The sequence below is a fragment of the Oryza brachyantha genome, chromosome 1, assembly GCF_000231095.2.
Source record: "Oryza brachyantha chromosome 1, ObraRS2, whole genome shotgun sequence".
NCBI classification, from domain to species: Eukaryota; Viridiplantae; Streptophyta; class Magnoliopsida; order Poales; family Poaceae; genus Oryza; species Oryza brachyantha.
Window position 1 is genome coordinate 27,135,552 of NC_023163.2, and position 68,211 is coordinate 27,203,762.

Here is a 68,211-nt window from a genome sequence, read left to right on the forward strand (position 1 = left end):
GATTTAAGATATTTTGCTTTTCGACCTCCCTGAGAGCTTTCTCCTCTTCTAGCAGCTTCCTCCCAATGTAATCTCGTTTCTTCTTTTGGTAACAATTCTTATTCCTTCTAATATATTCTGGTAGGCTTTCTGTCTTCGTCTTTTCATATATATATATATATATATATATATATATAAAAGGATTTTACTAAGTAAATAATCAAACCAACCCAACTTAACGGGACCACCCAGCGATTCATAGCGTTCAGATCTCAACCGTATTGCGTAGCCCGTTGCGGCGAGTTCGTCCAGGCGGTGGATCGAGCTCGATTACCCCCAAGTCCCAACCCAACCAGCCGCGTCGATGGCCACACCATCGCCGGCAGGCCGTGCCGACCCGGCGGATCCGACAGCCCTTCGATCGCATTTATCCACTAGGACCCGCAGAGAATGATGGAGTACCGGGGCTACGATCCAGCACGGGTGGTGATCGCCAAATTAGGGGAGATTGTTGAGCTAGTTAAACATATATATATATATATATATATATATATATATATATATATATATATATACAAACGAAAATAATTTATAAATAATTTTTTTATATATTAGTTTTAGTGATCTAAAAGTTTAAAATTAAATAATAAACTTTGATTAAAAAAATCTAACATATTTAAATTTTAATTTATAAATCATGCCGAGCAACGTATCAAGCAACCGCGAGCAGCGAGCGAGCGCACTACAGTGCCCTCGTGAAGGACGTTAGACGAGCAGCCTCCATCTCCATGCGCATCACCCCCGCCAAATTACTCACGCCTGTTGTAGCAGCTCGCTCGGTGAGCGCCCGCGATTTCGTTGGATTCTAGCCAGGCCATGTGCCGCTGCCCTCTCCTCTTCATCACCTGCCGTTTGTCGCGCACGAATCGGTACAAGAACGCGGGCCTTGGCCGCGTCCGCGGATAACGCGTGCGCCTGCCTGCGCTGCTGCCCGCAGCTCGGCGGCACGCGCCTGCACGGCTGCACGCAGGCAGGCCCGGGGGAAGGAGTAGAATACTCGGCTTCAGGGAGATGATGCCGCTACCCAACAATTCCGTTGCCCTGGACCTGTCACGCGCCGCTGGTCATGTGTAAGCAGTAGTAGTAGTAGTACAGCTCTGCTTGGTGCTTGACATCTTTGGTTTAAAAGCGGACGCACGCACAGCTCGATCCACCCGGCGTCGTCGAGGATAACCAGGAGAGCACGTCGATGTGTGGGTCATCAAATGATTTTACAGTTCTTAAGGTATCGATAAAAAATTTACGTCTCTCGGTATCTTAGATGCTCATCTCAACTCAAAGAATCACGAAATTTCTTCGACACATAACCTCACGTGATGTGAGCGGTAAAATGCTATGCCGGTTGTACATGGAATATTATAGGGTGTCATTGTTTCGTTTTTCGAGACACCAAACGATATATTCGTAAATAAAAGTTAACGCTAAAAATAAACTATAATAAAAAACTTTTAAATTTATTAAAAATTTAAGGTTAAAAGTTTAAATTTAACATAAGGGCGTGAGGGGCGAATTACTATCTGTCTATGAACCATCTGAGTCACGCAACTCCAACGGAACTGATTCTATGGTTTGTGCATGTGAGCTTCCAACAGTTGGACGATATTGAACATAGAATATCAAAAACAGTTCACCAAAGCGTTTGTAGTCCAACGGTTAGGATAATTGCCTTCCAAGCAATAGACCCGGGTTCGACTCCCGGCAAACGCATTTTTTTGTCTTAGCTTAGCTTTAGCATAAACAGGCTTTGCTAACAATTTGTTGAGATAGGCCTTTAGTTCCACACTTCCACCTTTCATTTGGTTGGGCCGAGCCTGAGCTAGCCCGCTCTCTGCTGCAATGCGCGGCTTTGGAATGCTTTGTGATCAATTTCTTGGGCTAGGCTTTTGGTTTCACAAAGCATTTGGTTGGGCGGAGTCTGAGTCGGCTCGGCTAGAATGAGCCTAAACTATATGGCCACTTTGGTGAAGGAAAAATATGTTTTTATTTATATATCTTATTTCATTAATATTTATAAATGTATATTGTTGTTTTCAAAATTACAAAACTATAGTAGAGGGCATTTTTCTGTGACGGTGAGGGTCTAAATGCAAATTTGGTGTATAGTTTGCATAATATCTTCAAAGTTTGTAAATATGTCATCTGAAGTCGGATAAGGTCAAACTTTATATCAAAACTATAGACCTTGACATGATCTAAAATCTTGTAGTTGATAACCTTTTCATTTAATATTCTTTAGACGTCTAAATATTGAAATGGACGAACCATCCCTCTCCTGCTAAAAAAGAAATCTTGTGAGTCGGAGTATAAGAATCTTAGAGGTATTATTTTTTAAGATTGATTTTGAAAAAAAAATCATGACATAGTAAGTTGGGCTTATGATAGAGGTTGTAGAGAGGAAAAACTTTCATTTACAATGGATTGTCTGGGTTAAAACGTGAGATGAGTGATTTCTTTAGGACTTATTAGGGGGGCTTATACAACGTGGCCCTCTTTCTCCTTTGCTGTTTACTTTGGTCAGTGATGCTCTTGCTAGAATTCTTGAAAGTACCAAAGAGGCTGGCTTTTAATCTGGTGTCACTCCTAATCTCTCGCTAGCAATTTATCATTCGACATCGAGATCTTTTAGGTTAACCCAGTAGAGTTGCTGGCCCCATCCGCACGTCTCCGCGTCGCCAGGTCTGCAAGGCTGAATGAGAGATAGATCGATAGTCAGCCTCTCCACCTCGATTCCTATTTTATGCTTATATATGTTTATAAGTTAAAATTTTATTTAAAATTAATTTTAGGGGATTTTATTATTTTTTATTTATCAATCTCTGTTTCTAAATCGCTAAGAAAATACACCCATATAAATTTTACTCATAAATTATTTATAACGTTATTAGCGGCTTCACTTATGCTGTTCAACAACCAAAAGATAGGGCTGCTTTCCTTCATCAGTTCAGCCAGAGGGCAGAGGCTGCAATTGCGTTTGCATGTACCCTACCAAAATAAAAACTTCATCACATCCGATGGCGATGGGTCCCTGCCACATGCTATAGGGTCCAAGGAGAGGCATTTCCTCTGATTCTCTGAAGCTTAAGCTTTCACAGCCTTTCGCTCTCTCCCCGGCACCCCACCAGGCCACCAACACCCGTCACGTGAACGGAGCACACCGCGGGCATATTCTCGACCCCTCAGACGCGTCGTTGATGGCGCGAGGTTATCTAATCCTCTCTGAGTACTGAATGCTACCGCTGGACTACTGGCCCGTACAGCACAATATTTTCAGAACTTCAGTCGGTGGTGGTCAATGCAGCCTTAGCATCTCCAATAGCTTATCTATCCCATTATCTATCTTGAAAATAGAGAATAAAGAATATAATTGAGCTTCAACAGAACGGCTATCCTATCATCTATTTTTAAATATCATCCAAATAGAGAGAACTTTCATATTTAGATGATCTCTCTTTATCCTTTAAAAAGATATAGAGAATGTCATATATGGATGATCTAGTGGAGTATATAGAGATATGAAGGATGAAACTAGTTTAGATGATCATCCAAATAAAGATATGGATGACTAAATTTAGATGAGCTGTTAGAGATACTCTTATTACTTGTAAACCGAGCTGTCAGTGCTACTTTCCACCTGCTAATTAAAACATGTATCCCAAGACGAAACCGTCGAGATTCCTGTATGATTATTTTAGGAAACAAGAATGTAAACCCCTTTCAAGTTGTATTATTCTGTAACTAGTGGTAATGTAGTAGTAACAACTTTAGAGCAACGCTTTGCGGAGAAAGAGAGCAATACAGTTATATTGTGGCATCCCCTGCAATGCACGAGCCTGCTGTTAGTTGTCACTCACTCACTCACATGTCAATCTGTCATTGCTTAGAAGCATGGTTTTCCAATAGTACCGAGTACTAGGTTGCTGCAACTTCTTCGGTAGTTGCCAGGTGACAGTCGTTGCCTGAGACAGTTCCGGGTACAGAGGATGATAGAAAGAACGCATCCATTTGGACCATTTTGTCATTTTTGTTGTGAAAGATCTTTACATTTCCTTGTTGCTTCACCGACTGTGCCACGGGAGGCAAAAGCCGGCATGCAATAATTCGACGTTGCAAACCAAAGTGCAATGCTTGGAAATAAAGCCAACCGTAGCAGTTGCTGTCGTATTGTTCTTGAGAACCCTGCCCGAACAAGCATAGCATGGAGCATGGTACTCCTGCGTGGTACGTGGGACCTTTCATTAGCTTATACAAGGGGATTATGCATTCCATTTTCTCTTATGATATTACTACTAGGAAGTTTAATAGTGTATTCTTTTTAGGTAATCTCATCTCCTGAACGCCATTTCTTTTTCATAAGTCTGATCTTTGATCCAATATAGGAATGCATCCTCCAAGTTCTAAACAGTAACATACAGATAAGGTGGCCCACTGGACAGTGTTGTGGGGTTAGATTCAATAATGAACAGAAGGAGGTGAGGAAAATCACACGTTTGTCATTAAGGGAAACAATGCGTACATGAAGAAACATAAAGGAGAAAAAAAGACATTCACACGTTGGGCACTTTTTCCACAAAGCCCGTCCTATTGCCACTACCTACCGCTTCACCCCCGCTTCTTTCATCAGGGCTGAACAAACCATGCATTGACTAAAAAAAACTATATTTCAACCAAATTGAACATTTCTATAAGACATAATTGGTTACATGCTATCAAATTTTGCTGGATTTTCTTTATAGCATCAAAACTCTCACTGCATTTTAATAATATCCAAAGTTTGCGTAGTTACCTTTTTATACCATATCCATTCACCATAGGTTTTTATTTTCCCTTTTCAATAGTTGTCCCCTTCAACACAATTTCTCTTTGTTTTTTTTCTCTTATGTTGACCCATGCTTCGATGACTAGGAGTATCGTGAATAGGAGGCGCGCGGGAGAGTAGCACAGTAGATAAGGATAGGTTTGACAATGGGTGCTAGGTGGTTATGATAGCGCTAGTGACAAACATTTTGGATTATGACAATACAGGGTTGATGCAAGGACCCTGAGAATGCAACATGGGCACCGAAGGGCAACTACGATGGGGTGATTGTTATCAACTACAACAGCAATAACATTAGGATGCGCCAAAGATGGGCCCTAAAATCACTAATACATGATGAAGAGGAAGTGGTTGCGTTTGCACCCTCATCTTTTCTCTTATGCTCATGATTATAAGCCAAAATTTAAATTGGAAAAAGATGGGTGATAATGGATATAGTCTTTTGGCTATAAAATTTAAAGGTTAAGTCTAACTATGTCTCAATTCTAAAATACAAATATTTTTAGTTTATTTAACATATATTGAGGAGATGCTATCTTTTAGTTACTTCAGTGTGGTTATTTTTTTATTTTAAATTGATTAAATTTTCATTCTAAGTGTCTGATTTGCTCTGAGATTATTGAAATAATTAAAATAATGAGAATTAGTGCAGAAATACTTATATTATGGTAAAAAAATAAATCCTATAAACACTTATACTTTGGGATGAAGGAAGCAACTATTTGAGCTAAAAATATATAAGGTCAGCCAAGGATCTATGGGCCTTTGCCTTTACCACTACTAATTGCAGGTGAGCTTATACAAATGGACTATTTTTATTCGGAGAAAATCATGGTAGAAAGTAATATTATAAGTCTTTTTAGCCTTGTATAGATTTATCAATTGATAAATATATATAATTTATATATATACCTAGATTTATTAGCATCCATATATATAAATATAGAGAAGGTTAGAAACTTTTATATTGTCAAACGGACGGAGTCAGTATCAAAAACTTCACAACCTCCAAACTTTCAGGGACGTTTTTCTAAAGGATCAAACATTCAAGGGCTAGAAAGGAAGAAAAAGGGAACCGCTCTTCAAACCCCGAACCGAACTTGAAAACTTGAACCCAAAAACCAAAAGGAAAGCGAGCCAAAAAGCTGTAGGCCTGCCATAACACAAGCCCAAAACACACGCTTCCCCGCGACCGCGACGCCAAAACAGGAAAACGAACAAATCCCCCCTCGCCTCCGGCTCCTGTCCCCGTCTCCCATCTCCGCTCCAGTCTTCCCCTCATCTCCTCTCCCATGTGGCTGCCCTGGGTCAAGACGCGCCCTTCCTCCCCCACCACCCCCTCGCCGTCCACCTCCACCGCGCTCGCCGCCGCCGCCGCCTCCCCTCGCCTCTCCTTCTCCTCCCCATCCCTCAAGGACCTCCAGGCTCTCCTCCTTTCCGACAACTCGCCCTCCCCGACGCCGCCGACTCCCCACACCGCGCCCTGCTCCCCGTCCGTCCGCGTCTTCCACCGCGTCCGCGTCGCCGCCTCCGCCCTCCGCGCGCTCCGCACCCTCCAGGCCCCGCACGCCGCCGCGGCCGAGGCCGACCGCCGGGTGGTGCTCTACTTCACCTCGCTCCACGTCGTCCGCTCCACGTATGAGGACTGCCGCGCCGTGCGCGCCATCCTGCGGGGGCTCCGTGCCTCCGTCGACGAGAGGGACCTCGCCATGGACCCGCGCTACCTCCAGGAGCTCGCCGCGCTCCTCCCCCGCGCGCGCCGCGTCACCCTCCCTCAGGTCTTCGTCGGCGGCCGCCACCTCGGCGGCGCCGAGGAGGTCCGCCGCCTCCACGAATCCGGCGAGCTCCGGCGCGTCGTAGCCGGCCCCGGTGCAGCCGCTCTCGCCTCCTGCAGCCGGTGCGGCGGCGAGCGCTACGTGCTCTGCGGCAGCTGCAACGGCAGCCACAAGCGGTACAGCCTCAAGGGCGGCGGCGGCTTCCGCACCTGCGCTGGCTGCAACGAGAATGGCCTCCTCCGGTGCCCGGACTGCTCCCCGCCGGCCGTCTGATCCAGGTCCAAAGGTCACAATCTCATGACTGCTAGATTTTAATGTTTTTAGCTCAAACTTGAGATATGAAATGAGCTGTGTGTAGCTGTTACTCCTGCTACTTGTTATTAATGTAGCGGTGTTTGGTGTGTGACAGTGCCCAATTGAGGCTTCCAAGTTCTTAGCGTTTGCTAACCAGCGTTTCTGATGCTTCATTAGGATTTAGTAAAAGAGTTGTTCGTTTCCTTGCTTCTTGGCTATAGTACTAAGTATTGTTTTTTTCTTCTCTTAGCTCAGCCTTGAAGGCAGTTCGTCAGTCTGAATCTTGTGTGTGTTTTATACTCCTATTTTAACTTTGAGTAAATGATTGATAAATGCCACTGGATGACTAGAGTAGAATTAATACTACGGAGTAGTAAAGAAAGATACTACTAAATCTACCAGTGGATACGTGAATTCTCCTGCTGTGAATTCTCCACCTGATTTCAAAACTGTTCACCGCTCTGATCACTGAGCTTGAATGGCTGGTGCGTTGTGTGCTTGTTTCTCTACTGTTGAAGCTTCTAGAAAGCTGCTACTTCTGCCTGCCAATCGCCGTACGACTACACGCCAACGGTAGCTGGCGCTGGCTGCTGCTACGCTGAAAAAGCAAGCGCCTTGCTCAGAAGTCAGAAAGCTTTTCTTTCAAGGCTGCTTTACCCATTCGGAAAATGGAATGGGAGCTCGTGCGGTGCGGCCCGGGTTTTGAATGCAATCCGATCGGTGAAGTGTCCGTTGGATACGACAGGTTTTAGTGGCTCGGCGTACTTAAGCTCCAAAAGATCATTGGATTGAGAACTTATGTCAAGGCTTAGTATTGATTAAGGAGCACCCAGCAATCCCTCCTTTTCAGGTACAATCCGGAGTCTCAGATTGATCCTAACCTTATCTTTTTACTACTGTACCTGTTCTTCCAGTACGTGGTCGGAAGCCTTAATACCATTACCAGCAAGCGTGGGGCGAGATGCAACACTACGGTTCTCTCCATTTCCACACGGATTTCCCGATCTGTGCAGGCTAAGGTACCGAGCGATGAAGATGATCAGGCAGCAGATTGACCAACCATGTGGTGGTTACTTGCCACATTACCATGCGCCGGGTGTCCGCAGGCACGCTGGCACGGTGCTAAAAGTGCTAGCGCTAGTGAGCAAGTGGCGCAACGCGTTGATGGCGGCAGTCACACCTCACAAACTCATAGCTTCATAAAGCCCAGTGGCCGGCGTGTTGCGCGTGGAACCATGCCGGTTAAACGCTCGGCGTCGAGGGAGCCGAGCAGCACGGCGAGGGGCGGCACGTGGTGGTGGGACTCCGCGATCCCCCCCCCCCCCCCTCCCATCTCCCCATCCGGTCGCGCACCAGCACCACGCAGCCGCGACGTGCCTCTCCGCGCGCGCGTGGAGGGCCCGCCGCGCCTCGTGACAGCATGTTGATTGCGCCTCCGGCTCCGTCTCCGGCTCCGTGCGTGCTCCATCATTTTGGATCAAGTGGCCGCTTCAGTGCACTAGGAGAGTACGTCCTAATCTAATCCTGCTGCCCTCCTCACTAGCTGATGTCTCTCTCTCTTCCATGATCCACTGTTTGTCGGCGATGAGGGTTATCGTGACCACCGGTAGCCGTCACCAACGATGGCCGCTGCTGCTGTCCTTGAGAAGTTGAGGTCAAGGTTTAAATGTTGGCTCATTAGCGCTTGAGCCCCCATGAATGGGCCGGCAGCTGCTGCGTGGAGGCATTATTAAAGTGTACCGCGCCTATGTCAATGTGCAATGCAACACATCGTCCTGCCACGTATGTACGTTCACGCACACATGAATGGCGGCTTTACGGTAGCCTGTGGTACTAGCAAGAAAGCAATAACTTTGAATCGAGAGTAAATTTCTCAGGAAAAGGAGCACTCAAGAGCCGGCCATTTACTCGGCTCTTCTAGGCACCCTTTGTCCCGTCCCCTTTTCCTGCCCTACGCTCTGTCTGTAATTTTGCCAGTGATCACCACTGGTAATGGTACCGAACATTGCAGTAACAAAAGGACACGCATAACGACTCGCAGATTGCCGTAACTTGCGGCGGGGACGCCTGGCAGCTTGGAGGCAGGCACTCGCAGACCACGTTGCTGTGATCTTGGCATGTCTCCCTGCACTTATGGGCGTGGGTGCAGACCAGGTGTTCCTTTTCAAGATAAAAATAAAAGATTTTTTCAACATTTTAAAGTTTTAGCTAATACTTAATTACTCATGTGCTAATACGCTGCTTTCTTTTCCGTGGGAGGGGATTGAGTTCCCAACTTTGCCAAAGCAAGGGATACAACGACATACTACGTATTTATAAACGAAAATAATTTAAAACTTTTACATATATATTCTTAGCAATCAAAAAACCAATGTTAAAATATAGATTTCAGTAAAAAACCTAAAATCAACGTAAAAAAAGCGAGAAGATGAGAATACTGTCCAAACAATTCTTTTAGGTCATGGAAATAGTTTACATCAGCTGCCTTTGTCCAATGGTATCTCATAGCATATCGCCCAAGCAAACTGTCATTTCCAGAAAAACTGTCTTTACTATGGAGCACGCCCTGCGATATTTGCTTATACTTATAAGCTAATATTTAAATTTTTAACATTGAATTTGGAGTTGATTTTAGGTTTTTTCACCAAAGTTTATTTTTTAGCTTTGACTTTTAGATCGATAAAAATATTCATATAAAAGTTTTATTCATAAATTATTTTTTTTAAATATGCTGTTTGACTTTTTTTAATAAAAAAACTAAACAATCACCCCTAACTCGTTTACATTGATATAATCTTGTGATATTAATTTATTTGCATCGATATAGCCAAGTCGTGCATCGTCTATAGCAGTATCGGGTGAAAAAGGGACAAACGTACCATATATGCATTTGATCTTTCTCCATTGACTGATCAATCAGATTCCACTTGCCAGAACGACTTTTGGAGGATAAATTTCGCAACATAATTTTTACTCGTACCTCGCCACAATATCACTTTACATTGGGCTTCATTAATAGTGCTCGTTATTGGCCCAGCACCGTAGCATATTTTTTATAGTTTTCCTATTTCTAGTTTCAATTTAGTTTTGGCTGCAAAACATAATGTTAACTCTGTATATTTCACAATTGTTTCAGCAAATAGCACTAGAATTATTAGGTCTTTTCTAAAATCCCATTGGCAGTTTCCTGACTCTGGGGTAACCGCCGGTAACGGAAACTCTGAACTTTACACATAGAAACACAAATTCCTCCCTAGATCACCATAGTAAACACAACACGTCCATTGCAGCCCTAAAACGAGCACATTATAAGTACAAGTTAAAAAGATAAATACCTTAAGACCATGATTAGCATGTTTATAGGCATAGCACCACAATTAGCATGTATATAGGCATATATCTGATTTATTCTAGTTGCCAGGAGATGAGAGCAATCCTACATAAAATGCATATTTACACTTAGCTCCTGCTAGTCTTGAGCTGCGTCAGGTTGGGGGCCATGGCCCTGGCCGGCATCGCCGACGAGCTGTCCTGCTTGCTGCTCTTCCTCTCTCTGTCCCTGCTGCCAACTCTCGGGCTACTATTGCCACTGTCCGTCCCTAGCCCGATGGACAGCTTGCTCAGAGCCTTCCGTGCGTCGGTGCAGTACTTCTTGCTCGCGCCGAGCAGCGACGAGACGCCCCATCCACGGCTGCCCTGCCATTCCTCACGGCTCCTCTTCTCGCCGCGCGGCCGCGGCAAGTCTCGCTCCACGCTGCTGCTGGTCTTGTTCTCCTCCTCCATGGCGTCGCGTAGGGTGGTGAACCTGCGGCTGTGGGAGGGCGAAGGGTTGTTGCTGGCGCCGGCGAGCGGGGACGGCGCGTACTGCGCAGGCGGTTGGCTCCTGAACCCGCAGACCGCGGGCTTTGCGCTCCACGGGAAGAACACCATGAGCCCGCAGGCTCTCGGGGACATCTGCTCGACGCGGCCGTTGATGTTGATGCGCGGCAAGAGTTGCACTTGGACGGGGTGATCGTGGCTTTGCCGGGCCGTCGGCTGCTGCCTGTCGTGGTCGCGACGCGTGCTGCGCCGCCGCCAGTATTTCTGGGCTCTGCCCGAGGACGACGACGACGTGGCGAGGGAGGCCTCTGCTGGTGCGTGGCGGGAGGACCGGTCATTGACGAAGCTTGTGACGCGGCCGAGGAAGATGTCCTCGAACCGCTTGGACGTGATCCGGTCGAACGAGCCGACCCGCTGATCGGGCGAGGAGATCCTGTCCAGGGCGTCGGAGAAGGACGTGTCGTCGTCGTCGCTGCTCGCCTCGCTCGAGTTGCCGTAGCCGCACCAGTTCCTGGCGGGGCACGGCGGCCAGCGCCCCGGCGGCGGCTTCGGCGGCGGCATGATCTCCTGCGCCCTGTGCACGCACGCGCTGCTCCTCTTGGGCACCCCAGGGGAGCTCTCCCAGGAAAACGGCACTTGCGTGCGCAGCGGCGAGGCCTCGCGGCGGCACCGCACGCTGGCCGCGTCAGCCGACGCGCACGACCGGCGCGGCGTGGGGAGCGGCGAGTCGAGCAGCTGTGGAAACTGCTCGCCATCGCCGCCACCAATGCACCGCCCCTCCTTGTCCCGCTTGGTGACGATATCCATCGGCATTGCACCGACCGTGCCGGCACCGTTAGCGCGCATCGATCGTCTCGGGCGTGCAACATATAAGAGTACACGCGAAGGCAGATCGAGGTAGGTGGTGAGGCAATGGCAAATGCTGCCATGGCATGCTTTCCCGGCTTCCCGCGAAAAAAAAAAGTGGCGGTAGCCGTTAGCGTCGGTTGGACCGTAGCCTTCGTGTATGGTTGTGCGTTCATCTCACTGTTCTTTTGCCTCTCGCTGGCTCGTTCCCGTGATGAACGGTGCCTGCTCGAGGTCCTTAATGGCGGAGGTTGCCGAAAGGTAACAGGCTAACAGAGGAGATCAAAACGCATGAGAAATCGAAGACCTCACGTCACGGTGGAACTGAGCGAGTGAGCAACTTGCATTCGGTACATAGGCTACAGGGTTTGCGATGTGAAACGCGCATCTGCATTGCATTGGCCTTTCCATGTGTATAGGGTGGTTGGTGGCATGGCGGATTCGGGATTCCCCCGAGAGCTCTCGTGGGGATGCACTGTTCAGGGGTTGGTTTGTTTGTGATCGCCATGGCTTGAGGGGAAGGAAGGTGACAGAGACGCCAGCTCTGTTCCGCCATGCGGCCCATGTACCCTGCCCATGGGCCTTCGCACTCGTAACGGGCCAGACGGGTCGGTTTGGTCCACGACACAGCTCCACACACCGGGTCCACGTAGAAACTGACGCATAGCGGGGGAGTAGCTGGGTCGCGAGAGAGGTCCGAGGAGAGGTGCCGGGCCGTACGTCGCCGTCGGCGGCTCTCGCCATCGCCGGCTCTCCACTCTCCAGCGAGCAACCCAACATTAAAAAAAAACAAAAAACAAAGCGAGCAACCTGCTGCCGCGCCGCTCGCTGCCCCTTTTACGACCGAAGAGGCCAAAGCGAAGCCACGCATACCACCCCCCTCGACAGCCCCCGCCGCCGCTGCTCAGGAGAGGGCCTGAACGATCTGCTGCCACCCCAAGCACTCTCGGTCTGGTCTGCTCGTCTCAAGGTACTGATGCCCGTCTGTGTGTTGATCCAGATCTCGCAGTAGACGGATCTGTTCCTTTTTTTTGTGTGTGTCTTGAGCCCGGCGTGCCCCCAATAGTGCTGCGTGGTGGTTGTTGTTGCAACTTTCGTGTTGCTTCCCTTGTCCTGATCTGTGCGCGCTGGTGCGCAGTAGTGTTGCGGCGTAGCTCTTGAGGGGTTTAGTGTTGTGGAGCTTTGTAGATTGGTGCGCTGTGTAGATAGGATTGGCGCTGGCTGTGCTGAGCCAGGAGATTGTGAATTGTGATGGAGCGGACTTGAGCAGACGGCAATGTCGTAATAGAGAAAAGAGGGAGCGAACTGTGGATTGTGGTATATTATGGATGTTTGATTGATTCAGGAAGACGCTCTTAGCTCAGGAAATTTTGTATACAGTTCCTTAAGTTTGGGTAACTTGGATGTCAGGTGATTGTAATGCTACAATAGTAAAATCTAGCTTAAGATATACCATACATTATATCCTCTCATGCTTCTTGTTGGTTCATTTTTCTCTGAACCTGCTGTTTGTTATCTCAATTTTGTAAGTGGGAGTCGGATCATCTAAGCGGGAGTCAGATCAGCTGGTAAACAATTTTCATACCCCCATTTTCTAAGAAATTCAGATGCTAGTATTATTGAAGATTCGGAGAAATTGGTGCTATTGTGTCCATAGGATGTCATCAGTTGTTGCACGGTTGTTTGCAGGAAAACATACTTCATCAATCAGTCCAATAGATAAAGAATTGGTTCGATCTGTATTAAGTTATTTTTCCAGTGTTTTCGATGCACCTCCCTGATGATTACAAATAATTCTCCATGCCACGATCTGTCCATTATCTATTCCATATATCCTCAGTATAAATCTACTGATACTCTGTTCCTGCAGTTAGGCATGGCATCAACTGTTACTGCCAATTCGGTTGGTACTCAGTCTGGCCTTATCTCAAAGCCGAGTCATGACATCGCAAGCTACAGTGGCTTAAAAGCAGCAGCATCTATTAGTTTTGAGTCAAGGTCATCATTCCTGGGTCAGAATGCATCTCTTCGATCATCTATTGCTCCAAGGATTGTACCAAAGGCCAAGTCGGGATCTCAAATTTCTCCTGAGGCATCTTACAAAGTGGCAGTGCTCGGTGCAGCTGGTGGCATTGGTCAACCATTGGGCTTGTTAATTAAGATGTCTCCTCTGGTCTCTGCACTACATCTGTATGATATTGCAAATGTCAAAGGAGTTGCTGCGGATCTGAGCCACTGCAACACACCTTCTCAGGTTCTGGACTTTACTGGGCCCTCGGAATTAGCCAACTGCTTGAAAGGTGTGGATATTGTTGTCATCCCTGCTGGGGTCCCAAGGAAGCCAGGAATGACTCGTGATGATCTTTTTAACATCAATGCGAGCATTGTTAAGACACTTGTTGAGGCTGTTGCAGACAATTGTCCGGAAGCCTTTATCCATATTATCAGCAACCCAGTAAACTCAACAGTGCCCATTGCTGCTGAGGTTTTGAAACAAAAGGGTGTCTATAACCCCAAGAAACTTTTCGGAGTTACCACACTAGATGTTGTTAGAGCTAACACATTTGTAGCCCAGAAGAAGAACCTAAAGCTCATTGATGTTGATGTCCCAGTTGTTGGTGGTCATGCTGGGATCACTATCCTACCATTGTTGTCAAAAACCAGGCCATCTGTGACTTTCACAAATGAGGAAACTGAAGAGCTGACAAAGAGGATACAGAATGCTGGGACAGAGGTGGTGGAGGCGAAAGCTGGTGCTGGATCTGCTACCCTGTCTATGGCCTATGCTGCTGCCAGATTTGTTGAGTCATCCCTTCGTGCATTGGCTGGCGATCCAGATGTTTACGAATGCACATTTGTTCAGTCTGAATTAACTGAGCTGCCGTTCTTTGCATCCAGAGTTAAGCTTGGTAAAAATGGTGTTGAGTCCATCATTTCTGCTGACCTCGAGGGAGTGACTGAATATGAGGCCAAAGCCCTTGAGGCGTTGAAGCCCGAGTTGAAGGCCAGCATTGAGAAGGGCATCGAGTTCGTCCACAAACAGCAGGCTGCTGCTACATCTCCTTGAAGTGGGGAGAATGGCTATCGAAGAAGATAATAAATGCAGAAATGGTTCTCAATAGCTTTTAGTTTTGCAGGTGGAATTGTTTATCTAGCAAGACGCTCCAAATCAGTTATAGTTGCTGTTGCTTGCGAGTCTCTTCTGATCACATGAGGGCGTGGATGCCCAAACTGCTACCTGTTTTCATGAGTTGTTTGGCACAAATTTTGCTTGGGTGTTTGGCGGTAATGCCTGCATCCTTATGAGCGAGACAAAACTAAGGAATAAAGTAGTTTTAAGTAGTTGTTTTTTATCGTTGCCATATTCATGTATAACTTCTGAGTAGTGCAGCATAGCACATTGCTTCCTTGGCAAAATGGCAACCACACTGATGTTGTTTCTCACTGCTGCACTGATTACCAGTTTCATGCCAAAGCTGTTTTCTAAGCAGTTAGCGTGAGGTGGTGCTGCGTGGGCCATGGCAGTCATGTTTCTCTCACTAAATCCGCTGCAACTCAGGTATTAAGATACGACTAAATAAGCCAAACCATGGAGAATTTATTTGGGCTGCCACAGTATGTTCATTGGAATCAAATTCTTAACTGAATTTATTTGGGCTGCCATAGTATGTCCGTTGGATTCAAATTCTCAACTTTTTGAAAAGCACAAGTCCATTTCGCTCTACGTGAAAAGATCAGTTCTACCACTAAATAATCTACAAGTGTTGGAAGAAAAAGAAAAGAACAAACAAGAATGCCCATTTCTTCTTCTTCGACGATCATGCAGCTGGAGTCCTACTCGCGAGGAAAGCATCCAGCTTGTCGTTCTGCTCCCGGCCCAGGAACCTGATGCAGATGGGCGGCATGATGTCGTACCTCGAGAGCAGCGCGTATGGTATGGAGAAGAGGCCGTCGCCGCAGATGAGCCCGGACGCCAGCACCGGCGCGAACACCTGCGAGCCCAGCTTGTCCTGGCGGTTCCACAGGAACACGATCAGGCTGCCCACGCACATGTCGATGGACGCCGCCGGCACCAGCAGGAACGACACGGCCATGCCGGTGACGCTCGGGATGTACGACGCCGCGCGCCACTTGGCGTGCGAGGCCACCTCCCGCAGCGCGCAGACGGCCAGCGCCAGCGCGAAGAAGCCGGCGCTGATGGCGAGGCAATGCTTGGGCAGATCGAGGCCCCCGGCGCCGAGCACGGCGATGCCGCGGTAGATCTTGGCCATCGGCGCCTGGTACGCCTTGCTCGGGGTCATCTCGTAGAAGTGGTGGAAGACGGTGAAGATGGCCGGGTTGACGACGCAGCCGAGGGCCGTGCCGATCACCTGGCTCATGAGCGTGGCCCGCGGCGAGGTGAGCGTCAGGTAACCCGTCTTGAAGTCTGACATGAAGTCGGAGGCGGTGGAGACGATGGAGGACACGATGCCGCAGATGACGAGGCTCCCCACGACGCCTCCTTTCTTGATGCCGATCCACGACGCGAACAGCAGGATCACCAGCTTGTTGTACTGCGCCGAGAAGTTGGTCTCCGCGACGCCGGTGCCGTAGGCGTTGCAGAAGGCCAGCACGGGCGCGAACGCGTACGCGGCGGCGACGTGGTAGTACCTCACCTGGCCGTACATGTGCGGGATGGCGACGGTGGACACGGTGGCCAGGACCACGTACCCGCCGATGGCGAAGGTGCTCGGGATGTGCTCCCTCAGGAAAACCTGCGTCCTGCGGCGGTCGTCGAAGCTCATCACCGGCCGTGGCATGGCGTCGATGTCGGAGAAGGACCTGATCGTCTCCGCCGCGATCTGGTGGTGGCGCAAGGTGTGTATGGTCCTCAGCGAGATCACGACGAGCTGGAAGATGCCGTCGCCAAGAATCATGGCTATCGCGCAAAACACCTGCTCGATCACAACAAAAAGTAAAGTCGTGCTCATCTTCTAAAGGGAAACAATTTTTAGCATTACATATCATTTAAATAGTTATTAAGAAATATAAAAAAAATTGACAAGATAGATTAATATGAGTTACATCACTCCACAAACATGTAATTTTAAATTCAACTTCTACAAATTATAGAAAAAAACAAATAAAACTGAAACTAACTGCATGCATATTCATAATTATTTTTGTTATTTTTGCTATAACTTGTAGAAGATGAATTTAAACTTGTATGTTGGTGAAGTGATATAACTCATATTAAACTATCTTGTTAAATTTTTTTATATTTTTTGATGACTATTTAAATAACATGCAAGCAACGAGGTATATACACCCGTTTGCTTAAAAAACTGCTTCCATCTTCTAAATTCTAATCTGTCAACAACAAATTTCAAATTTTGATGGTCAGTCGTGATCCCATTGGCACCTTGTACCCAGTGAGGCTCTTCAAGCTGGTCTCCTGGAGATCGGAGTCGTACCAGCTTCCCCTTTTGCTCCGGATGTACGGCCACATGATCCCCCAGGAGACGATGGACCCGACGAGCATCGAGAGGTTTATCAGGTGAGGGCTGATCATCCCGACGCCGATGTAAGTTCCGTTCAAATTGACGTAGAAACTGCGGCGCAAACCATCAGAGGACCATCACCAATCAATTCAGAGCGAGTTCGTCAGTTTTTTCTTGGTTCGTCGGCTAGTTCAGGCTCAGGCGCTCAGCTTACCCGCGATTGAAGGCGCTGAGCCCGAACGTTGGGAAGGAAGTGAAGCCGCAGTTTGGCCCGCCGGTGTAGAACCACTGGAAGACGGACCAGAAGAAGCTCGCAACCGACGACCGGAGAACGAGGGACACCTGCCTCCTGCGATCACGAACAGATCGATCGACGCAGAGTTAAGCGTAAATCGTGCGACGACATGGCCATCACTCGGCGAGCTAGGGATCATCTGCTCACTTTGCTTGTCTGGCGCCGTGAGGGGTGTGGAAGCTGTTGATGAGGTGCGCCGTCGCCGCGCCGCTTGGGAACGTCAGCCGGTGGCGGATGATCATCGTCTACGGATGGATGAAGGGGCATCAGAGAGAGAGCTATGATCAGATGGAAATGGTTTTCTTTAATCTCTATGTTCTTTTTTATGTGTTTTCGTGGATCGTAGTACCTTCCTCATGGGGACAATGGCAAGGAGGCCGACGAAGCTGACGAGGAAGAAGAAGGCCATCATCCGACCAAACACCGGCTCGCTGACGTTCCCGCCGGAGGCGTCTCCGGTGCTCGTCTTGTCCGCCGTCTTCCGGTCCATGGCCAGCAAGTACGACCCAAACCCCCCTAAGAACAGGCCAGCGTCAGCGACGTCGGCATTAACGACGGTGAGAATGAGATCAATGGCGAGGCAGTGCAGTGCAGGCATGAGAGGCTGTACGTACCGCTGTAGGTCATGCTAGCGCAGGCGACGACGCAGGTCTGGACGACGGCGTTCTCCTGGCGGGTGAAGGGGCGGCGCGGCGAGCCGAGCTGGTCGAGCAGGCGGGTCCAGGCCTTGAGGAGGAAGAAGCCGAGCAGCCCCGCGGAGATGTTGAGCGACGGGATGATCCCCGACGTGAACACCAGGTTCATCATCACGCCGCTCAGGGCCACGCCCAGCGCCACGCTCGCCACCACGGCGCGCAGCGTCACCTGCTCCGTCCACGGCGGCACCGGCTGCCCCTCGAACGCGCGCTCCGTCGACGGCCCATCCCGCGGGTCGCCGACCGGCTCCATTCCGGCCCTTCCTCCTCAGTTACGCCGCGGTAGCCTCGCCGCAGGATTCCTCGGTGGCTGCAGATCGAGCCGGCAGCCAATGCATCCACTGTGTTCGTTCGGTTTGCGCCTGTGCATGCATGCAACTATGCAAGTGATGGTCGATCTGGAGGACGGCAAGGGGGAAGGGAACGGAGGAAGGGGACAGAACGAGCGAACACGAGAGGCGGGAAAGCTACATGCTTTGGCTATTCTTGGCATGGCTGCCAACAGCCCCAGAGAAGTGCTACTCCTTCGTGGTCTTTGACTCTCTTATGACCAAATTTACCCAAATACCGAACAAAAGTTTTCCCAAAACCGAATCAAAATTTTCGGTTAGACCGAATGGAACTTTGGGATAGAGCTACAGTACACCCATCGGAACCTGTAATAAAATTCATAGTTATATAGTTTAGCTAATAAAGATGATAAAATTAAACTAAGGTCAGTGTATTCTGAACGATAACACCGGTGAACAGCTCTGCTCCCTCAGGTACTATTACCTATATCTCGAGTTATAGGTAGGGATAGACGCGGGTTAACACGTGGATAATTTAGGACTGACTCTAATTCAACTAAATGAATTAAACAGATATAATAAACTAAATAGAGCTGACCACGGATCATTCACGGATCGACGCTCGCCCAATTCTAGGTATGGTGTCACGGCTTCTTCATACCCTGCTTCGGTCTTTCCATGAACAGAAGCCAGAAGTTGATCAAATACCAACCGTGCATTGCGGGGTTAAGTTAATAATCTCGCCGCATCTTCCCATGCAAAGGTGTTCAAGAGCAGCAGTGCAATGTGAGGGACAGTAGTCCCTAAAATCAGTGAATTGCTCATTGTCATCCTGGTTGCTTTGATGAATGGAACTGAGGAAAAAGGGTATTATCACTGTAACTTCATGAAACAAGGGATCTGGATCATTTATCCATGCATTCCTCATACCAAACAATTCTACGTGTTTCTATCAGCAATGCATGCTCAGGTGGCGCGCACACATATACAACGCAAATAAGCTAACGAGGCAGTTTCAATTTCTTTTTGTAGTTTTTGAGGACATTTCTTGTGTAGCTAGGCATTCTAACAAGGTTTTGTTTACAGCAGAAGAATCAGAAACAAAAAGTGATAAACATCAGATAAGTGACAGAATTCTCTTTGTTGTCGAGGACGGAGATCACTAGTGATAGACAAGGCTAGGAAAACGTCCATTGCTCTTGCAATTTATTCTTCTCATACTTCTGTACACAGGACTTCTAAATAATTGTCGTGCTGTACTGCAGAGACATTTTTATCCATCTAATTAACCAACTGATCCCTCAAGCTTCAGGTTCATAAGTGCATCCATCTCATGTGCAAACTCATAAGGAAGATTCTCGAAAACAGCCCTACAGAATCCACCGATCATGGCTGCAACAGCCTTTTCATGGTCTATTCCCCTTTGTTGGAAATAAAATAGCTGGTCCTCCCCAATTTTTGAAGTACTTGCCTCATGCTCAACACGACCAGACAAGCAACCCACCTGTTATCACGCAAGTTGGAACAGAATGTTAGTGTAAATGTGGTTTCAGCCCTATTAGTTAAAGAAATAGTTGTGGACGAGGTGCATTTGAGGTGTAAATATAGTACTGGAGGTTCATTAGTTACATAGGTGTTCAAAAGCGCTTCATCGGACATGCATGCACAGAGATACTACACTCATGTCCAGCTGAAGATCACAATGGGCCATCAAGGGTGATGAGAGAAACATTAAGGATGCTGGAACTAAACGAGTATCCTAGAGATGATGGTAAACACCTCAAAGGTACAGTGATGCTGCAGAAAAATGCATGATATTACACCAAAAGGCAATCTATATGTATATTTGAATGGGGGCACGATGAAGCCTGAAGCAATACTAAAGCTGCGCTAACTAGACACCATCACATTGCCATATAAATATTCCAGACAAACTAGTATCATCAGAATTTGCCTGCTTTTGAACATGTAAGCATGTATAGCAGGAGATTTTCTAAAGATTATATCAATTGGACAAAACCGATAATTTGACTCTTAATAGTTTTTAGCCAGTACAAAGGTTCATTCCGTAATATAGGGGATCATTGGCAATCATATTGCAGTTTGTTCCAACCATTTACTTTGCATGTCAATCTAGTAGAACTTACATGGAGAAGACTAATAGTAACCAAGGAAAATAAGATAATATGGCCCAACTTGTAAAATTATCAAAACCACTACTTCATTTATGCATGCTCTATTGCTTTTGCAAAACAGAGACAGAAAAATGTCATACAGAACAAAAAATTTAACAGTCTAACAGTTCGCATTCTGAAATGCAATCGGCCCTTCATGCAACTATGCAAGGCAAATCAAGAACAACAGATCATTTACCTGAATTGTTGGATAGGTGTTGGCAGCAGCGTTATCCCCAATCAGCAATGAATCACATTGTGAAGAATTATAAGCATTTTCTGCACCTGAGTTTATCTGGACCAGCCCACGGTAGCAGTTACGTGACTTCCCAGCCGAGATGCCTTTGGATATAATACGACTCCTTGAATTCTTTCCCTTATGGATCATTTTTGTCCCTGTGTCTGCCTGCTGGCAATCCTTTGTCAGTGCAACCGAGTAGAACTCTCCAACAGTATCATCCCCCAAAAGCTCCACACTAGGGTACTTCCATGTAATTGCTGAACCTGTCTCAACCTGTGTCCATGAGATCTTAGAGGCTCGCCCTTTGCACCGTCCCCTCTTAGTCACAAAATTGTAAATGCCCCCATTTCCCTCCTCATCACCAGAGTACCAATTCTGCACCGTAGAGTACTTAATCTCTGCCTGCTCCTCGCACACAAGCTCCACAACTGCTGCATGGAGCTGGTTGGAGTCATATGCTGGAGCAGTACACCCTTCTAGATAGCTAACCGTGCTCCTCGCATCAGCCACAATTAGAGTCCTCTCAAATTGCCCGGTCTCCTTGTCGTTGATCCTGAAATACGTCGATATCTCCATGGGGCAAACTGTATCCTTGGGTACATAGCAGAAGGACCCATCGCTGAACACGGCTGAATTGAGGGCGGCATAATAGTTGTCTCCAGGCGGCACAACGCTGCCCAGATAGCGCTTAACAAGGTCCGGGTACTCGCGGATGGCCTCGGAAATGGAGCAAAAGATGACGCCTTTCTTCATGAGCTCCTCCCGATGGGTGGTGGCGATGGAGGTCGAATCGATGACGGCATCGACGGCGACGTTGGCGAGACGCTTCTGCTCGCTGAGCGGGATGCCGAGGCGATCGAAGGTGTTGAGAAGCTCCGGGTCGACCTCGTCGAGGCTGTTGAGCTTGGGCTTGGTCTTGGGGGCGGAGTAGTAGCAAATGGACTGGAGATCCACCGGCTCGTACACGTTGTCGCTCCAGGTTGGCTGCACCATCGTCAGGAACCGGCGGTAGGCGGCGAGGCGGAAGTCGAGCATCCACGCCGGCTCCGACTTGAGCTCCGAGATGCGGCGGACCGTAGCCTCGGAGAGGCCCTTGGGGATGGAGAAGGACTCGAAATCAGACACGAACCCATACTTGTACTCCCGCTTCAGCAGGTTCTGCAGCGTCTCCGACTCCGTCCCCGCCTGGGACGACGACGGCGACGGCTTCTGCGGGCCCGTCTGCACGGCCACCACCGAGAGGCGCCCACGGCGCGTGCACGCGCGGCGGCGGGATCCGTACGACGACGGGCACGCCGCCCCGAGTTTGGCGGCGGCGGCGGCACAGGGCGATAAGAGGGGCGTGGACGACGCGGACCCGGCAGCCATGGTGCGGCGGCGGCGGCGACGGCGTGGCGAGGCGAGGTGAATTAGGGATGGCCGGATGGGGATGGGAATGGAAGGGGGGGGGGGGGAGTCGTTGTGTGGTTGGGGGTGAACCCGTGGAACAGGCGTACTGTGCGGCGCTCGCGTGAGGCCGGCGCTGGTGGGCGCGGTCCACAGGGAGGCCGGCGCGACGGGGCGTGGTCGTGTGGCGGCCGAGAGGCGTGGCGCGGCACTGGATGTGGTTCGCGCCGCGTGGCGCGGCACGCGGGAAGACTCCGTGATTTCCTGCGATTTCTCCACCGTTTCGGGGCTCCCTGGCCTCCCGCCACCGCAAAAATTTCCACCGCGCACGCGACGACGAAACCGCCCCAGCCCCGGCTAGACCCCACGCGGAGCCGTCCAGATTCGATCCGACGGTGGAGGAGCCCCACGCCGTCCGGATCTCGGGCTCGCGGATCGGACGGGAGCCCAAGGTCGTCGGCTCACCCGCCACGCGGCGCGGGTCCCCCACCGAAGCGCCGCTCGTTTAACGAGGTCACTTCCCCGTTCCGCACCGCATCTCGTCCCGTCGTCGTCGTCTCGCGCCACGACCGCCATGGCGGCGTCCTCCTTGCTCCGCTCACTGTCCCGCCTCTCGCGCCGCGGCTGCGGGGGCGGCGCGTGGCCGACGAGCCCGTTCCGCCACCGCGGCCTCCTCCCGTACTCGCCGTTTTCCACCGCGGCGGCGGATGCGGTGGAGAGGGGCTTCGCGGGACTGGGGCCGACGGCCAAGGGGGAGAAAGCGCGGGTGGTGGTGCTGGGGACAGGGTGGGCGGGGGCGCGGCTCATGAAGGACCTCGACACGACCGGGTACGAGGTGGTCTGCGTCTCCCCGCGCAACCACATGGTGTTCACGCCGCTCCTCGCCTCCACCTGCGTCGGCACGCTCGAGTTCCGCTCCGTCGCCGAGCCGCTCGCGCGCATCCAGCCAGCCGTGTCCAAGTCCCCCGGCTCCTACTTCCTCCTCGCCCGCTGCACCGCCGTCGATCCCGACGCTCACACGGTGAGGCTCAATAGTTCTGGATTGCTGGATGTGTTGCCAAATGGCATTGATTTTACATATGTGTCCGCGCGGGCAATGCATGTTTCCGAGACTCTGGGAGGAATGATCAAAGTGCGACCCTTTCAGCTTCGCCTCATGCAGAATGAATACTTTTGACCTTTTGAGTAGGGGAGGGAATTGAATCTTTTGAGCTTTGGTACACAGAGTGAAAGGAGGAATCTTGGCTTTATTCATCCGCATCGTGATCCATCCCGCATGTTCTGCGTGTCTCTTAGTCTACACTAGTGATTGAGTAGTTGGTCCGTTGGTTTGCTGCCTTTTTAGTCACATCGAAGGAGAAGAAAGTTCAACAATTATGGAGAAAATGGCTAGAGGACGACTCTAAACTCACATATATTCACAAATTCATCTATTGTTCGTCAGATTCCATGTGTTACTCTGTTTATTGTTTACTACTCACTCTGTTTCATGTTAAAAGTCACTTTAGGTTTGTCCTAACTCCCAAGTCAAGCATCTTCAAGTTTGACCAAATTTATATAAAAATGTCATAATATCTACAACACCAAATTAGTTTCATTAAATTCACCATTAAATATTTTTTTATAGAATATTTATTCTATGTTGAAAATGTTGCTATATATTTTTATAAACTTGCTAAAACTTAAAGAGATTTAACTTAAAACAAACCCAAAGTAACTTACAATATGAAGCGGATTAGCGGAGGGAGTACTTAGTAGGACAAATGGCTTTTGTCCACCAAATAGGTCTGACGCCTCGTCAATTTTCACCCTCTAGTTGCATATTTAGGCTAGTTTCATTTAAACTATACAGATACACCTGGATGGCTAATACATGAATTTCGTATACCAATGTTTCCTTAGGAAGTTGTTCACCTCTTTATTATTCATCCTCCTTTGACTTTTAGATTGATTGCGAGACAGTTACTGAAGGTGAGAAAGATGCCTTGAAGCCTTGGAAATTTAAGGTTGCATATGATAAGCTGGTCTTTGCGTGTGGAGCTGAGGCCTCAACTTTTGGAATACGTGGTGTTACTGACCACGCAATATTTCTCCGGGAAGTTCACCATGCTCAAGAAATTCGCAGGAAGCTCCTTCTGAACCTGATGCTGTCTGATGTACCTGGTATGCCACAGTAACACAGAACAACTCAAATCAAGATGTGTGATGAAACTACTTTCCCGTATTACATATGTAACATTTCACATTGATAATAAGTGATAACACATTCACACTTCACTGGCACAAAGGAATCAGTAATTACTCATTACTTTCTTATTCTGTTTGTCTCTTGATGAAATTGTTTATATAATCCATGCTTAAATGGAAGCAACCACATTTATCTAGACTTTTAGTACTGTTCTAGTTTCTTTCTGTTTGAGCAGAATTTAGAACAAAACCTTTTATCTTTAGAACGGAATTATTTCATGTTAGGCGTATTTGGTTTTCACAAAATACCTTGTGTGCTGAAATTTTTCTGTATATCATTCTTGTACCAATTGGCCAATGCTATTTGTTAAAACAGGTATATCAGAGGAAGAAAAGCGCAGACTATTGCACTGTGTTGTTGTTGGGGGTGGTCCAACAGGGGTTGAATTTAGTGGTGAACTTAGTGATTTCATCATCAGAGATGTTAAACAGCGTTATTCGCATGTTAAAGATTATATACATGTTACCTTGATTGAGGTTAGAGCTGTTGGTCTCTCCCCCACTCTTGAAACTTTGAACACCCTTAACAACTGCTGTTTCGTTTTATAATTTCAGGCAAATGAGATATTGTCATCTTTTGATGTTCGCCTCAGGCAATATGCTACAAATCAACTAATTAAGGTTCGTAATATGTGTCTGCTATCTAATGTTACCAGGACTTTTGACCTTAAAAATATATGTAGATCTTATGGGAAAGCTGGAGTAATATTACTCTTGGAGTGATACTTGCCATATGTCATTCTTTCCCATATTACCTGGAATGTAAAATAAATAACTCGTCCTCATGTGATCATCTAACAGTCAGGTGTCAGGCTTGTGAGAGGAATTGTGAAGGATGTGCAATCCAACAAATTAATCCTTGACAATGGAGAGGAGGTTCCTTACGGTTTGCTGGTATGGTCTACTGGAGTTGGTGCTTCATCATTCGTTAAGTCGTTGCCATTTCCTAAGTCACCAGGTGGAAGGTATTGTAAATTGGCTTGACCATATGGAATTTGAATATTTGATTATATTACCTGTTCACCATCTGTACTTTGAGGAATAGGGTTGTATCTTGTATATGTAGTTCATGTGTGAATCAGACTGCATTCTTCTCCCCTTCTTATTAACCCAAATTTCCTCGTTTTTCATGCGCACGTTTCCTAAACTGCTAAATGGTGTATTTTTTGTGAAAATTTTCTATAGGAAAGTTGCTTTAAAAAATCATATTAATCTATTTTTCAATTTTTATAATTAATAATTAATTAATCATGTATTAATCTATTATTACGTTTTCCGGCCGGATAACTAACCCGACGCTGAACGCGGCCTCAGTTGTTTCACCATGCACCATAGGAAGCTTCTATAATATGTAGGATTTTGGTGTCCACCCAGCTACTGATGTAACATGTCTATTTATACCCTGGGGATCTTTAATAGATTGGTTGCCTGGTTGCAGGATTGGGGTGGATGAGTGGTTACGTGTTCCTTCTGTCCGTGATGTGTTTGCTATTGGTGATTGCAGTGGATTTCTTGAAAGCACGGGCAAGGATGTTCTCCCAGCTTTAGCTCAGGTGCTTCTCTGAACATCTCGTACAATTCAAGTCAATAGTAGATTATTTGGCAAAGTAATATTTGGGGCTTCCTTAATCTTTCGTGGAATACCAAGAGAATTGGCAAAGTAAGAACACATGCAAAACAAAAGGGCCTTACATTAGCATTAAACAGATTCTTGGCCATGACAAAATTTATCTCTTTTGTATTATACCTTCTGCTCTTTCAAGTAGATATATCCTCTCTTATGATTTCTGTAATTTTCATTAGTTTATTTTTTAGGAGAAATTTCAAAAACAGTGTCATCCATGATTTCGTTTAAAGAAAACCAAGTACTTATGCAGGTTTGAAGTAAATGAAATAATGCAGGGTGTGGGTATCAGGCCCAAGTTCATAAAATGCTTAAGAGTTAACCATGCTAAGTAATAACTTAAAAGGCTAATGTAGGTTTTAACCATAATAGGGGCAATTTCATATATCAACCGAAACAAATATCTTGCTTGAAACAATTCCCGATCCTTCCACTGCCTTGAATTATTGATACATGTTACAAAGAAATGGATGTCTTCAAGTATTATACATTCTATTGGACATGTACTCTGGAACTGGAACAGGTTGCAGAACGACAAGGCAAGTATCTAGCTCGCCTTCTTAACCATATCATGAAAGCTGGAGGAGGGCACGCGAACTGTGAGATCAACGTTGATCTAGGTCCTGCCTTTGTGTATAAGCATCTAGGGAGCATGGCGACTGTCGGAAGATACAAAGCTCTGGTCGATCTGAGGCAAAGCAAGGTTGGTTACTATTTCAGTCTGTAAAATTTTCCATCGTTCTAACTTCTCAGGAATCAACTGAAATTGCCCCTTCATTGTCAGGAGTCGAGAGGGATATCTCTTGCAGGATTTGTAAGCTGGTTTATCTGGCGCTCAGCTTACCTGACTCGTGTTATTAGCTGGAGGAACAGGCTCTATGTGGCTATCAACTGGCTGACCACACTGTTATTTGGCCGTGACATTAGCCGTATCTAGCCATCTAAGCTGCCTGTTTCTATAGAGATGTCTGAACGCTGAACAGTACAGTGCACGTTCCTTTGCCTTTTTTTTTGGGGGGGCCGGGGGGGGGGGGGGGGGTGAGCCAAGTGTAAGTTCCACAGGTTTTCTTTTACTTAAATAACACTCAAAATGAACGAAGGGACTTCGAACTTTTACATACCGGTTGATATCACTATTTGGAGGAGTGTAAGAAACATGGAAGTTCGTGCGACTTACTATCAAATATTCACAAACATCGTCATCTTTTAGGGCTCCTTTGGGGCATGGCTTTGTTCAATTCTATAGGAAAACAAAGCCACAAACAGATTGCACAGAGTAGCTGTTTGGATTCTTCATAGGAAATGCAAAGGAAATTTAAGGCTTGTTGATTATTGGAACTTTCAACGGAATTGTAAACATGAGGTTAGGCTTAGACCTCATGGTAGAATTCCTTCAAAATGTGAAGCAAATTTTCCTGTCCTTGAGATTCATCAATCCTACCATCCAAAGGCTCTAGAAGGTCCTTTTTTTCCCCTTCCCCAATGGATTCAATTCCTCTACATTTCACATAAAATCCCTCTAATCAAAATTCCAAGGGAGCCCTGACTTTGAATGAAGATAAATGAAGGGAAACAATGGAGGATTTGGGATTCCTTAGGATTGGCTACTGTGCATGCATTAGTTTGAAAGATTTGCTCTCTTGAATATCATAGAACACTATTCACTCCCCCTCTAGAAATCATCTTGACGACGGACAAGGAAGTGATCTTAAAAAAATCCTGCTATTATGTGATCAGAATTGGTAGGATTGTCTAAAACCAAATGAGATTGCTGGTATTTACTTCTTGTATTCTTTAATTACTGTGTTTCATGTGTTCTCTAATTCTGTGTTTCATCTGTTCTCTAATTCGTGTGTATTTTTTATTCCCGTGCCTTTCCCACCCGCGATTTGAGTTTTTACGCACAACTGACCCAGATGTACATGAAATAGTGGCGAAAGGGATCATGGTGTTTCTGTGAAGATCGTAAATGGTATGTTTCATATAATTTATAAAATCCCCTATAAACAAAGTTATATTTTGAAGTAGTAAAATATCAAAAACAAAAGCCAACCACAATTTGACGTATGATTACTCAATCATCATAGTTAAACTTCAAAATTATACAGTACCGGGGACACATCTACACATACAGAACAGCTTGAAAATCAACACTGGTTTACATTCTCTATGAAATTTATTAGGTTATACACATGTATAACTATAGTACCACCTATAACTTCTCTTAGGTTATAATGTTATATCCTATATTATCCATTAACAACTGTTGCACACATGAATGTGCAGTTTCTTAAGGATGGAACAAGATGAAATGAAGGGAGCATTCGAACAAATGTATGTGTCCCAATGGAGCACTTCATATGACCCAGATAAGCATATGTAGTTTCAAGAACACTGAGAATACAGCAAAGCCCTACTCTCATCGCAGTAGTGAGAATAAGACGCTGCAGTTGGTTTAGCAGTCAAACAGGAGCTGATGCATGTCCCATTCAGCAAAGCAAGCACTGTTTATTAAAGTCTTGTGAGGTGACGAAACATGCATCATTAAAATGCATCCATAAAATGGGCTTGCTGAAGCAGATAATCATCATAGCGGTCATAAGCCTCGTTCGCACTGGCAAGATAAAAATCTTCCGAAGTTCCAAATCAATTGCTTCATTGTTGAGTTCTGGTGACATCTAAGTGTTATTGACCAAGTAGATCTTAGCTGCAGCTTGCAGTAGCACCTTCCATTTCGGGCCGGGCGTAGACAAGAAGCTCGACAGTTTTGCTTAGAGATGTCACTTCCTCAGTTCCTCGTCTGTGTGTTTGGCCTCGATGTGTTTTGGGTGAAAGATAGCAAATCCCTGGCATCAATAGTGAGCTCACCGAGCAACAATGTCAGATGTTTCTACAGTGCTGACAAGATAATTTTGATAGGCAGTAAAATATCATCAGCCAGCATGCTGAGCCTATCTCCATCCTCAGCTTCCTATAATGAAACATATCATCCGTTTATATAGTTTTGAATGGATTAACAGGCACATTTCCCGAGCTTCTGAACAGTGTGATTTTTGGTAAAACAAACTTTCTATATATGAATTTCTTGAACACAGTTTTAAATCCATTTATTTCAACTTTGTAATATTTAATTTATTTGTTTGCACCTCCAATAATCATCACAAATCATTTATCTATTTAGCCATTCAGCACAAAAAACGAAGTAACAATGTTGAAATGAACTTTGCTGGGTTCTCTAATATGTTTGGCGGATTCTTTGAACAATATACATGGTATTCTTTGTGTTTTTTAATAGAACAGACTCAATGCATTCTCATTTTACATCTTGTGGAGATTCTGCAGAAAGATAGCATAGGACAAAGACTCTTGGTGATCAACAGGTGATAGTAAGATTGATATAGCAAAGCATATGCAATACTACAAAAGAAAAGTTTAAAATACTCACAGGACTGCAGTGTCTATAACTCCATGAAAAATTTGAGAGGTGCCAGCCCCACTGAAGTTATTGAGGTAACTCTGCAAGCTGAAAACTCAATTAATTAGTTTAAGTAGATATACGGGTGAGCCTTTACAATATATCTGTAATTATGTTGAAAACTCAATACAAAGTGTTATTCCCTTCCCTCCCCAGCACCAGACAAACCCTTCCTAGTCTGTTCTTGCTTCTTCCTGTCAGGGGGGATACCACATGCCAATCTACTAACCATGCCAGTCACAGATGCAGAAAATCACCTGTTACCCTTCAGTAGAGGTAGCATACAGATCTGGAAAACCGACCAGACCTGTGTTAGTGAGGACTGATCGGGAGGGAGCTTTGTTTTTCTTTTGGGTCCAAAATGGAATCCACTTGCAATCAGCTGGACGCAAAAAATCTCTTCAAATTCCATTCTTACAAGTTTCACATGTAATAAATGTTGTATGATCTTTAAATAGAAAGGACCAACGGCACACATGGTACATATAACCCACATGTCATATACAGTTCAATGCTGTTAACTTCACTGTTAGTACTACAAACTAAGCAATTTTATTCCAATTAGTAAACCCTTTGTATGTACATGGTCAGTACTTAAATGTTTGCCCTTTCTATGTTAATCTGTTCTCCTATGTGGTTCCAAAAGGAGTGATCCCATCCCCGCATAGCTCCATAGCAGTGTGATATTCCTTTTTAAAAGTTTAAACCAATTAAGTAATGAGAGAATCAGCCTCCGCCCCAACACCCCCCCCCCCACACACACACACCCACCCACCCACACCCGTGCACGAAAAAAAAAACAATTAGCACAGTTACACTGACCTATGCTCAATGAAACAGCTTCCATGCATCAAGAAATTCCGAACGATAACAAAGTTTAGCTTATCTACTGAACAATCAGCAAGTAAGAAAATATGCTGGTTAAGTAGTTCCATTAGAGGGTAAATGTGCAGTAAAGCTCAGACTATGAACCTTCTCTGAAGCAACAAAGACAACCATGTCCACAGGTCCATTCTCTGGGTGTTCTATACACTAAACTATACATGACCTGTTAGTTTTTGTGTCCGAAGGAGTTTCTTAGGATCACAAATAAAAACAAAATGGCTATGCCTATATTACTTGATGGTAACAAGAATACCAGAGTACTGTTGTGTTGGATGCACATGTCAGCATCCAATTTATTATTCTGGAAATAATGTGAACTCGAACCTTTATGTTTCCAACGCAAAAATGGCTTGATAAATAACTTTCCTTAAATTAAACAGGTAGAGACTACATAGGAACTAAACAGAAGAACATTTCAGTGCAAACTAAACAAGAAAAGGAAGAAAATTGTTACACTACAACACAGCAGACATCACCCGAAGAAATGAAATGCAATAATTGAAAATCAGCGAGCATGACGCCCAGAGTTTAGATTAACACCGCAACACAAAATGTTCAGTTTATCCTTCGCCTCTTGTTACGTTGGAGGCCCCCACCATCGGCATCCAAAGAACCCAAGGCACTGCTCCTCCCTCTCCTCCTCAGGGATCTTGACGACCCTACATTACTAGGTTCTCCTGCACTCTCGGAGATACCAGCATCCCCTTGTATAACTGCAGCGGTGCTTGAGTTAGATGCTTGATCTGCAGAAGGTGCTGCAACAACATGGGTTCTGTCAAATGTTGAATTCGGATTTGGAGGATTAGATGATGACGCTGATGCTCCGTATTGGCTTGACCCAGTTATCCTTCTGAAATCACTCATGGCAGTTGCAAATCTTTCTGTGTCTTCATACCCAAGAAGGGTAAGTCCACGCAACCAATCAATACCATCTGGTAATAATGAGCTTGGACCATTTCTGGATGGATCCGGTGCATTGTTTCTGACCAAACCACTATCAAGGGCAGTGGAACCACCATCAGGAGAGTTAGGGTTGTCTGCTTCTCTCAGCAACCGTCTTGCTCTCATCCGTGAAGCCAATCTACTTAAGCGACTAGTGTGCTGAGCATGAGCAGTGTCAACTATTTCCTGCACGGCTGATTCAGGCGGGGCTTCAAACCTACTTGCAGTATTCATAATCTGTTGGTCTAGAAGCCGCCTCCATGATGACAGTAATCCATGTGCCTCACCAAGCCTTCTTGAGATTGGTCGCAAATGGTGAAACTGCTGCCTGAAGCTTTCAAGCCGATTTCCATGTGGTCTTGGTGGGATATTAGGACCAGGTTGTTTCCCATCTTCCACAGCCTTCTCGGCATCCAAAGATGAATTCCCTCTCCCGTAGATAGGAGTAATATTCGCCTCAGTCACCTCGCCTTTGCAGACAGGGCATTCCTTGTGGTTGGAGTAAACATTGAGCCATTGGTACAAGCAAGGCCAGCAAAATAGATGGCCACAAGAGGTGACTACCGGATCGCTGGCCATATCAAAGCATATATTACACTCAAATGTGGCAGCACTCCTGCCCTGCTCCTCCGACTCCTCGGAGGCACCTACTTCTGTGCCACCGGCAGCTACTTTGTTGTGTTCAACAGTATCATTCGTCACCTCGTGCTGAGGCACCGGGACTGCTATATCACGCCCAGCTGGGTAAGCTTCAGAACTAAGGGGCGGAAGGTCCGACCTAAACCGCCTCGCACGGAGCCATCGGTTTCCAGTCTGCTCGAGAAGCCGCCAGTAACGGGTTGCGGTGTCAGGCAAAAAAGAGGACGACGCCGTCGACGAAGACGGCCGGTCATCCCAACCTAGCAGTTCGCTGGCCCGCACCAGTGGCGGTGGGGGCGGGAGGCCAAACTCGAGGTCGTCCGGGAGCTCCGAGATCACCGGCGCCGGAGGCGGCACGTACGGTAGGTGCGCCTCGGAAGCAGGTGGGTCCTCGGGGTTGTACAGGGAAAAAACCTCCGGCGGCGGAGGGGAAAGGTCGGCATGAGAGGGAGAGTACGGGGGATGCGAAAGCTCGGGCGGTGGCGCCGGCGCGTCAACGGAGGCTGCGGAGGAGGACGGCGAGGAGGGCATCGGGGTGCTGAGGGCGAGGTCGGAGCCCAGGTCGGAGCGGCGCGGGCGCGGGGCGCGTGGGAGGCCAAGGTAGAGGTTCAGATCCATCCTCCTGCTACTCCCCGCGGCCTCATCGGCGTCCATCCGACGGCGAGCCGACCCAGAACACGCCCCAGCTTACACAACCGGACAGCACCAGGTCGTCGGCTCCCCACCTCACACCAGCATGGAGCCCCAAGAGGCAAAAGTGCAAAACCCTAGCTAGAGGAGGGTGCACAGCGCGGGAGAGCTGCGTTGGTGGTTAGTTGAGCGGTCGCACATCCCCGCCGGTGCTCCTGCCGGCAGGTTGGCAAGCGGCGGCGCGGGGAAGGGGAGGCGGAGGCGGGGAGAGGGGAGGGGACGGAGAGAGTAGTAAAGTGGTGCCAAAAAGAGGTGCTTTTTTAATTGGGTTTGGTTATCGCAGTGGAAAACAGGTTGCACAGCTTTGCAAGTTGCAACGTGCCAACGTCAGGTGAACCCGGGTTAATTTAGGATTTAGAAAGTCATTAACGGCAATCCTTTCGTCATTAACCGCAAATATTTTCACCTATGTACTTTCGGTGCCCGTTTGCCCTCCCCCCAGATTTGATTTTTCTAAAATTAGGGTTCAAGTTCGATTATTGGATATCCTGATCTATTAGACTCGTATCATCCTACTAATCAATTACCATTCACTCAGATAATCATACATATCGTGCGTGCGTACTCACGAGTGTTAACGTAATCAACATGCCAACAAATCATCAAGTTTTTTACCAGCATGCTAAAAGAAACAAATGAAGTGGACCCAGTTGCAGTGGCACATGTGACGTTGCCTTTCAGCAGTCAACCCATACAATTTTTACAGCAACAAAAGCTGGAGAGGAAACAGTCCATGTGCTGAACTGCTAAACGCCTTTAAATCGAAGGCCACACGCCAACGAGTTCGCTGTCTAATGATAACCACATGCAGATGGAAGCAAACCGTAGCGTGAAACAAAACAATTTCACGCTTAGCACGATGATGACTTACAATTTACGACCAACTGTCCCGTCGCCGATGCAAAGCTTTGCGAAGATAAACCATACAGAAGAATTTTATGGTCGCGGGAGAACATCAGGTTCTGCTTTTTTTAAAAAAAATGCAGCAGTTCTGCTTTGTTGGTTGAGCCAGAAATGCCATGGTAAAGTGCTACTACCACCACAGAAGAAATATCTTGGACGACAAAACTTTCTCACGCTAGCCAAAGAAGATGCGACGCCATCACGGGTGTAGGCTAATTGAACATCTCATCGTGGTAGGAAAACAGCATCCGAGGTTAGTTGCTCTACACGCTGTCATTTGCCCTGATGCGTGCACTCTTCTGCTGAATAGTTCCACCGGGAAGGTAGTGTTCATTGTTGTGGACTAACAATGTCAAGAATCTGCAAGCAGAGTAAACAAAAACGTGGGGGTGTCTTATTTATTAACTTACAGAGTTAACGAGGAATATCTGGTGGATGGAAGACCAAATGCCAGGGCAAAAACAAGCCAGACGAGAGCATGAAAGAGAAACCTTATTGGTGAACTGTTGGAAAGCGTGTCCTTCCATCAATTTCTCTAATTCCTGAGGATGATATAATGAAGGAGTGGGCATCAGAAAATAAAGGTGGTATAGGGGGCATAAGAATGTAAGTGAGCAAGTTATTTTCGTATCAGTATTAAGTATATTATAGTAAAAGGAATTACTTAAAATCGAACGTGCCCATTTAGAGCTTCGCAACTACTGATAGGGAAATGAAACCATGATGGAGGAATAAGAAACAGAAGTGTGTACTATCATAGTGAAATTGCTCAAATACTGCAATGCCCTCAATAGGCATTGGCATACTGCGCAAATGTGCATGCTGAGCCAGACGGAAGTATAATCCAAACATAGTTAACATATTAAATAAACTTGAAGTTATCACAAGAGCAAGGAATTACCTTTTCTGGTTCTGTAGAGCCATCAATTTTAAGTAGCATTTGCTGAAGCTTAGAATCTTTAAGAGCATCTCGGATCTCATTAGATTCCACTAGCATGGATACAAAAATCAAGCAATGAGTTAATTGATGATGCTTATGAGACAAGACAAGCAATATTATCATGATTAATTACATAAGGAAGAAATGAAACTTTTGACATTTGTACAGGGAGGGATGTGGAACCAATATACAAAATTAACTATTATGAAGCTGAAATTTGGCCTAGTACCATCCTTATTAAATGTGCCTGCCAGTATTTCTGGGTAGAGTTAAATGACATTCAGGATAGGTTTATGCTCAGTTACTCTTTTTCCTGTTCTGAGACGAAGAAATCAGCATATTGTGGGCTTGGAAAAAAGAGGATCAATAGGAAGATCACCCTCGGGTCACTGGCTTCTCTGGAAGATCGAGGTTCTGATCAGCTTTGGTGGACAAGTCCTACACCTAAGGTATTTGATCCCATAATGCCGGTCCATAACACAGCATCAGTAACACAGAAACATGTCTTTCAGAGCACCTTCAAAGTATCATATACTCCTAAACTGAAGGATTTTGGGGAGTAAGTTCAGACAAATGAAATCGATATTGATATTCTTGAGTTGAATGAGGACAGAAATGGAGACATGTAGAATTTTTTTCAGTGTCAAATAAGGCCAGAAATCAAGTTAAAAGGCAAAAGGACTCCTTTTAATATAAATAAGGTAAACTGTCAAGAACTAATGCAAATGTAAAAGAATTAGAAGGCCATGATAAACTATCCAGTTCTTTTACAAATAATCAACAGCCTGCTGAGAGTATAACATAGGTGATACCTAAAGATCTTAGTCTATTCTTGTCGACAATCCAACTGGGATCCTCAACTTCAAGAGCTTTTGTAGAGCACAGTATTTTTGGAGATTGTGCAGGGCAAGTTGTGTCTGGTACTGCAGACAAACAATTGAGGTTAACATAGATTCACAATGAATAAAAATGTAGCACTTATAAGAGAAACTAATTTAAATTATTTTGATAAGAAAGCATATTGTTGCATTGTTTACAACTGAAGGTTGTCGTGAGTGGTGAATCAAACAGTTATTTATAGTATGTATATTATCCTGGTCTATAAAGTTTTAGTTCAATCAGCATTCAGTGGAAACCAAATGGAATAAATGGAGAGTTAACAACAGAGATAAGCGCGCTGCATTTTTACATAAACATGGGACTTGATCCTTGTCATTAGAACAATTTGCTCCTTCTTCCAGTGACCCAGAGCTCCTTGCTGAAAACAATAGAAAGCACAACTGTAAATTCCAGTAGATTATGTTAGAAAAATGATGGTGGGACAGAACATTTGTGCCACGCATGATTCCTGTGTATAATGGTACACAGATCTCCTGTGTATTCGAGGAAAAAAGGACTGAATTTGACAAATTTAATGCATGGATATACAATAAGATAATTCAGGCCCTTATATAGGGGCAAGTGGATGCTCTGTAGGAGACATACGCAGCCAAATGTTCTTTTACAATGTACTAATGTATTTTTATGTAGGACCGTCAATCATAATTGTCATGGTTTTCACCTCAATTTCCATATATAAGAACTATATAGCGGTTGCAAACAACAGTATTGAGTCACCAAATTTAACAACAATCCCAATATTTGTCTTCAAAAGGTAGAGCACTTACGAATTTCCCCCTGAAGAGTTGACTTGCTAACTTCTTCCGGAGGTACCGTCTTCAGACAAAATTTATCTGTCCGCAAAATGATATTTAGCAGAAATACTGGCTATCAAGACAATGAAGATATTCCTCTGAAAAGGGGACACGAAGATGTTTGGTGCCATTTTTGTTTGCATAAAGGCAGTGCATAAATGATTGTTATAATTTGTGCTGTATCTAGTACTAGTACTGTTCAGCCTTTTCCTAATCACAAACCGAGTATAATAGACATTCGACAAGTCCTAACAAAACAAGCAATCGAATTGCCAAAAAAATTCAAAACAAAAGGTGCCCTCACAAACTTGGATTGTGATGAGCAGTTTATTACTAGCTGTATCACTTAGCATTATGCAAAGTGATTCCAAACTCTTAATAGATATTTCTTTATAACTTATGATTTATTGAGCTATATTTAAAAGTGCCAGGCAACAAAGGAACAATAACCAACTTCGATAAGAAAGAGAGATAAAGCAGTACAGGGAAACAACAACAGAGTTGTTGGTTCAAATACACAGCTAAGAAGCAACAGAGAGAACAGGACAGTTGTGATACTTGAGCTACTTTCAGATCACAGCACTAGAGTTATATTTAGAAATTACCAAAGGATAGCATTGAGTACCTTTGTGATTTTTAAAACATGCCACCGAGCAGCTGCAAGGGATAATGCGACGGTATGTAAGACCCAACTGCATTTTATAATACATAAAAAAGAGGCAGAAAAATTGAAGATCATGCTCTTAATTATTCCACAATATGGCATTTGCTCCTTTGCCGCACATGTGTGTAACTGTGTATGACATGTGGCAAATGAGCAAACACCTCTCAACTATAGGGCAAAAGAGCAATTTCACTGAACAAATCTACAGGACACAGAAGATGTTCAACCATGATGGCATCGCTGAACAGGTAAGCGCTAGTTCAGTAGTTCATTTAGCTTCAGGGAATCTTGAGAAACAGTTTCTATATACTATATACTATACTCTTCTAGAAGAAGGCAATGGTGGTGGCACCATGGCAGTGAATCTGCCACCCTACCAACTCTTTTTTTTTACTAAGTACTCTTTGATGTACTTTCGTATTAAAAATGTTTCTTCTAAATACAAGTTTATTTATTATACAAAGATATCTACAAGGATGTGTTGTTCTAAAACCCTCTCAATTAATTCATATTTATCTGTATTAAACTATGGGTATTTAGGTAGGCCACGTTTGGCAGGTGTGTATGTAACCCGGCGCGGAAAATGTTGTAATAGATTAGTATATGATTAATGAATTATTAGTTATAAAAAAAAATTAAAAAACAGATTAATATGATATAGAAAAGTTTTGCAAAACACACACCGTTTAGTAGTTAGGGTGCTTACGGAAAACGAGGAAATTTGGGTTAGGAAACTTAGAGAAAGAATGGGGCCATAGTAGAGAATTAAATTTGGCTATCCTAAGTTTATGTCCTTGAAACAATTGTGCAAGAGAAAATCTCTAGCTAATACCGAATCAAAGCTGAATAATAATTTGATAAAGCTTATCACTAAAAATCAACACTGACAACAGATATCAAGAGAGGTTTGCATAGCTTGTTTGGCATTTTGCTTGTACACCACCACTCCAGCATCAAGCTACCGAGTCAGACCCAAATATATCAGATAATTTCATATAATTCTACCTCACCAGGATCACATTTTAAAAGAAGGTCTAACGCTTCCAAACATGAATCATCAATCTACTCTATTGACCCTAGCAAATCAGTACTCTTTTCTTCAAGCGGTAAGGTAATCCAGTAGGACATTGCCCTAAACCATGATTGCATCATCTATGCTAGCTATTAGGCCATTACTGAGCACCATGATCGAAGCGATATTCCCAAAATTAAGGATAGTGGTATGCGACACAATGGAAGCTATCCTCCGCAACAACACAAGTACACGACACTCATACCAGCAGAAAGGTATAGATATCCGATGGTTGGGCTTACTATGGCGTGCGGCAAGCGGGGCACTTGTACTTGGACGGCGCCTCCTTGCACACGTCGCAGCTCCCACCAGCCATCTCCAGCCACCTCCCCTAGGAGCTCCTCCAGGCGCGACCTGCACTCCAGACCCGTCTAAGGTGCCCTGTTTCTGCTGCGGGAGCGGCGCGAGGAGAGGAAGAGGGGAGGGGACGCGCTGACCTTTCAGGTCTTTTTTCAGCTCGTGCGGCTAGGCTCGGCGGCGAGCGGCGGAAGGGCGGCGGCAGGAAAAGGGGGTGCGTGCGAGTGGTGGAATGGGAGCGGCGGTGTGGAGCTCCGCTGCAGCTGGGCCAGTGTATGGTGGGCCGTTCCAACCCACGTTGGGCGGTGTCTGTTGCTGAATGGGCCAGGCTCTCCAACTGGCTCGGCCCGTCCAGCAGTGGGATTCGTAGAAAATCCAATATGATTCCCTCACATATAAGTTGGTTCTAGTCTGGATCCCTCACCCGTAAAACCCGTTATGTCAACCCCTCCAACTAATAAAACCGTTAAAAAGACTCCCTCGACTATTTTAAGGACAGATTTTGGTACTATAGCATCCAATCTTGTAGCCCAATCATCATAGAAATTTTTTAAGAAAATGATAGACCCCACATGACATCCCTTATCCCTCATTCTCTTTTCTCTAGCCCTTGAAAAGAAAATAGTATTCACGGCGGCGGTATGGGCGGGAGGAGAAGCTCAAGAGAGCCGAGCAGTGGCTTATTTTTCCCGCAATGGTGAGCTACTCCCCATCCAATAACGAGCTCGAGCTTCACACGCATCGAACTTGGGGTGGTCATGTCACTGCATCTCAAGGTGGTGTGTGAACACATGAAGAGCTCCATTGTTGACACACGTAACTAACCAATGAGACTGCATAAGGTGGTGTGAGGCTGACGAGAAAGACTCTCAAGAACGTGTTTGCCACACTATCCCCAAGCTGGCCTCGTCACGAAAATCTAATTAACGTGTGTCCGCGAGCTGGCGTCGCACGCGAACGCTTCGGCCTACAGTAGAGACGACCCATTTTCTATATACAGTCCATGGGCCGGCCGTTTATAGTACATAAGGTTCTTTTTTACGTTACGGATATAAAGATTTTTACTTTGTCGGTATAAAGTTTGCATGTATAAATTTATTTGTATAAATTTTTTTCTATATTAAGTTTATATCAATAATATTTATATCCTTTTGCGTTTGTATGTATGTATATGTATATGTGTGTGTATATAAGTTTGCATGTATAAAGTTTACATGTCTAAAATTTATGTGTGTGTATATATATATATATATATATATATATATATATATATATATATATATATATGGGAAAATACCAGGTGTAACTACTCCTTGCACGTCTATGATAAAAAACATTTTCAGAAATGTTTCTGCTCCTACCCAACAAAAAGTATAGACACTATTAAATCTCATGTGAATGATACAACTATATGTATAGAATTTGTACTTTCTGTTAGAGGAGAGAAAAAATATGTATAGATATGTTTCTGCACCTTAGATATAGAGGGAGTAGCTACACCTAATAGCAGGATAGAGGTTATATATATATATATATATATATATATATATATATATGTTTAAAGTATATTAAAGTATATGTCTAAAGTTTGCATGTCTAAAGTGTATAAATTATATATATATATATATATATAATATGAGAGAGAGAGGATGTATACCGTACTTATACGTAGAAGTGATCGCGCACGAGGGGTTGAGCGACCACGCTCTCACCCCCCCCTCCCCCGGTTACCCCTATCTCCTTCGCCTCCACCATCCCCAAGCTATCCCTCATTGCCTCCATCTCCTTGGTCTCCGCCTCGACCTCCACTGTTGACAAAATGGTCCCCCATCCCTCGTGTCTCACTTGCAAGTTGCCATTACCACTTCCTCACTCCATATCGTCATTGTTGGCTGCATCCTCCTTTCCTCAGCTCAAGCGCGCCAGTGCTCCTTTGCCTCGCTATGTTGGCCTTCTTTGCTGATGCCACCTCCAACCATGTCGTCAGACCCTTCACCAAGAAAGAGTGAAGAAATAAGTAGGAAGGTTGGTTTCCTCTGCCTCACCACCGTTGGCCTCTCCAGGCTCAAGCATGTTGTGATGGAGGGTGTGCGCAATGGTAGATAACGAACCCCTTTTAACTTGACCTCGAGCCCCCTCGTATTGGTTCATCGTTGTTGCTCACTCCATCACCACCCTGCAGTAGCCCATTGCTAATCGCCTGGTCCTTGTCGTGTTGTTGCCTACCACTGACCTATTGTTGCTGAGAAGAATGGGGCGAGAGAGTGTGTAGTGAAGGAAGGAGAGTCAGTGAGGTTTTTATAAAAAAAAATTGTGATGACTGAGCAAAAAAAACCACCATCAATACTAATGAGGGAATCATTTTGTGTGGTTTTAATATCTGAGAGGTTTTACGATCGAGAGAAGGAACTAGAGTCAAGCTATAGTTAATGGAGTCAAATTGCACCTATATTGTGTGAAAGTTTCTACAAATCCATATGTGCAAGTGATATGGGTCAGGCTGATGTAGAATTAGACTTTTTTTTTCCTCCAGTACACAGTCAAAATAGGGGTTAATTAGATCATGTTATTATAAGTTTCACAGTTTTAAAACAAGCCAAAAAAATGAGGAAGAAGATTATGAATAGGAGAGGGAGGAGAGGATGAAGGAAGAAGATGGGGGCATTCTATTACAGAAAATAAAAAATAAAAAATGCATTGAATGAGTAACTAGTGGCATATATCGAATAAGGGTGAAATTATAATGGCATAACTTCAAATAAGTGAATAGTAATGATATGTTTTAAAACAATATAATTTATAGTAACATGGATCTAAGTGACCCTTAAAAATAAAGACGGATGTCTTCTCCTCACTACATCGTGCACATCACACTAACAAAATGCCAAAGAACCGCTTCGTCTGAAACATATAAAAGTAAAAAGACAGTTTGCAAAAGAAACATCTCCCAAGCCCACCTCCACTCCTCGAGTCAAGTAGGCATATACAACATATTACTAGTTACTCGTATATATTCGTTGCAATGCCCTAAACTCTCGGTTTTAGAATTAACTTCTATAGATAAATTTGAATAACATAGGTAGTTTATCCTAGAAATTATTGCAAGTTGATGAGAAAAATGATAGTGTCATGATGATCGGTTTGGTGCAGAAAAAAATTAATGCAATGTAGTACTATCTCCGTCTCATAATATAAGATGTTTGATTTTTTTGTTGCAATATTTGACCATTCGTCTTATTTAAAAATTTAGTATAAATATAAAAAGTGATAAGTTGTGCTTAAAATTCTTTTGATAATAAAGTAAGTCACAAGCAAAATAAATAATATTTTTATAATTTTTGAATAAGACAAATAATCAAATATTGTTTGAAAAAAGTCAAACATATTACATTATAAAACGGAGGTAGCACTATTTAGTTTCAACCTTGCAACTTTTAGTTTGATTGATGCTGAAATTTCTCTACTACATAAAAGAGTCGTTCGTCTTATCTTCCATACCCTTTGTGTGTCGTCTAAAACGCACAAGGACCACTTCCTCCGGTAAAACGAAAGTAAAACAAGCCGTTAGTGAAAAAAACTTCATGAGCCCACCTCCTACTCCATAGGCCCATGCAATACATTTTCATGCTTATAAGACCGTTGATCGGTGGATTCAGCTCATAGGCAGGTTGGGCGGTCGCCCAAGCTCCAACCGGTGCCACCTCTACTACAAATCGTTGTTAATGCCTGAAAATGGGTTGATCACCGAGAAACACTACTAATCTTCTGAATTGACCGTGTTGCTAGCTCTGCATTTGGGTTCATTATAATATACACCGGTATAAAACTAGAGTTTTATTCCTATCCTTCCTTTTATACCTCGAGGTACCAAATTGTTTCTCACCATTAGATCTAGCTAAGTAAGATGTATACTGTTAGATCCAACGATCAGAAACGATCTGGTACCGTGAGGTACAGAGGGGGGATGGGAGTAAAACTCATAAAACTAAGTGGAGGAAAGTATGAGAAACTTCTTTGATTTCCAGCCGAAAGTGATTGAATCACAACCGATCTATTTGATATTTGGTAGAATTTAGTATGAGAAACTTCTTTGATTTCCAGCCGAAAGTGATTGAATCACAACCGATCTATTTGATATTTGGTAGAATTTCTGCGTATAAAACCGGGTCTTAACTATGTATTGAGATGGTGATTCGGCGTTTTTACATAGTCCTGTATACTAACTTAGCTATGTTTTGGGTGGAACGTAGGATTTCACGAGAATCTGCAGCCTGAATCACAAAATGAACGTTCCCTTGCAGTTGAACTCTCCATCGGTTTGATCAATACTTCAGTTTAGTTTTGTTTCAGTGATGTATAATAGCACAGGGCGAGAATCTACGAGGATCATTAGTCCAGCAGCATCACGAAACGAGCTGTTTTCCGGCTCAGTTCGTGTATTCTTCACAAGAGATACGATTCTTTCTTGCTCAAACCACTCCAATAGTAGCATCACAAACCCAATCCACACACCAAACAAACAAAAGCTATGTAACAAATTAAGCCAACGGCCATGGATAAATCTTATATCCGGTACCGGACCAGCGGGTCCTTGAACTGAAGCCGCTCGTGATAGATCCTCCACGCAAGGTCCTCGAGTAAAAACGAGTGAAACCTCCACCCATCCTCGTCGTCGCCGGCTCCATCTTCCTCGTCGTCGCGACCCTCTTCTCTGGCGGCATCGATGACCGGGACCAATGGCGAGATGACACTGTCCAATGGGAGAGTGATCAGCACGGTGACTGACAAGCGGTCAACCTCTGCGCCGTGCCCTGCTCCGGGTGGAGAAGAAACGGGGCGAGCCATCCCTCTCACTTTCTTCAGCTTTCCATTGCTCCACACCTAGCACGCGTAAAAAAAAGAGGCAAGTTAAGAAAGTGTTACCGCTGCTTTGCTGCAGCTCAAAGAGTAGTAAAGGGAGCAACAGAGATGAGATGGCAGCAAGTAGCAATGGTCTACTTTGTGGTTCCTCTTCAAAAGCCGAGATCTTTGACTCTTTTTAGGTCTTTTGGTGGATTCCAAACCGAGCTGTGAGGCAGTGATGCACCAGCTGATGCAGACATGGGGCCTAAATTGGGTCCAATTTGAGTGGTGACACACGGCCTACTTTAGAATTTGATGCCTTTGCTAAATAAAAATGGATGCTTTTTTACATGTCGATGGCTCTTAGAAACTTAGACTTTACCACTCAGCAATAATCAGCAGATTTTTTATTTTAAAAATTTTCGATTAGCAAAGTTGCAATTGTAAAACTTGTAAAGCCCTTTGCTCTCTCTGTTTTTTTTTTCTTTTGGAAATTACAAAATGAACGAATAATAGGAGTGTCTACATGTGAATCATTGACGTATTGTCCCTGCAAAAATTAATGCCCCTTCGTTTTGAGTCAAAATGAGATATTTGCACGCAAGTACCTGAGCAATGTCGCCGATGGTGACTAGGAGAGCGCCGTCGCGCGCGCCTACGGCCGTCCACTCGCCGCGGTCGTTCATCACCCAGCTCGCCGGCGCCGTCTCCTGCCCGGATGCTTCCCACTGGCAGTGGAGCCCCACGACGTACGGGTACGCCTTCGCCTTCCCGGCGGCCGGAGGCGCCGCCTCGCCAGCGGCGACCTTGGAGACCCACATCAAGCACCTCGCCTTCCTCCTCCCTTCGGCGAACGGCTCCTTCCCGAAGCCCACTTCGGGGCACCCGAACATGAGCGCCACCACCTTCATTCCCACGTCTCGCATCCGCCGCGCGTACTCCGCCGCGGCTGGGAGCGCGTCCATCTCCCCCTCGTCATCGACGTCGAACACCAGGGAGGGTTCCTCGGCGCCGCCGCCCGCTTCCTGCAGCTCCTCCTCCGAGAAACCGAGCGTGAGGAGGTTAGACACGCGGCGTGCGGGCGCGTCGGCGTCGACGAGGGAGAGCTCGGCGAGCGCGGAGGACGGAAGCTGGGAGGGGACGCCGTGTCCCTCGAGGTGGAAGTACCCCACGTCGCCGGCGTCGAGAAGCGGGCGTGGGCCGTCGGTGGGCTCGAGCGAAACGAGAGGCGGCAGCGACGGCGGGGCCCTGGAGCGAGAGGACATCGGGGAGCGGAGGATCGGGGCCGGAGAGGACATGAACAGGCGGTGGAGGATCGTCGAGAGCGCGGCGTCCGTGCCCCCACCACCACCACCAGCGGCGCCGGACGAGGACGGGAGCGCGTGGTGGTTCGACGGCGTCGGCGGAGGAGGGCCAGGGAACACGCTCCCTCCTCCTCCTCCGTTGGATCCGGACATGGATGACGCTGTGGCGGTGGAGGAGGAGGCGGCCATGGACACGGCCGGAGCGGTGGACTCGATCGGACTCGAGAGAATCGAGTTTTTTGGTGGGAAACGGTTGCTGGTGGGATGCGTTGGCGGCGTGGGAGAGAGGATGCGATTTATTCGGGGTCTAGTTGGGGTGGCCTCTGTGGGCCCACCTGCTGAGCGAGTGGTGGGCCACTTTGGGCGATGGCGCCGACCTGGACCGGCGAAACAGGGGATGGGCCGGAACAGGGCTTGCAGACCCCCAACTACTCCCACAAATCACTCATCTGAGTTCTGCTTAGCTAAGCTTGCTTTTGTTGAGAAAAATTCCTGCAAAATTCTAGTATGTATGTGTTGGTTTTTCCCACAAAATAGACTAGTTCATATAACCTTTATGTTAGGGAACAACTTTATTCTTTTATGTGGTTCTGAGTGGGGAGGAAAATGTTACTCATATAACATTTAGCATAATCGAGTGGCACTTTGCATCTTAAACTAGGAAAACTTTAATCGAAGAAATGAATGAAAATTGAAAAGGACGAATACGCCTGACTGGGACCTCTACCTTAACTTTTTTATTATTTCATATGTGTATCCATACTGTACTTTGCTGCAAGGATTTACACCGGCCATGTATGTCAACGTGTGGCTTTCACACCGTGGAGCAGGACAAAAAAAAAAATTCTGAAAGCACGAGCAACGACGACTGAGAACTCGAGAAGTAATTCCAGAAAGCAACCATTGGAGTTAGCAGTTAAGAGCTGACTCTAGTGATTAGTTAGGAGTAGCTCTCCACTTGGAAATTTGGATGGGCCAACTCGAAACGCTTGATGTCTCGATTGGATGGAGAAACTACCGAGACATGGAAAATCCTGGGTATTTCAGATGAGATCTTGCCGCGTCGAGAGACTTGTTGTGTACGCTCACGTACGTGCGATTAATCTGGCGCTACGCTCTCTTTTCTCCAGTCGTTTTAATAGATTATATGTATTGTCTAAAAACTAATAATGCATGGATCGACGGGGACAAATGGCATTGTAGATGGTGACACAAAATGTAGAGAAAGAACAGCATTTTGGCAGGATCATGCAGAGGCAAGCTCTCTTTTTATCATCTTAAGGACTTTTGCGGCTGCGATGCTTAAATCATGGGGATTTGTCCATTCTATTGTCAACTTTTAGTGCCCTAAAAGAATCTTGTGTGGTGATTATCATGTAGGAGTAGCATTTGCTATTGTATTGCCCATGTTTATGCTCTAGTTTCGGCAGCCAAAGAAATTTGTTTGCTTTTGTTGTCTCTTGTCTGCACGCATGGACGATATTTGAGAATTTTAAGTAGTTGCAGCTTTTTAGATATAGATACTGCCCTCTGATTAAAGAACTGCTGGGACAAATTCGGTTTTGTGGGAGACCTTCCCCAGGAAACAAGCTTGTCTGCAGCGATGTGACTCTCCAGTTTGATGTGTTCTGGGTGTTAGGTCGGACTGCATCTCCATGAAAAACATACTCCCCCTTTCACAAATTAAAACATTTTTAGAATTAACATCTTATATCATAATATAAGTTTTATATTACTTATTACATCAATTATTTTACATTCAAAATTCTTTCAGTTTCATCTCTGACTACACTCCCACCCCTATACAATCATCATTCATTGAGTAACATTATTTTTTTTCCTCAATCTTAATTCCTACCAAACAACATATAAATGCTTGTGTTTTTAGATAATGGAAACCATTCATTCCGGCGTTTGCTTTATAAAAATTATAACCAATGATTACATAGATTGCAATACAAATGATCACAAATTTCAAATTAAAAACTTGATTTAAACAAAAGAAACTATGAATTCAGAGTAGTCCTTGTATTCCTCAAAACTATTAAAATATATCTTCGAAATTAACGGTAGATTCTAAGTTGATCGAATTCCGCTCTCATCACCGCTAGTGACTGGCGTCAAACTAAAGCAGAACATAATATCACATAATAGTTGAGTTGTAGGCCAGCCATTTGCCCGAACTATATCATCATTGTTGCCATTGAATCCAAGCCATGGGAATACTGCCACAAATACCTCCAACATGGCAGATTTAAGAATGTCACATTTTAAATGTCACCCGCACTAGATTCTTACCTGGAAATAAGGGTTCTGAAATCGTCTTTAAGAAGATACGTGGCACCCATGAGTATCACCAATATCTCTCCTCAATGGTGGCGGTGTCTTCATTACTAGCTTCATCAGCAACAACAATGATGAAAGAACAGAAAAACAGACTCAATGGTCAGATTCACTGAGTCCCCATCGACTTCAACACCTGGCAAATCACCTACCAAAGGTCATTGCCTCTAGCGTAGTATCCGTCTCCATGTTGCTGCCACCACAGGTTCGTCGCCCCAACCAGTGAGAGGACCGTCCTCGTGAATCTTGACCACTAGCTCGAACCGAGAGAGCCCGCAGACTTCATGCACCTAGGGGTGGATCTAAACGGTGGTCCTGGTACCACCCAAAAATATCCTAGCTTAAATCTATATACATATATATGGAGAAAATATCATTAATTAATATATGTAAAATACACTTTGATCAATTTTATATTTTTATTATATATTATATGTTATATTTGTGATAATTAATAAAACATTTAAGTTGGACCACACATAATAAAATTCTTGGATACGCCCCTACATACCACCTCCCATGGCCTCCACCGTATTGGTCACGACTCCTAGAAATCGAACTGCTAGTGCATCAGTACATGTAGGCACAAGCTGAAGGACGCTCTAGGGGGAGAAACACCAATGATGGTCGGAAGGACTAGATCCCGAGGGGGTGGTCACACTCGTACCGTCGAGCGCCACCGCACACTTTGCCTTCTCGTATCTAGGGGGTATATCCAAATGGGGTACAATGGATAGAGACAGGGAACAACACTGAGAGAGGATGAACCGGTGACAATCAAGGTGGTCGGATCCAATGATAAGGCGCTAGAGCATTGGTCGTCCTTGCCATCGAGCGTCACCTTTTATATGCCAAAGGAGGAGGTACCTAGCTACTTTGCCTCACCGCCGCTGCCTTCCTTGCAGCGCCACTCGGATTCTCCAGTAGTGACACAGTTAAGAGTAGAGGTGGAGGGGATGGTCTACGGTGGCTAGGGTTTTTGTCCACACGGGGATGATGTCGAACACTCTCAACAAGTTCTATAGTCTTGTAGTTGCCTTTAAGAACATAATGCTTATGTTTTGGAATGTTTTGGAATGAAGGTAGAATATCATAATTGTTAGGAAAATAGACATCCATGGAAGACATAAATCTAGCATGTAAACCCTTGTGGGGAAAATTATGAGGCCAACCAGCAATAACCACTACGAGGATCGCCCCGTTTCTGTGTAGCTTACCACATGTATATATATAAAGAGGAAACCTAATAGTCCTAATAAAAAAGACTACAGTGTTATTAGGAGACTACAGTGTTATTAGGAAATTCTAAGAGCTCTAGAGAAAAAAGACTAGGAGTCATATTAGGAAACTAATAATATAATCCAAATACATTGTATATTGTAATTAGGATAATAGAATATTTTGTTCATTTATTCATTATCAACCACGGATAGATCATAGAGTTCTTATTGGGCTAGCGTGTATTTTTGTATTCAAAAGGATAAGTGTCTGCGTCTATAATATCATACGCAAAAAAGGGGGAAAATGCCATATACGGCAAGAGAAAAGAGGGAGAAAAATATCTGCCCCACAAGTGAGACGTTGGATCATGGCTCGAGAGTCCAGATTAAACTCGCAACCGTGGGCTACTCCAAGAATAGGCCCAAAACTCTAAAAACGGGCTAAAAATACAGTTTACTTAACAGAAACCAGCAAGGCCCAAATAATTGTATGTTGAGCTAGCATGCTAACTTTTCGTCTACTAGTAGATAGACACGGGCTGATCGGTTCATACAGAAATTTCTGTCTGAGAGTCCACCGGGGCACATTCCTGCAATACAATTTTCCGTTTCACTGTAATATTACCGGTGCATTGCAACATGATTTTAATTAAATAAAAGTATCATTAATATGATATGACCATAATTTTGTGCATATATTATCTCTATTACTGCCATTTTTCTTTACTACATCGAGTAGAGGTAATAATTGCACTTTTAACCATATATTAAACTCTAACTATCAAATTGACATCATTTCTTAACTTTGCTCATATGACCCCTTTTTTTCAAAAGACAACTTATCGTTTGACCCTATTTTGTAAAGGCAAGTTAAAAATGCTAAATTCAGGTCAAAATACCATCCACACCCCCTCTTATTTACCCTACTTTCTTAAAGTATTTGTTTATGTCAAGATTTGTACGTGATGAATTATAAAGGTCCAGTCATAATTTTGTTAAAATTTTCAAATAAACTAATTTATTTTGAGAAAATAAGGTTTAAATCAGCAAGGGTACATGATATTTTGGCATTGATTTTAATACTGTTAACTTGATTTCATAAAATAGAGTTAAACGATAGTTTCTTTTTTGAAAAATATGGTCAAATAAGCAAAGTTAGAAAACTAGGGTCAAATTGATAGTTTTTAAATAGGACCAAAAACACAATTATCCTGTGATGCGAGGAATACTAACATGTGTGGTCACTACTATCTTTCCAAAATAAAAACATGGAGTATTAAGCAGCCGCTACAAAGTAAAAGCGATAAAAAAAATAAATCCATGACATAAACCTTTGGATGTAGAGTTGTTTACCTGTTTTAGATAGAGATATTTAATTAATTTGTGTGCCGAGAAAGACCTAACAACTCCGCACTTTATGAGTGGATTACTAGGCTGTCTGGTATCTATTGCTTAACCAGTTAAGCTAAACCTATTGAATCCTCGAGCAATCGTGGTCGTGGCTGGCACGCACGGTTGTTACTTTACACAAGACCAAACTAGCCACAATTTTTTTTCTCTTCCGGATACCAGTTGTTTTCCTAAGATGCGAGGCGGTGGATTCATTCCACTTTCCAAGCATGACTACGACCGAAGAGCAGATATTCACGTGTAACCGAACCTACGCTGCTACACATTAAAAAAGAAAAACTACCAGACCACACAAAACTCAAAGAAATGTTTGCACATGAGGTCCTCATAAGAGAAGGCTCCAGCTCAAGTGTGTGTGTGAGAGAGAGAGAGAGAGAGAGAGGAAATGCATGCCTCTCCCAAGGCTCCAATCAGTGATATATAAATACAAAAGGATTAGAGAGTATAGAGACGTTTGGCTGGCGATGCACTACCTAGAACATACTAATACATCCACACATACCTTCAGATTAATTAGTTAGAAGCAGCAGCATCGAATCAATGATCGGAATCATCAAGAAAGGCACCGCCACTTCGCCTGAATTCGTGCACTGCCCTGGCAAGCAGCGACTGATCTGTATGTATTCTGTGGGTTATAGTACTTCCCGGGTTCTAGGTGGTACGTCCGATTCTTTGATCCTGTCAAGTGTCAACACAACGGGATGTCCTTCTCCTCCCCTCCCGGTGAGGCTGACACAGTGACGCACGCTGGCCTGAACCGAATGCGAGCCTAGCCGGCGAAGCCCGTTTGCTCTCGCGGGTTTGCGCGCACGCGGGCGGCTGGGGAGGAGGCCGGGGGAAACCCTCGGCTAATCAGGCCGTGTCGTACGTGCGTGGTCCTCGCCTTCTTCCTTCCTCCCTTCCAGCCCGGCCGCATGACGGCGAGGCCATGTCGTTTACGAACCACCGCGCCGGATGGTGACAAACGGAACCCTCTTCGTCGTCGTCCCGGCTGCGTCCGGTCCGTCCGTTCGTTAGCCGGCCGGCACCGGTTCGGATCTCATTCGCGAGCAATAATGGTGGCGGGTACACCGTACACGGGTCGGGCTCGCTGCGTTCAGCCATTCTTTGAAGTCGGGACAGGATCGAGTTCAGGGCTCCGACCCTATGAACGGCATGCAGAAACTTGGCTGAAGTTGCAGGTGTATTGCTATAATTTTTTCAGTAATTTTACGGCCTTTAAGTAGGTACTGAGAGATATCAAAATTTTAGTGTAAAATTTAAAATCCCTTCCGTCTCAAAACAAACAAATCTTTCACTTACATATAATGATGGACTCTTCGTCTTATTCGAAAAAACTTTATGATTAACATTTTTATTTTTATTGGATGATAAATCATAAATAATATTTTACGTGTGACTATTTTTTTAATTTCTTAAAAAAATTTCAAATAAGACGGATAGTCAGACACGGAAATCGAAAGATTGGTTTGTTTTGGGACGGAAGAAGTCCTTCTAGTACCTAGGTACTAAGAGAATGTCCCACTGAAGGTTAGATTCTATTTAAATTCATCTTGCTCTTGTATTACTACAATATTGATAATGTGCATCAGTTTTCACTTACTGCCAGTTTTGTAATACAGCGCAATTATCGTGATAATCGGCTATATCAATAGGACACAACTACGATAAACCGTGGTTTGATTTGACAATATCGCAAGTATTTACAATTTTTGAAAATAATTGGGAGAAAACCCAGAACTTATAGTGGCATATCGCGATAATGTGTCACACATTGCAATAATCATGGCATATCGCACGCTTTTCACAAAAAACAGTGATTATCGATATCGCGAAAATCGCTACGATTATCGTCCCAGATACCGCAGTTATCGTTTCCACCAAAACCATGGCGATCACAACCTACAGTGTGGTTAATCGATCCCCAAAACCACAGCGATTTTATTAAAGAAATTCAAATTCAAATACGTGCGGTTTTTTGCGCGATTATCACCTTACTGCAACTTGCTGACTGCCCTGGTCCTAAGGTCGAAAACCGTACTTGTTCACAGTTGATCAGTTTCGCTCTGGCCCTAGAACAGTCAAAAACTTGAAGTCTGCACCTGTTCACAATTGATCAGTTTCTCTAAACCAAGGACACCGAAGCTAAAAAGCTGTCACTCTCCAACCATCGCCGGACCATGGTATGAAACAGTAAACCAGGGAAGAAGCACCGGTCTATCAGATCGGAATAGGAAAAAGGAAAATTCAGATTCCTCACGGTACCACTTGGGTCTTGGGGCTACCAAGCATCGGTCGGACGGCCAATGGCGTTTCCTTTGCTGCTCCCGGTCGCTCTCTCTGATTTGCCCAACCAACGCCGGTTGCGTCCGAGGACAGCACAAGCAGAGCCAAATCAATGAATCATCTTCCACGCAGGCTTCCAAGCCAAGGAAAATGTAATAGCAGTAGTCCAGTAACAAGGTACCGGTGCCAGAGACATCGCTGTTATGGCGAAGAAGATTTTGGACGATGCAAATTTAGTATCTTCCGGCCGGTAGGCAGAACAAGGCGCCAAAAACCAATGTTCATGGATGCCACAGGACGAACAGAAACCGATACAAAAACGGTATTCAATTTCCTCCAGAAAAGATACAGGAACAGTGCTGGTGAGAGTGGCGACAGCAGTGTTGTATGGGTGGTAGGCCATTAGACTTGACAGCAGTTTAGCTCCAAATCATTGATCAGTTTCTGGACGGGTTTCTGTAGGTCCGAGAAGTGTACTCTGCTTGTCATTTCGATGTTATGAAACAGAAAATTCGTCAGTTTTTGAGTACCTTCAAATTGCTCTTCGTCGATCAGAAACGGCTGGAGAAGAAAGTCATGTTCAGTTAGCACGGTCTTGCTGTTGCCATGTTGCCTATTTATAATCGATTTTGGCGTGATAAAATTCCAGATTCAGTACGTTCCAGGACTAAAATAACGGAGATGATCGAAGAAAGTAAAGGACGTGACACCCGAGACCACCGGAGGTGTATGCAAACATATCCTTTTCCTCTGGCATAGTGGCGTACTGGCATTGAAGTGTCACCCCACAAGTACAGTAACGCCGTTGAGCCGAAAAGGATATTGCAACTGCGAGATATGTTTATTTCGTTCATATTATAGAACAATTCATCTTGTTTGACTCAATTAACATATGTTACTACTTACTAGTCAGTAGTACTTACTTAGAACTGGCTAGCTCGATAAGCTTGATCAATGAACTGCAGAGCTCTTGGTTTTGCTGGCTCTGTCGTGAAACGAAACCTTCTTCGGTTTTCTACAGTCACATGACTTCGTTTTTTCGCTTTTGCTTGTAAGTTAAAATTTAACCATAAATTTAGAGTTGATTTTAGAGTTTTTTTTATCATATTTTAGCTTTTAGCTTTTATTTTTAGATAGCTGAGATCATATATATAAATATTTATTCATAAATTATTTCTTCTTTATAAATTTGTTGTTTGGATTTTTTTTTCTTGGAAAAGACAAACGATGAGCATGATAGCGAATAAGCGTGCGGACAATCAATAGATGACAATGTGGAGATGGTACACGTTTGAAGAAGCAAACTCCACATCTTAGGCTAAGGGACACATGTTTACTGAAGAAACTTGGTCAAATGGGAATAACTTATGCAGTAGAATGCCATAGAGTAATAGACAGCCCAGGAATTCAGAGTTAGTTGGTACAAGTAGTAACAAGTAACAACAGATGGTCCGTGGCCTTGTCGACGATTCAGAGAAGAACGGGAGAAGCGACACCGACATGGCGGAATCACCAACATTTCTGGCTTCCAATTGTCGGTTTATATACGCCTGTACAAACAACGCTTTCCCTGAGAGTATTCATTTTTGCTTACCTCAAAAGCTATCAAGGTGGAAAATCTTTTAATACAAACATTAAAAAAAACGTTTAAAAATTTTAAGAAAAGCTGAACATCGACGTAGACCTTGACTACGCTGTTGTCACCAGGATCATATTCATTTATTTCTGAAACCTACCGGGATCATAATCTATCCTATAACATAGAAATCACAGTCAAACCGGCTATTTCTTCAGGTCTGGAGGTCTCAAACCGGCAGTTGGCTCGACGTGTGGTACCAATACAGTCGCAGAGCTGCTACAACTACACACATATCATTCCACTAAAAATAAACGAAAAACGAAGAACCAAGGCCAACTGCTTCATGTGAAAACGTCACCATGTAATCGTGTATATGCACATTTGTTAATTCCCCGATCCCTCCCAGCCAATCTGTACCCATAAGCCACCACGTTGACCATAATGATACATACACCATATAGATCAACCGCTGTGTGGAGCCATGGTCGCATGGAGCAAATCTGCTCGTCGCTGAAATCAACCCCCACACTATGAAGTCCCCTAATTAATCTGCCCAAATTTTTTTACTAAATTCGTTCTGGAGAGAACGCCTAATATATAGCCAAAGTTAACAACAGCTCTTGTGCTGTATATTAGTATATACACAGCACTTAATAATGCCTTCCATGAATGACGTGCTGTACCACGTTTCTGCATGCCTCGTATTGGCCAAGTCTGGGAGGCTTTGAATTGGCAAGGAATGAGACCATCACCCTCCCCGTTTCCGATCCACCCGTCCAATTATAAACCATATGCTTTTAGTTGCCAATTCAACGCCTGATCACGGAGGAGAGGAGAAGGGAGAGGGAAGCATCACACGAAATTAAATTGGGAGATGGCTTCTCCTCACCAAATCCCCCGCTTCTACCTATGGCTAGCCAGATATAGCTGACCACTTACTCCTTCCTCTCCATAAAGCTTAGCTCCCTTTGCTGCTCAGCCAGTGCCTCTGTCTCTCACGCACCACCGATCGCGCCGTCATGGCAAACCGTCGCAAGTTCTCGCAGGCGGGGGGCGGCGGCGGCGGCGGGGTGTTCGACGCGTTCGGGACGAAGCAGGCCGTGTCGTCGCTGCGGAAGGGCGGGCGGCTGCCGGTGTACGTGGCGGGCGTCTTCTTCGTCATCTTCGTCATCATCATGTACGGCGAGGACATCCGGTCGCTCACGCTGGACCCGATCGAGCGCGCGGGGAGCACGCCGCGGACCGAGGAGACTACGTTGAAGGGACGCCACGTCGCCCGGGTCAACCCTCCCCGGCGCGACGTCGCGTCGGCGGAGAAGGCCGCCGCGTTGCCGCTCGACGTCGACGAAAGGCCGAGGCAGGTGACCCCGACGCCGACGGAGGCGGCGAAGGAGGTCCCGAAGGTCGAGAAGGTCAGTAAGCCGAAGAATCCCAAGGCGAAGAAGAAGAAGACGAGGAGGCAGCGGCCGGCGAAGAAGACGGTGGCGGCGGGCCTGCTGGGCGTGCCGGAGACGTGCGACCTGTCCAAGGGCGAGTGGGTGTTCGACAACACCAGCTACCCGGTGTACCGGGAGGAGCAGTGCGAGTTCCTCACGTCGCAGGTGACGTGCATGAGGAACGGCCGCCGCGACGACACCTACCAGAAGTGGCGGTGGCAGCCCAAAGACTGCTCCCTGCCCAGGTACCAGCTGAATTTGCCCCAGGAACGCATGCGCCGGCGCCATCGCCGCCGTTTCTTCCGAAATGGAAACGCCCCAGCCAGCTGGGCATGCATGTATAAACATCAAGTTTTGAAATTTTCGAGTTACTTGTACAGGTTCGACGCGAAGCTGTTCATGGAGAGGCTCCGAGGGAAGCGGTTCATGTTCGTGGGGGACTCGCTAAACCGGAACCAGTGGGAGTCCATGGTGTGCCTGGTGCAGTCGGCGATGTCGCCGGGGAAGAAGTACGTCACCTGGGAGGACCAGCGGGTCGTCTTCCACGCCGTGGTGCGTACTCCGCCGCACGTCCCATCGATCCACATCCCCTCTTTAAGATTCGTGCCGTGCAGGATGAACGTGCATACGCGCCCCCATCCCCATCTGTCCCGTCTAGCCAGCCAGCCAGCCAGCCGAGTCCACGCGCGCGCACGGCTGCTGCAACTAGACCGGGAGCAGTTGGTGGCGGTGGCGGCGGCGGCGACTAGCTAGACCGGTGCACCAACTTGGCGTGCGCGCGTGGCTCAGCCGCCGACCGGGTCGGTTTTCTGATCGTGTCCGGTTCTGAATTTTGTCGCAACGCGTGTGTGCGCGTGCAGGAGTACAACGCGACGGTGGAGTTCTACTGGGCGCCGTTCCTGGTGGAGTCCAACTCCGACGACCCCAAGATCCACAGCATCCAGCACCGGATCATCAAGGCCGACGCGATCGCGGCGCACGCCGACAACTGGCGCGGCGTCGACTACCTCGTCTTCAACACCTACATCTGGTGGATGAACACCCTCAACATGAAAATCATGTACGTACGATACATTGGATCGATCGATCGATCACTTCGATCACCACGCCGTGCCGTGCAGACAACGGCGATATATCTTGGGTGACAGCGACTGATAAAATGTTGATCGCAGGAGACCGGGCGGGCAGAGCTGGGAGGAGCACGACGAGGTCGTGAGGATCGACGCGTACCGGCGGGTGCTGACGACGTGGGCGAGCTGGGTGAACGAGAACGTCGACCCGGCACGCACGTCCGTCTTCTTCATGAGCATCTCCCCTCTTCACATCAGGTCCGTACACCAGCCTGCCTACCTTGATACGTTTCGCCGTTCTTTTTTCTTTTTCGTATTCTGCCGTGCAATCTCACGTTCTAGAAAGTAGTACCCGGCACATACGTAAGCACGCACGATCGAGCAATTAATCTTAGACGCCAAAATCTTGGGAACTTCTGCATGCACACCCAAAGTAAAAGGTACGCGCGCATGCTGCTGGCGTCCCGTGGTGCGTGCTGCGGAGAATTTTACACCGGTTGGTGGTGCAGTGGGCGCGATCGAGTCGGTTCCCGGGGGGTCGAAACGGACAGAACGAGCGTGCCAGGCGCGGTCCAAAGCCAAGCGAAAGAGACGGCGAGTCGCCCGGCCGGCCACCTCGAGCCGGGATCGTAGCTGTGCGCGCGTGGAAATGTCAGAAACCTACACATATATGTCTTGACTTGTATATTAAACCGTGCACACGATTCGTGTTTGGTGTCAGGCGACTAGCGCACCGTAACTCCATTAGCACTGGACGAAAAACACATATGGATTAATTATTCGCCACTGGCGTTGGCCATGAGACCACCTATCCGCAGATCCGCTTATTACTTCGACACAATCTGCGATCCAATATAACATGCTACAGCGACTACTGGGTTTTGACATTTCAGTTAGTGGCGTACGTATCTGGTAGCTCCAGACTAAAGTAGAGAGAGCGAGTATCTAACACGGTCTATGCCAGCACTCACTCCTGCCACACACCATAGCACGGCTAATTAACTAACGCGGCTCCGTCGCTAAAAGCTTAAAATTATGGGCAACCCTCAATGGTGACCACACTTTGAGCAGTTTGCACAGCTACACCACTGTTGAAAACTACGCTTTTATATGCAACACTTGGAGCGGCATCTTCCTACCTAGCTGTAGCTTCTTTTCCACAGTCCTCTCTTCGCACGAACTTTCTGCGGCCAAGAATGTGCGTCACATAACTGACCGAGTCTGCAAATGTCCAATCAAATAGGCTCCTATCCGTGCACCCTATTATTGCGTTGTATATACCGATCTCTGCTCGTCGTCTTCCATGTCGCATTCCCCAAAAATTTTAATACCAGTACGCCCTACTGCGCCATGGCTATGCACGTATAGTATAGTTGTGCGTACCTGTTCGCTCACATGGGTGGGAGAATTATTTGCACATGAGTCCGAGATGGAAGCTTCTCCTCACGATCTCCTCCTCCCCTTTTGGCCGCGCGCGCGGCGCCGTTTGCGAGCCGCGGACGAGTGAATCCCACGATGACGACGATCGCGCGATCGGAGACCCTGCAGGACGCGCACCGTAGTTCGTGATGGCATATTGAAATATATCATCGTCGTGAGGGCTCGTCGTCTCGTTACCGGAATTTTAGGATCTCGGAGTGCAGGACGCATTTAACCGGCGCAAGTAGACAGAATTATCTAATCAGCTATGTATATATATATACTATTCCATATACGTGTAGCGTTTTCTGGGCTTGAATACTAGTGGTGAATTCAAATCTGGTCGGCTGAATCTTAGCTAATACAGGTCGCTTGTGGTTGACGTTCAACTTTAGTTTCTTCTTGGTGCAATTCAACTTGAAAACTCTTTAGGTGGTGTTTGGAGAATTTAAACTTCGTCATGTGTTGATAGTCTGGACTGACAAAAAAAGGAGATTGTTTTCAATTTATGGGACGCACAGACAGGCCTGATAGATGCTCATACGTGAATTATTGAATACTTCACGATGAAGGACCATGCGTTGTTTTGATAGCATGGGATCAAACAGAAGGTTGTTCTGGTCACTGTTGCCGATTGATGACAATTAGGCTTGATAAAGATGGCATGGCCCCCCGGATGACGGCTCACGAAAGCTCCCTCACAAAGCTTTTTAGTAGAAGCAGCCTTATCCTGAAATTGATGGGTGCTTAGGGTTCCGTGAAGCAAACCACTTTGAATTGATTTATCTCACGATTTTTGAAGTCAATGATTCCCTTTCGTAGTAGAGGATGCGAGAAGATGGTTAATTAGTAACCAGACAAAACTGCTGAGGTTCATGTCACTTCCGGTAAATAAACAAATCACTGGGGTTTCATACGTATGCTCTTAAATCTTAATTGTCCCTAGCCTGTTAAAGAATGTATTATCCATAATCGTGTAGCACACAGTACATTAACTTAGTAGTAGGATGTGTTTTTTAAATAAAAGATAATTTTTTTTCTGATTTTTTATAGTTATTAATGATATAAACAAAGAAATTAACTCTATACTTTGGAAATATGCCAGATGGCCTTCTGCTTAGAATCTGTTTTTTAAAAATATATCATCTAATCGTTTAAAAAATATGTACAGAAAAACCGAAAATAAGCTGAGAATAAGCTAACTTCAATAAACCAACGTAAGAGTATTACTGCCTTTTCTTCTTGGAGTAGGAAGAACATCACGATGTGATGCTAAAAAATACATCTGCCGTGACCACTGTCCAGCTGTGTAGTCTCAAATTGTTGACTATTCTCAGTGGCGATTGCGTCCACAACTGAAGAACCTAGCATGGGTCTGGAGAAGGCATGTCACATCAGCAGATACAGTTATAAGTTTGGTTAACCAAATCACAACAATACCGATATGATACGATCCCCAGGCAAATGCATAGATCCCCAGTGCTAAATAATTTGCTCATGGTTTCACCGTTATCAACTCAAAACTTTAATCGTTAACTCGGTTTCTGAATTCTGACGACGGTTGCAATCTGTTTCGTGCGTGCAGCCCGGAGGTGTGGGGCAATCCGGGAGGGATCCGGTGCGCCAAGGAGACGATGCCGCTGCTCAACTGGAACGGGCCGATCTGGCTGGGCACGGACTGGGACATGTTCCACGCCGCGGCCAACGTCTCCCGCGCGGCGGCGCCGCGGGTGCCCATCACCTTCGTCGACGTCACCACCATGTCGGAGCGGCGCAAGGACGGGCACACCTCCGTGCACACCATCCGGCAGGGCCAGGTGCTGACGCCGGAGCAGCAGGCGGACCCGGGCACCTACGCCGACTGCATCCACTGGTGCCTCCCCGGCGTCCCGGACATCTGGAACCTCATCCTCTACACCAGGATCATGTCCAGGCCACAACTGGTATAGCAGCTGAACAGTTTACAGAGACAAAGATTACGCATAGGCAGATCGAGGGAGGAAGCTTGTAGGCTGGTTGGTTATACGCATCATCGTACTGAAAAGAGATTTTTTTTTCTCTTCATCTTTTCTTCACATTCTTTTCTGGCCGTTTCACCTGCTGTCAGAAGATGTCTTTATTTGTTCTTTTTTCTTCGGGGGGTAGGTTAAGTGGGAAGAGATCGATACAGTAATATGGTTATATATGGCTAATGGGATGGCCATGCGTGCGTACGTGCCTGCGTGCACTGATGCGCTGTAAGGCTCCTGATCAAAGTGTACATTGGGGAAGAAAAAGGTTAAAAGTGAAAGAGATGAACAGATATGGTTTACAGACAAGCGGACGGTTGCATGCGTCCAGCTGCAGATCGAGTAGTGCCGCTGTGCCGGCCTCGTGGGGATGCTTACTGCCTACCCACGACAGAAACCCCAGCTCGATCTGTGGCTTCCTCTCGTTTTTTCTTTTTCTACTTATATGGGAGACAGATCGAAAAGAGAGAGTGTGAGGCACTTTCAGTTGGTCATTTCGATGTAAAGAGCCTGAAAATCATCTACCTGAAAAGTTGGGTGACAAAAAGAAACACCACCTGTCGACGGTTGATGGGGGGGGGGGGGGGGGGGGGGGGGCTACAGGTAGAGCTCCACTAGGAGTCGTCCATGTTGCAGCCGATGCATGCACCCGTTGCTTCTTTCCTGCCTCTGTGCGTGCGTTTCGTAGCGGCAGCGAAGGTCGCGTACCCTCTTTGCCATGGTAAGATGTTGCTTGCGACAGGTGCCCATGCACACGCCAACGTCTCAACGAGGCCATGTACGCGAGGCGCAAGGTCGTTCTGGGGGATAAAGCACGGGCCGTATTTTGCCTTCTCTGGAGACATAAATTAAGGTTGTTACCTGCAAACGAACCTCGGCGTGCCAGTGCCAGTCTGCCAAGCACGTACGTGTACGATGAAGAAACCGATCGAGATGACGTTCTCGCGTCGTACCACCTGCTCGGCAGATCAGCCTCATTTATTGTGTAAGATCAGGCGCGTGATACTACGTTGCCCGTCGATCAGCGAAGTTCGAGCAACCATGCATGGACACACAAGCCACGCGACGATGCTGCCTTCACTCCGACTGAATAGATAGTCAGATTAAAGAAATTAACGATTTGGCCGGCTTTTTTCTCCGTTTCGAGTCATATGTTCACTAACTTCATGGAGCATTTTTTTCATATTTGAGAATGTACCATAAGATACCACTATTTTCTATGTAAAATTTGGTATCTTTTGGTATCTCAAATATAGCTGAAAACAGAGAAAAAAACCAGCCATATATGTATCAAACTAAGGTTTAATCGAAAAGTTTTCAAGCATGAGCAGCAATTTTGCATTTCTGCATAAAACCTTGCCACCCTTTGTAAGGGCGGAAATGGGTAAAACGCAAAAAATCGCTGAGCGTCGTCATCGCGTTCACTGCCGTCCGCCGTGCCGTGTGTCACGTAGGCTTTCTGACCTGCTAGAGGGTGGCAGGAGGTTAGATCTGAGATTTTTTCAAATAAAAATTCAAATTTGTGAATTATTTAATAAATAAAATTAAAAAACCAAAAAATTCCAATTAATCTGGGCCAAAATGTTCCGTGGGCCTGACGAAAGTCATAAGAAGTATGGGCCGGACTAGGCTCGGCCCACTGTGGCTTCCCCGAGGCCCAATCTTGTTTAACCTAGAGAACGCCACCGGAGAAGCTTTTCTCGCCGCCGCCTGCCGCCCTATAAATTCCTCCTCCTCAAAGATTATTCCTTCCTCCTTCGGTCTCCAAGCAAGTCTTTCTTCTTAGATCTCCTCCATGGCTCCATCAGTCCATCTTTGGTTGGTACATCTCCCATGGTAGATTCAATTCAATCGTAAGTTCAAAGCAAGCGCTTCCAGTCACAGTGCGGCCGTGTTGTTTCGTTTTTGCTTTAAATTTTTCATCGATCTGTTGCGGCGACTTTATCAAGAAGGACCATGAACTAAGTTGGTTCCATTCTTTTCGCGGTTGCCCACATCAAACCGGCCAAATCTCGCAGCAGGAGCAGTACCGCATCTGGTCTGCTCTTCTGCGAGCCTGGAACTAGTGTTCCAATGGCCGGATATTTCCTCATCTCTCATCTTAGACCAGTGTTTGTATGTTTTGTTTCATGAGATGCATGCACATTAAATAGTGTGTCACATCAATAAAAAATGTTGATTTAGTAGGGTCATTAAACAAGGGAGTTTTATGAGATGAGAGAAAAGTTTCATTCTCATAAAACTCATTTGGATTGGTTAACTAGTTTACTCATCTGGCTCGGTTACGTAGGTTATCTTGGTAACTATGCATTGAGACCTTATAGTTAGAAACTTAGAATACCTGAACTGAACACTCAGCCTTTTTTTCCCCGGCTATGGTTGATATTACGGAGGATTAGGACAGCCTTGTCAGTATAGAGAAAAGTTTGGTTTAGATGAGTAGTTTTCCATTCAGGAAACTGAAGTCGGTCCTCTACGTGACATTGCGTTCGTTCAAACGTTCCGTTTCATGTGGTCCTTGATACTTTTGGTTACCAAAATGAGTGTAAAATTTTGATAGAAGAAATACTGTACGTCAGTACCTTAAGGTACCTTGTTAAGAATAGTGAAATTGCCCAAAATACCGACATCCGAGTAGCTAAAAGCTAAAGTGCATCACTTGTCTCTTGGCAGCGATCTAAAACAGAGAACGCCTTCTCGTCGTCTCTCGCAAATTCAACACAGGAACTGCCAAATATCAGGAAAGGTTGCATGTAAACGAAACCATGTGATAAAAAACTAACCGATGTACAGATCAGTAACTAAGTAACTATTAGAACAATTAATCACTTCCCCCACCGCGTCATCATCCTCCGGCGCAGGCACAGACAGGTGCAATGCAACGTAACGGCGCACGAGTATTGTCAGACGGCATCACTCCCGACAGCGTCTGGTTTGGTGGTGGCTGCGGCGGCCGGGAAAAGCCAACTCCGGCACAGCGGGCAGCTCGGCCGCGAGAGGAGCCACGCGTCCACGCACCCCGGGTGGAAGCCGTGCCCGCACGGCGGGAGCGACCTCACCTTCTCCCCCTCCTCGAACTCGCCGAGACATATCGAGCACTGCGCGTTCCCATCACCAGCCGACGCAACGGGCCGGTACAGCGTCACGGGCAGGCTCGCTATCGTGGCAGCGTCGAGGCCGGTCGTCACCGAGGAGGCCGACGAATGATCTGCCGCGGGCGGCGCAGCGTGCGACGACGAGGACGGGTTGGAGCTGGTGGTGCGCGGCATCGGCGCCGTGCCACGGCCGCCGTAGCGGTGGCACGCCCAGCGGACGTAGAGGCCGAAGGCGAAGAAGCAGAGGAAGACCAAGGCGAGCGCCACGAGGAGCGGCACCGCGCGGCCGCGCACCGCGAAGTTGCCGTCGTCGACGTCGCCGTATCGCCACCGCATCGCCGGCAGCGCCTGGGGCTGAGGCGACGCGTCCTGCGCTGCCGCCATTGCTGCTGCACCACAACACAGCCACGTTGCCCTCGCGCGCCAAGAGCAAAATTTAAGGCGCGCGTGCGGTTCGCTGCACGCTACGCGTTACGTGGATAACGCGGGCTCGGCGATCACTGTCCCCAGTTAGCCTGTGCCCAAAAAATGCGCGGCCTGCGCGGCGTTTTTCCCATTTTTGCGCTTGGCGATTGCTAGTTGTTCATGGGCCAAGGGTATGTGGCAGCGACTGTTGGCTCGGTGCTGTTCATGTAGAGTGGAACACAAAAGTTACCGGAGAGATTCCCGGGAACGTTTCCCTGAGCCGACTGGTTGTTCTCAAGATGCAGATTTGTGGAAACAGAGGCCTCCTGCGGTTACTTTGCATTTCTTGAAGCATCTTTATCTCCGTGTAGTTATTCTTCACCACTGGTAGTAGAGTTGTGTGGCTGTCGTTAGGTTTGTGCTGTCATGATATTGCTTGCTACTGCTGAGCCACTGTCACATGCCTGGATTATGCTAGCAGCTGAAGGAACAATCTAGAGAGACTAGAATTGGCTTTCCAAAAAATAAAGACTAGAATTGACTAGTTTGTGCGGGGTCAATTTTATTGTCATGGAAGATTTCTATATATACGTCCAAAATTAGTGACATATTTGTCTATCGATTGTCCATGTACGCCATGTTGAACTCTTGAAAAGTTGTACAGGATTAGACTAACGGCACGTATCCGGATACTCCAATAACTAACTTGGTGAGCCTAATTCAATTTATAAAAAAGATGTATTGCCTTTGAAAAAACTTGGGAGGTTACGTACGAGGGCCATACATACCTACCATTTCTATCACGAGACAATCGAGTCTGGCAGAAGGTACGTTAAATCTGTAAAAGCCACTATTTTTCTCCTCCCTCCCCCACCTCTACTAGAATCCGGCGTATGACATCGAGACCACTCGCTAGCATGGAGCATTGTTTATGCCCTAAGTTGCCTAACCAAGGATCATCGGACCAATCTCCTGTACTCAAAAAAAAGTTCTTTTTACGTTCCTCACCTAAGGTCAAATTTTGTTCACATGATTCACATCCCTCAGCCATAACATACACACACACACACACACACACACACACACATATATATATATATATATATATACACTCAACCTTGTAAATCGGTGTAAAATGAGTCGCTTGGTGGTTTTAAAGGTGGTTTCCACTACGTGGATTTGACTTGGCCTTTATACTTTTGACGTTACATACATCCTTTATTTTTTTTCTTATGCTTACAAGCAAAAATTTTTAATTATTAACCTTAAATTTAGAGTTGATTTTGAGATTTTTTTCATCCCAATATATATATATATATACATATCTATATATAATATATATATATATATATACATATGTGTGTAGCCTATATATTGTTACTTACAATAAGCATCTGACACTTGTCTCCTATGAGTTTACATGTCAGTGACATGGTCCCGAGGGTATGTCGTACAAAGGGAACATGTCGTCTAACATATTACCATATTCTTTTCGATGAAAAGGTCAAAACTGCTACATTGTAAACTTTTACCTGCAATCTTCGCTACACAGAATGAGCCACCCCGAAGCCACGTGGCCTACCCCTAGGGGGTCGGGTCCGGGACCTGAAAGGCAGCCACCCTCTCGTGCAAGGGGTCGGGCCACTCGACCCCTCGGCCCCTCGTCGCGTGCGCTAAGGGACGTGTGGCACGGGCAGTGCCCAGCACACAATGCCCTGCCACCGCATTTAATGTGCCCTCTCACTCACAAGGCACCCCATTTAATGCGGCGCGCTAGAGGCATAGTAAGTCGTCAGATGGGATCGACGAATGTGATGGCAGACCAGAAGCATGTCAGAAGCATGCACCTGCACCTTGTCACGCCCAGAAATTTACACCAAATTTCTGAACAATAGCATGCATTAATCTCGGTCCAGGAATCAGCCGAGTACACGCTATGACAAATTAATACACAGTTCCACGACTTAAAAACAAATAAAAATAATTATCTATCGAAATGCAGCGGAAAAAAACAAAGCTAAAACCATCTAATCTTCAGCTTCAGCTGGCGATGATGGCTTCACTCCACAGGCATTCTCGACGGCGGACTGAACTTCACTTCAACCTTACGGACAACCTTTTGACTGAAACTCTGGCACTTGCTCTGGTGGAGGAAAAATTAAGCAAGACTGAGTACAAACCACCGTACTCAACAAGTAACACCCAAGAGAGGAGAATAATGAATGCAATTGGATACAAGGAATAGGCTACGGTTAAATAGCACAAAGCAGCAGTAATTTAGCAAAACAGTAAATAATCATCCACTATCCAACGTTACACCACGTTGCAACAGACCCAAACCATTGTCGAACGTTACACCACGTGGCGACAGGGTCAACCCTCTGCCCAACGTTAAACCATGTTGCGACAGACCCAAACCACTGCCAACGTTACACCATGTTGCACAGGGTCAAACCAGTTCCAAGATTAATCAAATTATAAAAGGTTCAACTAATCCCAGTGAATCTATCAGTTCGCCCAATAACCGCGAGCACAGCTATTCGAATAGTTTTACTCTGCAGAGGTGTACAACTTTACCCACAAGACATGGCTCCCAAGCATGTTACCATGCCCCAACGTATCACCACGATACCTCAGTACGAAAACCATGATAAGACCTTTTACCTAACCCTCCCTAGACAATCGCACCACACTTCAGGTTTCATCCCCTCCTTTGCACCAAGTCGGGCAGTCCCCTCTTGTGCCTTGATGAATCCGGAAGCAGCAGAGACTTTCGTTACACCACGATTGCACGTCCATACTCCATCACGCTCACCCTTGCCTTGGTACGTCGAATAGGGACAAGCTAGATTACGAGTCTCACCGTTGCCCATTTTGGCTTGTGGTTAGTACGTGTAAGACTTCCAGGGTGTCTCGAGAACCGGTCCTTAATTACTTTGGGCACGACTCTCAAAACCATGCACCCACAGCCCACCATAAGCAATATTTTAGTTGTCATTAATCCACATCGAGGAAATGAATAATGATCACAACCATTAAAGGTCTATCAGGTCTAGCAGTAATTAAATGATAATTGGTGAGCTAGTTGAACTAAGCATGGCTAAGCATTGCCTAACCCTAAGTCTAGCCAAATTAACCCTGGGATGACAATAATATTAAATGGGAATCAACGGGTATAAAGGTAATAGCCCAATAAATAAATAAAGTAAATACATTTGAATACAATGCATGTTTGAATGTAAAAGCGGGGCATTTTATAATCATAGGTTCAATATGATCAAAGAAGGGTTCCACTTGCCTTGCTTGGACCCATGAGAAACTTCGGCAACGACTTCGGGAACGAACGGCGCTGCAACGGGGTCAAAACCTACGATAAACAAGGCAAAACAAGAAAAACATGCTATAAAACTACTGAAACAAAGAAAGAAACTATTGTTAATGGATTCTTGGCATTTTTCTGGATTTAATGAAATTTGAGTGGACCTAAACGGAGACTAGATGAATTAGCTATGAATTTTAGAAGATTAACTGTGTTTTCTCCTGAACTTTAATTAAACAAATTATTTTTAATACATTATTTAATTATTTCTTAGCCAGGGTAAAACTCAGGACGTGATATGACAGGAGATATAATCTGTGTCAGCCTTGTCTCGGCGGCCATTAACGAGGTAATTTTTTTGCCTCTCCCTCTGTGGGAGAGCCGACGCCCTATCTTCGAGGCGCTTCATCATTATCGCCGCCACACCTTGGATACGATGAAACTAGGATTCTTCGGTATATTTAATGCCAAAGAGATGCAGACCTCTTCGCCCACGCCATAACGGGACGTGACACACGCGTGAAATGGCGTGCACCGTCGTCGCACGTCTTGGATTAGACGGACATTAAATGTCCCTAAATTATGTATTTTTCTTTTCTCTTAGAAGATGGTTCCATACGCCTGTGGGAGTCCCTTATAATATAAACGGAGGTCCTTGCATAGGGGAAGGGAAGAGCTCTCTCCCCAGAGAACAACCACAAAGGACTTAGTACGCTTCGTCACTAAGCCCAGCTAGGGTGTAATTTCTTGCGCCCTAAGCAACCAGCCCCCATGAGTAGGGTATTGTGCTTCTCAGCGGCTCGAACCTATATACATCGTCGTGTCTCCATCGCACCTGAGGGGCCCGACCCTCTCCATCTCACTGGCGCTCACACTCTCACCCGCAACCCCGATTCGAACTAACAAAGGAGGGTCATACGGCTTCCCGCTAGAAGAGATTTACTCTCCGATATTACTATAGAACGGATATCGAGTTTTACAATAACCACAGATATGTAGTACATACGTGTATCATTCGACATTACTTTCTGTGCTGAGTGAGAACAGAAACATGTATTAAGTTGTCTCTGCACCTTGGACTTAAAGGGAGTAATTACATTGAGCCGTAGCATCTAATTTTGTATACACACAAATACACGAATAACCATTACTCCATTAGACAAAAAGACAATGTCACATGCATGATGCATGCAGCGTCAAGCAGCCATGCACGACCGGTCTCCATGAACAGCTAGCTAGCAGCACATGTTCATGGCCACTACATTGCCGTATCCGCCGGCTTTTCGTGCGACTGCGCGTCATCATCATTACAATCATCACCTAGCGGCCGGGTGCATATTCTTCGATTCAACGTCTGCATGCCCTGTGACTGTACAACCTCTTCCTCGTCATCGTCCCCCCGAAACAATCAAATGCGCTGGTGACAAATGTTAGGTGGTGTTTAGTTTGCAAACTTTTTTAAAAAACATCACATTAAGTTTTCGGATATATATTTAAAGTATTAAACGTAGTTTAATTACAAAATAAATTTCAGATTTTGGCTGGAAATCGCGAGACGAATTTTTTGAGCCTAATTAATCTGTCATTAGCACATGTTGGTTACTGTAGCACTTATGCCTAATCACTTTCTAATTAGGCTCAAAAGATTCGTCTCAAGATTTCTTCCGTAACTGTGCAATTAGTTTTTTGGTTTATCCATATTTAATGCTTTATTTAGGTATCTAAAGATTTAATGTGATGTTTTTGAAAAAAAATTAGAAACCAAGGCCCTACCCGGAGCAATATGGTAGCTAGCCAGCTACCTATAGGTACAAATTGTTGAACTTGAGTACCACCAAAAAAGGCTCTCTGTATGTACTTGCATAAACGTATACAGTATACTCATGTAAAATTGGATTGAGATCCCGTGCAGTTGCAACTCAAGCCGTTGCACTAGCATATATATGATGAGAAATCAATGCAACATATTAATATAATGCGTCATTATGGTCCATTTTACTATACTGAGATACTCTGCGTTTGTATTGGCGTTAGTGAGAGGATGTTTATTCACTATCTACTATTGCATATGGTGGTCACACATCACGTTAAGCAAGTTTGATCAATTTAGCATATTATATGGTTTACATAGTTTTTTCACAATAAATACAATATATGTTTCGCATAGTTACATTTGTGATACGATTATATCCGATTTTTTAATCCTATATGTTATAAGTATAGCACAATTTTATTTTACTACTACCACACCG

General features: G+C 45.6%; 11 protein-coding genes and 1 non-coding gene across 13 annotated transcripts; 5 read left to right on the forward strand and 7 right to left on the reverse strand.

Annotated features, from left to right (window-relative positions):
• Positions 1 to 1,674: 1,674 nt before the first annotated feature.
• On the forward strand, positions 1,675 to 1,746 carry TRNAG-UCC. The gene has a single exon. It is a non-coding gene; the product is annotated as a tRNA-Gly (tRNA).
• Positions 1,747 to 6,040: 4,294 nt separating this feature from the next.
• Positions 6,041 to 7,495, forward strand: LOC121055775 (uncharacterized protein At5g39865-like). The gene has a single exon (XM_040528979.1). The coding sequence runs from the start codon at positions 6,148 to 6,150 to the stop codon at positions 6,901 to 6,903; it is 756 nt and encodes a 251-aa protein (XP_040384913.1). The 5' UTR covers positions 6,041 to 6,147; the 3' UTR covers positions 6,904 to 7,495.
• Positions 7,496 to 10,141: 2,646 nt separating this feature from the next.
• On the reverse strand, positions 10,142 to 11,636 carry LOC102704478. Its single transcript, XM_015834808.2, has one exon. It carries the CDS (start codon positions 11,587 to 11,589, stop codon positions 10,384 to 10,386), a length of 1,206 nt encoding a protein of 401 aa, XP_015690294.2. The 5' UTR covers positions 11,590 to 11,636; the 3' UTR covers positions 10,142 to 10,383.
• Positions 11,637 to 12,251: 615 nt separating this feature from the next.
• Positions 12,252 to 15,257, forward strand: LOC102715434 (malate dehydrogenase, chloroplastic-like). Its single transcript, XM_006644882.2, has 2 exons — positions 12,252 to 12,559; positions 13,460 to 15,257. Exon 2 carries the CDS (start codon positions 13,466 to 13,468, stop codon positions 14,654 to 14,656), a length of 1,191 nt encoding a protein of 396 aa, XP_006644945.1. The 5' UTR covers positions 12,252 to 12,559; positions 13,460 to 13,465; the 3' UTR covers positions 14,657 to 15,257.
• Positions 15,215 to 18,551, reverse strand: LOC102715989 (probable metal-nicotianamine transporter YSL18). Its single transcript, XM_040524272.1, has 6 exons — positions 17,979 to 18,551; positions 17,714 to 17,880; positions 17,512 to 17,609; positions 17,284 to 17,418; positions 16,991 to 17,180; positions 15,215 to 16,523 (listed from the first exon to the last, which is right to left on the reverse strand). The coding sequence occupies exons 1-6, from the start codon at positions 18,310 to 18,312 to the stop codon at positions 15,408 to 15,410; spliced, it is 2,040 nt and encodes a 679-aa protein (XP_040380206.1). The 5' UTR covers positions 18,313 to 18,551; the 3' UTR covers positions 15,215 to 15,407.
• Positions 18,552 to 19,335: 784 nt separating this feature from the next.
• On the reverse strand, positions 19,336 to 22,203 carry LOC102715710 (UPF0051 protein slr0074). Its single transcript, XM_006644883.3, has 2 exons — positions 20,723 to 22,203; positions 19,336 to 19,853 (listed from the first exon to the last, which is right to left on the reverse strand). The coding sequence occupies exons 1-2, from the start codon at positions 22,130 to 22,132 to the stop codon at positions 19,635 to 19,637; spliced, it is 1,629 nt and encodes a 542-aa protein (XP_006644946.2). The 5' UTR covers positions 22,133 to 22,203; the 3' UTR covers positions 19,336 to 19,634.
• Positions 22,204 to 22,553: 350 nt separating this feature from the next.
• LOC102704766 (internal alternative NAD(P)H-ubiquinone oxidoreductase A1, mitochondrial-like) lies at positions 22,554 to 27,802 on the forward strand. 2 transcript variants are annotated; one of them, XM_006646384.3, is made up of 8 exons: positions 22,554 to 23,171; positions 24,097 to 24,313; positions 24,714 to 24,874; positions 24,953 to 25,018; positions 25,199 to 25,362; positions 25,836 to 25,950; positions 26,545 to 26,724; positions 26,806 to 27,800. In XM_006646384.3, exons 1-8 carry the CDS (start codon positions 22,725 to 22,727, stop codon positions 26,956 to 26,958), a joined length of 1,503 nt encoding a protein of 500 aa, XP_006646447.2. In that variant the 5' UTR covers positions 22,554 to 22,724; the 3' UTR covers positions 26,959 to 27,800. The 2 variants fall into 2 exon arrangements, with proteins under 2 accessions (XP_006646447.2, XP_040375743.1); XM_040519809.1 differs by having other exon boundaries at positions 22,700 to 23,171; positions 25,902 to 25,950; positions 26,806 to 27,802.
• Positions 27,803 to 30,297: 2,495 nt separating this feature from the next.
• Positions 30,298 to 32,878, reverse strand: LOC102716267. Its single transcript, XM_006644885.3, has one exon. The coding sequence runs from the start codon at positions 32,614 to 32,616 to the stop codon at positions 30,937 to 30,939; it is 1,680 nt and encodes a 559-aa protein (XP_006644948.1). The 5' UTR covers positions 32,617 to 32,878; the 3' UTR covers positions 30,298 to 30,936.
• Positions 32,879 to 33,484: 606 nt separating this feature from the next.
• On the reverse strand, positions 33,485 to 38,447 carry LOC102705036 (zinc finger HIT domain-containing protein 3). Its single transcript, XM_006646385.2, has 9 exons — positions 38,363 to 38,447; positions 38,168 to 38,279; positions 36,815 to 36,846; positions 36,163 to 36,228; positions 35,685 to 35,753; positions 35,308 to 35,418; positions 34,457 to 34,545; positions 34,047 to 34,097; positions 33,485 to 33,915 (listed from the first exon to the last, which is right to left on the reverse strand). Exons 2-9 carry the CDS (start codon positions 38,239 to 38,241, stop codon positions 33,886 to 33,888), a joined length of 522 nt encoding a protein of 173 aa, XP_006646448.1. The 5' UTR covers positions 38,242 to 38,279; positions 38,363 to 38,447; the 3' UTR covers positions 33,485 to 33,885.
• A 4,156-nt stretch (positions 38,448 to 42,603) lies between these two features.
• Positions 42,604 to 44,637, reverse strand: LOC102716547. Its single transcript, XM_006644886.3, has 2 exons — positions 43,673 to 44,637; positions 42,604 to 43,103 (listed from the first exon to the last, which is right to left on the reverse strand). The coding sequence occupies exons 1-2, from the start codon at positions 44,555 to 44,557 to the stop codon at positions 42,786 to 42,788; spliced, it is 1,203 nt and encodes a 400-aa protein (XP_006644949.2). The 5' UTR covers positions 44,558 to 44,637; the 3' UTR covers positions 42,604 to 42,785.
• A 9,319-nt stretch (positions 44,638 to 53,956) lies between these two features.
• Positions 53,957 to 59,435, forward strand: LOC102716828 (protein trichome birefringence-like 28). Its single transcript, XM_006644887.3, has 5 exons — positions 53,957 to 54,887; positions 55,023 to 55,194; positions 55,503 to 55,702; positions 55,815 to 55,970; positions 58,717 to 59,435. The coding sequence occupies exons 1-5, from the start codon at positions 54,226 to 54,228 to the stop codon at positions 59,078 to 59,080; spliced, it is 1,554 nt and encodes a 517-aa protein (XP_006644950.1). The 5' UTR covers positions 53,957 to 54,225; the 3' UTR covers positions 59,081 to 59,435.
• Positions 59,436 to 61,651: 2,216 nt separating this feature from the next.
• Positions 61,652 to 62,621, reverse strand: LOC102705310 (RING-H2 finger protein ATL66). Its single transcript, XM_006646386.3, has one exon. The coding sequence runs from the start codon at positions 62,617 to 62,619 to the stop codon at positions 62,044 to 62,046; it is 576 nt and encodes a 191-aa protein (XP_006646449.1). The 5' UTR covers positions 62,620 to 62,621; the 3' UTR covers positions 61,652 to 62,043.
• Between the last annotated feature and the right edge of the window lie 5,590 nt (positions 62,622 to 68,211).

Coding starts and splice junctions, on each gene's coding strand:
- LOC102704478 (XM_015834808.2), bottom strand. CDS start 11,589: ATGCGCGCTAACGGTGCCGGCACGGTCGGTGCAATGCCGATGGATATC.
- LOC102715434 (XM_006644882.2), top strand. CDS start 13,466: ATGGCATCAACTGTTACTGCCAATTCGGTTGGTACTCAGTCTGGCCTT.
- LOC102716267 (XM_006644885.3), bottom strand. CDS start 32,616: ATGGACGCCGATGAGGCCGCGGGGAGTAGCAGGAGGATGGATCTGAAC.
- LOC102705310 (XM_006646386.3), bottom strand. CDS start 62,619: ATGGCGGCAGCGCAGGACGCGTCGCCTCAGCCCCAGGCGCTGCCGGCG.
- LOC102705036 (XM_006646385.2), bottom strand. CDS start 38,241: ATGGCTGGTGGGAGCTGCGACGTGTGCAAGGAGGCGCCGTCCAAGTAC. Junction 36,847..38,167: donor CCCGCTTGCCGCACGCCATA/GTAAGCCCAACC, acceptor TATCCCTTGCAG/CTGCTCGGTGGCATGTTTTA. Junction 34,546..35,307: donor GAATAGACTAAGATCTTTAG/GTATCACCTATG, acceptor TATCCATGCTAG/TGGAATCTAATGAGATCCGA.
- LOC102716828 (XM_006644887.3), top strand. CDS start 54,226: ATGGCAAACCGTCGCAAGTTCTCGCAGGCGGGGGGCGGCGGCGGCGGC. Junction 55,703..55,814: donor ACCCTCAACATGAAAATCAT/GTACGTACGATA, acceptor TGTTGATCGCAG/GAGACCGGGCGGGCAGAGCT. Junction 55,971..58,716: donor ATCTCCCCTCTTCACATCAG/GTCCGTACACCA, acceptor TCGTGCGTGCAG/CCCGGAGGTGTGGGGCAATC.
- LOC102716547 (XM_006644886.3), bottom strand. CDS start 44,557: ATGGCCGCCTCCTCCTCCACCGCCACAGCGTCATCCATGTCCGGATCC. Junction 43,104..43,672: donor CCATCGGCGACATTGCTCAG/GTACTTGCGTGC, acceptor TACGCGTGCTAG/GTGTGGAGCAATGGAAAGCT.
- LOC102704766 (XM_006646384.3), top strand. CDS start 22,725: ATGGCGGCGTCCTCCTTGCTCCGCTCACTGTCCCGCCTCTCGCGCCGC. Junction 23,172..24,096: donor TCGATCCCGACGCTCACACG/GTGAGGCTCAAT, acceptor TTTGACTTTTAG/ATTGATTGCGAGACAGTTAC. Junction 25,363..25,835: donor CCTAAGTCACCAGGTGGAAG/GTATTGTAAATT, acceptor GCCTGGTTGCAG/GATTGGGGTGGATGAGTGGT.
- LOC121055775 (XM_040528979.1), top strand. CDS start 6,148: ATGTGGCTGCCCTGGGTCAAGACGCGCCCTTCCTCCCCCACCACCCCC.
- LOC102715710 (XM_006644883.3), bottom strand. CDS start 22,132: ATGGCTGCCGGGTCCGCGTCGTCCACGCCCCTCTTATCGCCCTGTGCC. Junction 19,854..20,722: donor ACACCTATCCAACAATTCAG/GTAAATGATCTG, acceptor GCGTGATAACAG/GTGGGTTGCTTGTCTGGTCG.
- LOC102715989 (XM_040524272.1), bottom strand. CDS start 18,312: ATGGAGCCGGTCGGCGACCCGCGGGATGGGCCGTCGACGGAGCGCGCG. Junction 17,181..17,283: donor CTCAGCGCCTTCAATCGCGG/GTAAGCTGAGCG, acceptor TTTGCGCCGCAG/TTTCTACGTCAATTTGAACG. Junction 16,524..16,990: donor AGAGCCTCACTGGGTACAAG/GTGCCAATGGGA, acceptor GTGATCGAGCAG/GTGTTTTGCGCGATAGCCAT.